At 46.3% G+C, this 72089-nt stretch overlaps 2 pseudogenes; both read left to right on the top strand.

The window, feature by feature from the left end:
- The first annotated feature begins 42754 nt into the window (after nucleotides 1-42754).
- On the top strand, nucleotides 42755-45122 carry LOC101418573 (intraflagellar transport protein 46 homolog pseudogene; annotated as a pseudogene).
- A 23354-nt stretch (nucleotides 45123-68476) lies between these two features.
- Nucleotides 68477-70226, top strand: LOC101418120 (ATM interactor pseudogene; annotated as a pseudogene).
- The last annotated feature ends 1863 nt before the right edge of the window (nucleotides 70227-72089 follow it).

The following is a 72089-nucleotide window of genomic DNA, read 5'->3' as shown; positions in this document are numbered from 1 at the left end:
ACTGAATCAAGGAAACACAGCTTAATCAGCTCATGTGCGCTCCCCCACCCGTTCCCCGGGTGCTGGGGAACTGTCCTGCATTTCCCTTGGGGGCCGCTGGTCTATTCCCACGGAGGAGAGGAAGCCCAGGTGCACACGGGGTGCTCATATACCGGTGCTAAGCTGGCAGGCAGCAGCCTGAAGGACCGAATCAGGACACTGGATTTTAAAACTATGAACTCTGAACTTGTCTATTTTTACGAAAGTAGTTAGACTTGACTAAGGATCATTTAGAATTTTGCAGTGGCTACAATGGGGTCGTTTTAGTTTAGATAAAATAGTTTTCTTCAGAGGGTATTTGGAAAATAAGGAAACCTGTATATCTTAAAAGCAATGAGATGTACATATTGATTGGTGTTCAGAGGCATCAAAAAGGACAGTGATTGCAAAATAGCCTTATTAAAAGACTCCTTCCAGCAGTCCAATAAAAACATAAGAAATGAGAATCCAAGACAACTGACAGGAACTGCAGACAAATTCTCTTGACTTTGACTACGCCTTCAGCTCCTTTTCTTTATCCCTCTTTGCCTAGCTACCCTGAAACAACTAACCTTCTTTCTCTTTTACCCTTTTATGTGGAAGATGAAGAAGGAAAGACAACTAGACAAAAATCCTTTAAGGTTTAACTGGTTACAGACTTTAACATTCCAACCCCTGCCATCTAACACATGGTCAACAATGGAATCAAGAGACATAATTATTCGTAGAGGAATTTAGAATTCTTTGGGGTATATATGATCAAGAGTTACCTGACCTATATCAGCTTGTGCAAATACTAGCTTGTGTACTAGATGTTAAATTCTGGAAGGCAACAGCTGATTGGACCGACTCAGAAAGGGACCTACAGATTTCCACAATAAACCTGAGGGTCAAATAGGCCAAGAAATAGGGCAGCGTTTCTATTAGATTACACATTAGAGCAAAGAAAAATCTTAAAAGTCTCCTCCACAAACATTGATGGGAAAGTTTTAACCCTCATAATAAGCAAATAAACTCAACTTGTCCTGCCAAGAACTAATTCTGATAAGCGTATAAAAGTCGGGCAAAGACAGAAAGCCAGCTCTCTTATATATACTAGTGAACTAGGTATTTCTGTATTATCTGAGTTTCTCTGTTTTTATGTCTGACTCATAGCTGAAAAAGTTTTAATTGAAGCTATTTGTGTCTGCCTGTATGTTGGATATACATTTTCTTACCTGTGGATGGTATTGCCAAATTAATTCTAATTGGCTTACAGATAAATAAGTGATTAAATATAAATTAATACTCCTAAAGTCCCAGAAATTAAGGAAACCAAACTTCTAATATTTCTAATGAAAAAAGAGTATTTGAAGTATCAAACTCAAATGATTTTTTAAAAAATTCAAGTTCACATAATTTAGGTAAACCTTTGGTAAACAAGACTAGGCTAATATTGCTAGCTAAATAAAAACAGCTATGTCTTCTAAATTATTAATGTTAAGTACAATACAAGCAAACAATTTTATTTTACTTGGGATATGTTCTTAAAATTATATAGGTTTACTGATCAATATGCTAGCATAGTGACTAGATGTTCAATATGATAAAAATGTGATTTTTGATGAACAAAATTGAGTTATTATTCTGACAAACTTTATTTTAAGCATAATTGTACTTTGTAGGATATTGGCATGTAGACAGTTTCCAAGATCTATTTGGTTACTTAAGTATGTAAGGTATGCAGGATGTGTTTTTGTTAAGGGAAAAGAGAATAGTTTTGTCCTAGAATAAAATGACTGTTTTTTGCAGAATGAGGAATAAGAATGTGTAGGACAGGGAAGCAGATGTGTTTCAGCAATTGGGGTCCTGTCTACCTTATGGGAGGTCCCGGGTTCAGTTCCCAGTGCCTCCTAAAAAAAAAAAAAAAAAGACAGGCACACAACGAACAGACATCAGACATAGAGAGCAGACAGTGAGTGCAAACAAGGGGGGTGGGGGTTAGAACAAATAAATAAATATAAATCTTTTTTGAAAAAAAAAAAAAGAATGCATAGGGCAAAACCTAGTGGATATAGAAAGTTGTAGAAGTTTTTCAGAAAAGGAATTTTGTTTGTCATGGTCCAGGTTGGCTAGGACTTGATAGGTTTATAAGATTTCTAAGAGTTTTCTTATTAGATAGTATCTTCATATAAAACTAGAATTTGGTTTTCTTTCTATTAAAATGGATAATTTTTCTTAGCTTATTGGTCAGCTCTGACTTGTAAAAGGCTTTTCTTAACCATCTGAGTAATCTGTATAGAAGGCAAGGATTCTGTATTTTAACAGAATAATCTTTCCTTGCTTCATATTGATCTTAGCATCCTTTATTGTTTTAGGAAACAAGTATTCTCATTTTTAAAATAACATTTTTAAAATAATGACATTGGCTCCTCTATTACTTTCAAAATCTTTTATTGTCCCTTTGATTAAATAGGGAACTAAATATTGTTTCACAGTGACCCATGATCCTATTTAACAAAATTTTCAAAGCTGACAAACTTTGGCACTTTGCCTTCCCAAAATCAAGTCCTAAATTACATCATCTTGATCTCAAACTGTCTGTGGGATTTTCCAGAGGGCCCCTGGAAAATCACAAAAGGTTTGTTCTTTCACCTTGTAAAAAGAGAGGTGCTAGAAATAGTTAGATTTATCTGATATGCTATGACTTGCATGGAAAGTGTTGTAAACTAAAAAATATTTTATAACTTACTATTGGTTACGTTTTTATGGTTATATTAGGGTTCTCAGGGAAAAAGAACCAGCAGAAGACATATATATAATATTTCTTTATAATGTAATATATCATGTAAACATTATGAGATTTAGTATAGGAATTGGCTCATGGGACTGTGGGAATGGGCAAGGACAAATTCCTTAGGGCAGGCCATAAACTGGGAACTCTGAAGAAGGTTTCAAGAAATTCCCCAGGAGAAGCAAGCTGGATGAAATACAGATGGAAATTCTTACTTCTGACTATTAAAAATTCTCCCTTTTTTTTTTCCAAATTCTACTCAATTTATTCATTTTTTTAAAAATATTACATTCAAAAAATATGAGGTCCCCATTCACCCCCACCGCCCCCACCCCACCACTCCCCCCACAGTAACACTCTCCCCCATCATCATGACACATCCATTGCATCTGGTGATAAAAATTCTCCCTTTAAGGCCTTCAACTGGTTGGATGAGACTTCTGTCTTTACTGAAGACATTCTCTTCAGTTGATTGTAGATGTGATCAGTTGTTGATGCAATCAACTGATGATTTAAATCCACAAAATATTCTTATGGTAACAATCAGGCCAGTGCTTGCCTAACCAAACAATTGGTAACCATAACTTATTGACACATGGACTTAACCATCACAATGGGTAAAATGTTATTAATATAAATATTTCAGAAATTTGTCAATGTCCTCTCTGTTGATGAGATGTCCTTGTTCTGATCTGCCTATTAGACAACATACAGTGTTGTCAGCCCCAATCTCAGATATTCTTTTCAAAATGTTACTTGCCCCAGAAACAACCATATTTCTCCTAATTTGCATTATGAGTTCATGAGATTGCTAACACAAGATGGAGCAGAACAAAGATTAATTATCCAGGACTGAACGATCTGATAAAGAATGACTATAGGTTTTATATGGATTCTTGCTGATGTTCTAATGTTCTATTTTCTAGATACAAAGAAATCTTAACTATTTTCTCTGAGGCAATCTATAATTCATGAGTCTTTTATCTTTTTCTTCCTGCCTGATCCCCTCAGAATTCTGAAACCCTTATTGAATATTCTTAATTTTATGGCAAAGTAATCATTTCCATAGGTTCAATAAGAATCTGTCCTCCTTGATAACAAGACATAACTGGAGGGAAGTGCTGTGGCTCAAGCGACTGGGCTCCCCTTGACCATATGGGAAATCCCAGGTTCTGTTCCTGGGGCTTCCTGGTGAAGGCAAGCTGGCCCAGGCAGAGAGCTGTCACAACAAGATGACACTACAAAAAAGAGACACAGAGGAGGGACAATGAGAGACACAACAAACCAGGGAGTTGAGGTGACTCAAGCAGTTGAGTGCTTCTCTCCCATGTCAGAAGGGCTCAGGATCAGTTTCTGGGGCCTCCTAAAGAGAAGACAAGCAGACACAGAAGAATGTGCAGTGAATGGACACAGAGAGCAGACAGTGAGTGTAGCGGGGTTGAGGTGGGGATAAATAAATAAAATTTTTTTAAAAGTGCACATAATTGGAGACATTGGTTATATAACCAAGGCTTTGACTAGAATGTCATATTTGAGAATAATTTCATTTCATTCAGATATGACCTGACACTTTTAAACAGTGTTGACTTTACAGAGCCTAAGCTTACAAAACCCTCTTGGAAAACCCTCCTGGTACCTGGTTCCAGGTCACTTTCTGGCAAGCTTTGGAATCATATGATACTTTGGGGGCATTGAGAAAGAGGAATTCACCTAAATCTCTAGGCACTGCAGATGAAATCTGGTGTTGAGTTCTTGGCTTGGCTTCCTAGCCTTGAGAAGCTTTTAAAAGCCCAATCTGAGGTTCCTTATGAAAACTATCATCAAAGCAAACTTTAAAAAGCCTTAGAGTAAATAACCATTTTTGTTGCACCTATGTAAATTACTAGGTCAAATTAAATAAAACCAGCCTTATTTTAAGATCAAGAACAATCTTTCTTTGGGGTTATCTTTAATCAAAAGGAGGGTGACTATAGAGAGAAATTTTGTGTTTTAACAGAAATCCATAGCAGCCAATAAGAAGGGGTCCAAGATAGAAAACTCTGAGTGTTCAGATTCTGCTCCTGTTTATTGTCTGAGCTATTTTGCATCCCCTATGGAAACTGTATATAACTTCTCGGGTTTGTTTTCCTTTTATATTAATGTCTAAACAGTGACTATTTTGAAGGACCCCGTTAAGGTATTTCATTATATCAGTCAGACTCAAACATTTCAGTGGACATTTTAATGGTCTGGGTTCTTCATTTAATGGCATATAGGGACAATTAGTATACTTTGGGTTTATGCTTTCAATCATGATTACTAGTCTATTTCTGTATAAACTGTTTCAAGATTCTGTTTAAATTCCTTGTCATCTTCAAACAGATGGTTGCTCTTAAGATAGATAATCAAAAGGAAAATGAGATAGAATAGGACTGTCCCTAGTGGACCAAGACTGAAAAATAAAAATAATGCACACCCTGTCTTGAAATGCAGACCATATTCATCCTCCACTCAACTGACACCAAGGGTCTTATATGGAATTAAACAGCCACCCAATGAACTTCCCTGAAATCAAGAAAGAAAGAAAGAAAAAAAAAAAGCAACAGCATGCCTAACTTAGCCTACTTGACCACCCAATGAGAAAAGGAATCAATTGTGGTGACCAACATGAGATCATTGGAAACATGACCGAAAGGGGAGGGGAGATGTTAAGTAGAATAAAATGGCCACCTGCATTGAGCATTCCTGGGAGGGTTCCCTTTCCAAGAAAGGGTTTTCCAGAAATAGAATAGAGGGAGATAGAAAGCAATTTTTCTCTTGAACATAGATGTGATGTCACATGTTTTGTACAGATCACTCCAGCAGCTGGTCAAAATCAGGCTGCATGGAAAAACTAGATTGGAAGCAAGGAAACCAATTGGAGATTTTCACAATAAAACAGGTGAAAGATGATAGAGACTTGAACCAAGCTAATAGCAGAGGAAAAGTGGTCAGATAATGGCTATATTTTGAAGTTATCATCAACAAGTATTTCCAGTGGATTGGCTGTCAGTTGTAAAAGAATAGAGAGGAACCAAGAATGACCCCAAGTTTTTGGCCTGAGAAGTAAAAAAATGGATTTGATACTTATTGAGATGGAGTAGGCTGCAGAAAGAGCAGCATGAAAGCTTTCACTATGCTAGGACTTCAGTTTTGGAAACATTAGTTTTGAGATGCCTGTTAGACATCCAAATAGCAATATATGATTTTGGATATATGTATCTGGAGTTCATAGAAGAGATTCATGGTGGAGCTATAAATCTGGAACTTGGATGCCTATTTAAAGCCTTGAGAAAGAATATGATCACCTGGGAAATGAATATAAAGAAGAAATGATTCTGAAGACTGAGAGGAACCTCCAATATTTAGAAGTTTGGGGAAAGAGGGAAGCCCAGCAACAAAACTAACATAACAAGCAGCCAAACAGATAAGAAGAGGTCCAAGATAGAAAGAAACCAACAAAGCAGGTCAGGAAAGAGGGACTATCATGCCTATTAATGATGCAGTAGTTTTGACAAATAACATGACAGTAAGTAGAAACCTAAATATATCAGTAGTTACACTAAGTATAAATGAACTAAATACTTAAATTAAAATTCCATGATTATCAAAACTAGATTAAAACTAGATTAAAAAACAGAATGCTGCTTCTTAGAGATAAGTCTTAAATATAAGGACATAGAATAATTAAAAATTAAAAGACGATAAAAAGATATTCCACACAAACATGATCCAAAAGAAAGTTGATGAGCTATACTGATAGTAAAGTAAACTCAAGGCAAGAGGTACCATTAAGGTAAACATAGAAGTTTCATAATAATGAAAGGGTTAATTCTCCGGGAACACGTAACAATTCTCAATTTATATGTACATAAAAAACATGGTGAAGCGGCTGTAGCTCAATCAGTTGGGCTCCCATCTACCATATGGGAGGCCCTGGGTTCACAACCCGCGGCCTCCTTGTGAAGGCAAGCTGGCCTATGTGCTGTGGAGAGCTGACAGCCCACACACTATGGAGAGCTGGCACAGCAAGATGCTGCAACAAGCAGATGTGACCTCCCACATAGGAAATCCCAGGTTCAGTTCCCGGTGCCTCCTAAAACAAACAAAAAGAGGACAATGAACAAAAACAATGAGCAGACAACAAGCAAAAACAACAGACAATAAGCAAAACAAAACAAAATGAACAAGACAAGCAAAAAAAATGATTTCAAAATATAAAAACCAAAAAAATTGACATTAAAAGGAAATATAGATAAATCTACATTAAAAATTGGAGATTTTAACAAACCTTTCTCAATAAAGATGCAAAAAGCAGGAAAACATCAATATTAAGTATAGGATCCAAAAACACAATTAACAAACTTGATGTATGGATATGTACAGAACACTGTACCCAAAAGAATGTGCATTATTTTTCTGTGCACTTGAAACTTTTGTACTGGTCATAAAAGAAGTCTGAACAAATTTCAAAAAATTGAAATCATTTAGAGTATGTTCTATGACCATAGAGGAATTAAGGTTACAATCAATAACAAAATAAGTAGAAATTCCTCAAATGCCCAGAAATTAAGCAATATACTTTTAAATAAGTCAAAGGAAAAAATCTCAAAGGAAATTTGAAAATACCTTTAACTAAATGATCATGAAAATACGACATAACAAAACATGGGGGATATAGCTAAACTTCTGCTTAGAGAAAGATTATAGCCTTAAGTGCACATTTTAAAAGAAGAAAAGATGAAAATTAATAACCTAATTACATAATTAAAAAGTTAGAAGAAAAAGAACAGCAAAATAAATCTAATGAAACCAGAAGTAAGGAAATAATAAAACCTAAGAGCAGAAGTTAATGAAATAGAAAACAAACATTCAAGACAGAAAATCAACATGGCCATAATTTGGCACTTTTAAAAGAGTAATAAAAGTGTTAGAATTCTAGGAAGTCTGACAAGAAAAAGAGTAGGAACAAATGATCTATTTGAATGAAAAAAGAGGACATCAGTCCATATCCTAAAGATATTAAACAGATAATTACAATATATTATAAACAACTTAATGTTAATAAACTTAAAACTTTAGATAAAATGGAAAATCCTAAGAAAAACAAAACTAACAAAAACTTACAAAAGAAGAAATAGAAGACCTAGAATAGCCCTATACCTATTAAAAGTTTTGAAGTTGTAGTTAACAATATTTATGTGAAGAAATCTTTAGGCATTGATGGCGTCACCAGTGAATTTCTCCAAATATTTATGAAAGTAGTAACACCAATCTTGTGTAAGTGCTGCATAAACTAGGAAAAAAGAAAACACTTCCTAACTTGTTTAATAATATCATTGTAACCTTGACACCAAAAAAAAATGAGCAAGACATGAAGGAAAATTACAAGTCAATCAATCTTATGAACAGGGATGCAAAATACACTGAACTAAAAAATTGGATTCACTGAAAGATAAAAACGATAATAAATCATGACCAAGTGGAATGAAAAGTTGATTTCATATTCAAAGTAAATCACCATAATTCACCACATTTACAAATAAAATAGAAAAGTATATGGCCATTTCAGAAGGCACAGAAATAGCTTTTGATGAAATTCAATACTCATTCAGGACAAAAAAAATTTTTAAACTCTTTACAAACCAGGAATAGAAGGAATCTACTTAACCTGACAGTAATTTTTTTAAAATAAACTTATAGCAAGTATCATACTTAGTGTCAAAATATTGAAAGTTTTCTTCTTGAGAATGAGAATGAGCAAGGAAGCCTATTTTCACCATTTCTATTGAATATTGAACTGGAGAGTCTATCCAGTACAAAAAGACCAGGAGGGAAAAGGTATAAATTTTGGGAGAGAAAAATAAAGCCATCATTATTTGGAGACAATTTGACTTTGTAATGGTAAATATGAAAGAATCCATAGACACTATTAGCATTAATAAGTGAGGATTCAGTGTAATTCAAATTAAATCCCTAAGACTTTTGTAGAAATTGATGAACCAATTCATTAAATTTATATGGAAACGCAAAGAGAAAAAAAAAAGCCAAGATAATCATGAAGAAAAACAACACTGAATGCCTCCAACAATCACATAACAAAACCTATTTTAAAGACAGTATGTTATTGGCCCAAAGATATAAAAACAGACTAATGAAATACAATAGAGAAACCAGAAACAGACCCACACATATGTAGTCTCCTAATTTATGGCAAAAGTGACACAGGAGTATAATGGAAAATAAATGTCTTTTTTAATAAATGGTAATGAGTCAGTTAAATATTCATATGGGAAAAAATGAATCTTGACCCCTACTTCACACTGTTTTATTCCAAATGGATTATAGATCAAAATGTGAAAAAATAAAATTGTAAGACTTATATGAATAGAAAAAAACATAGGAAAAGATTTTCATCACTTTGGAGTACACAAAGATTTCTCAGAAAGAGCACAAAAGACATCAACCATACAAAAATATTTGATAAATTGGACTTATTAAAATTAAAACTCCCATTTATCAAAAACACCATTCAGATTCTGAAAAAGACAAGCCACAGTATGAGAAAAAATATTTGCAATATATATAACCAAAGGTCTTACATATAAAATAAATAATAATTTCGGTAAGTCAATAAGAAAAAGGCAAAGGAACCAAGGGAAAAATGAACAAAAGAATTGACCAAGTACTTCTAAAAAAAAGGCTACCCTAAATTCAGCACATAAACACACTACCTTCCTCCAGCATGGGATATGACTCTCAGGGATGAGCCTTCCTGGCTGGAAGAATTTTTATTGCCAAACACCAGTAAGCAATGCATCTGGAAATACAAATGAGTTTTTATAACAAAGAGATTTCAAAGCGAGTTGGGAGGTCATACCAAGGGTTATGCTTATGCATGTCCCAGCAGGATCTCATTGACTGCCACAGCAAATATTGCCTCAAATAGCAGAGTTCCTGAGGGCTATAGAGATATCCAGACACTATAAGCAGGACAGACAAACTCAGGAATTTAGCACCCTGTCAGTGGGCCTTACTCTGCCCATTTATAGTTTCCCTACACATGGCTCTTCTGCACTTTTATTTGAACCTATAATTAGCACTATTCTTGTTAACTATATGTCCCAGAGACTTAAATCTTTGGTCTGTTCATGTGCCAGTTGAGCCCTGAATCTCAGCAGACTTTCCATACCTACTCTCCAGTTCATCGTACTCATCCAGGACAACAAGGAGATGATGATGGACAACACCCATGCCAAGTAATAGAGAGTCTGCAACTGCAAGCAAGATAGTTCCATCCATCTGCTCCATGGGATCTAAGCATCCTCTCAATTAGAGGCAGAGTGGGCATCACCATCCCAAAATCTTCAAGATTGGGGAATGAACAATGGACTAAATTATAGACATTATAATTCTACTATAGACTATTATTCTAAAAATGGAAGAACTTTTATCATTGATATAAAGGCAGTGAGTGCCGCCACAGGTTCTGAAGGAAAGAAAGGGAAGAAAAGGTATAATATAGGGGCATTTTCAGGGCATTGGAATTGTCCTGCATGACATTGTAGTGACTGATACAGGCTGTTGTATATTTTGTCATAACCTACAAAATTGTGACGGATAGAGTATAAACTATAATGTAAACTATGGTCCATGGTTAGTAGCAATGCTTCGATGTATTTTCATCAATTGTAACAAATGTACCACACTAATAAAGCTTTTTGTTAATGTGGGAAAGTGTGGGAGGGGTAGGTGGTGGGGCATATGGGAATCCCCTATATTTTTTATGTCATATTTATGTAATCTAAAGCTTCTTTAAAATATAAAAATAAATAAAAATGAAAAGGGACTATCCAAAAGGTCAAAAGGTGCTCAATGTCATTAGTCATCAGAAAAATGCAAATTAAAACCACAGTAAAATACCAGTACCAATAGTCATCAGTATGGCTATAAGAAGAAAAAAAATTCCCAAGAATACCAATTAGTGGTGAGGACGTGGAGCAACTGGAGCTCTCGTTACTGCGATGGGAGTGTTACTGGCACAACCACTTTGAAAAACTGGCAATATCTACTAATGCTGAACCCACACACAGACACACTCTATAACACAGAAAGTCTACTCTAAGGCCTATACATATGCATACATATGTCCACCAAAAGCCATGTCTAAAAAAATATTTTCAAGACCACTATTCATAACAATGAAAAACTATTGGCATAAAAATTATATTAGCATGAATATATAAACCTAGTAATAAATCTAGTGGTGTACAAGGCCTCTATACATACAAACATTAATGAGAGAAACTAATGAAGACTGGAATAAATGAAAGGGCATACCTAGGAATAAATCTAACTAGTGATGTCCATCAACAGCAGAATGGATCAATAAATTGTGATATGTTCAAATAATGGAACGACTTAAAGCAACAGAAATTACAAATTGCAACTTCACGCAACACGGTGGATGAATGTCACAAACTCATGTTGAGCCGAAGAAGTCGCACACAAAAGAGGAAATATGGCATGATTCCATTATAAAGACTCAAAAGCAGGCAAAGTTAATTTATGGTGGTGGCTTTCGTGATGGTAACCACTGGGAAGGGGCAAGACAGGCTTCTAGAGTGCTGGAATGTTCTACTCTCTGACCTCAATTGGTGAAAACCCATTAAGCATCCCCTTACGGTTTGTAGACTTTTATGCATGTGTGCTGTACTTCCATAAGAAGTCTACTAATATATAAAGGGGGACAGATGAACTCTGTCATGTGCTGATACTGAGGACTTCAATGTCCCAGGGTCTTTGGAACATAAGTAACTTCATTTACTCATTCACGTAGCCATTCATACAGCAAATATGTATTAGACACCTACAAAATGAACGAAATCCTACCCTTGCGGAGCTTCTGTTTTAGGGGGAGGAGGTTGACAGTGGACCGCAGTAGACTACCCTTGTGGGCTCCCTTGCCCTCTGGCTTCTAGAGGGTTTGGCTGACAGGGTTGGCAGGAGACGCAGATCCAGGCAGAGAGCAAGGTTCGTGTGTTAAACCCCTGCTCCCTCCCTGAAGGGTCGCCAAGCGCAGCACGTGCTTCCCACCTGCAGTCTCCCGCCAGGCAGCCGTCTCCATCCAGCTTCTCTCTCTGGATGCCGACTGATGTCTGTCCCCTCCACTTGCCCCTTCCAGCCCAGGGGAGCTGTCTGCTCCCAGCTGTTGCCAGCCCTGCCGTCCTACATCACCCTTTGTTGTTTCCCTAAGCCCTGCCCCCACCTTTGTAAATAGTCCCCTCAGAAAAAGCTCCGCAAATTACCCAGGTTGAGTGCCATCTGTTTCCTATCATCATCCTGATTGATACGGAAGACTTATTTCAGCCAGTGGGAAAGGATAAAGCAAAATGCTGCGATAGCGACCAACTGGTGGGAGACGGGGGTAGTTTCCAGAGTGTGGTCAGGGAAGCTTCACTGAGAATGGAGACATTCAAACTGGGAGCTGCGTGACAAGAGGAGGAGCTAGTCATGAGAAGAGCCAATTGCATATCTCTATGTGTCCTTTGATGTCCTGAGCATACTCCTGTGTTAAACAAATTCCTTTACTGCAGGACTTCTCAGAGCCTTGGATGTGCTACTGTGCCATCACATCATTCTCCAGGAAGAGGGAACTAAACAGCATTTCCCAAACTACAGGTTTGACCCCAGAACATTTTTCTTTAGAGCAGCACTGTCCAATAGGTACCTCAGGTGCACCCCAAATGCAAGACACATGTAACTTGAAATTGTCTAGTAGCAACATGAAAAGAATAAAATGAAACAGGTGAAATTCATTTTAATATATTTTATTTGCTCCAGTACACCCAAGATGCTATCAATTTCAGCCCATAGTTAATAAAAAAATTATTAATGAGATATTTTACTTTCTTTTCTGAAGACAAGTGCTAAGGCTTTAAAGGCTGGTGTGTTTTTAATGCTTACAGCACATCTCAACTCAGTCTAGCCACATTACAAGCACTCAGTCACCATGTACTGCTACCATATAGGACAGTTTAGCTCCAGGACAGGGGTTCTTAACTAGGAGTCCATGAGCTTGAATTGAAATTCAAAAAAACATTATTCTTGTGGGGACGTGTTGGTGTGGGTGTGATGTTCATTCAATAATACACAGTACAGTGTGGACTTAGTAAGGAGCTCAGGGTTTCCACCTGACTGGCAAAGTCAGTGAAACTAAAAAGGATCTGTGGAACTAAAAAGGTTACGAACGCCCATTCTAGCACATAGTGTGGGTCTTGTGTTCTGCAGGTGCTATGACATGATAGAGGATGCAGAACATGTGGTAAAAGGAAGCACCCCAGAAAACTTACGGGGCACAAAACATCTCCATCTGTGGAAGAAGGGGTGGGGCTGTTACACTCAAACAAAAGATAAGACATGGAGTCATGCCTTACTTTTCGTATGGTGCTGTTTTGGTGATCTTTTGCCATGTAACAAATCGTCCCAAAACGTGGAGGCTTAAAACATGATGTATTTGCTCATGATTTTGCAAATTGGGCAGGGCTTAGTGAGGACAGCTCAGCTCTGCTCTCTGTGGCATCACCTGGGGTCGTTTGCCTGGAGCTGGAGGACTGATTTCCACATGGCTGGCACATTGGTGCTGGCTGCGGCTATCCCGTGGGACCTTGATTTTTCTCCATTTGGGCCTCTCCACGTGGCGTTTGGGCTGCCGCAGAGCATGGCGGCTGGGTTCCAGGAAGAAAAAACCGGAAGTGGCCAGTCTTGGTCAGGGTAGGCCTGGCATTAGCATAGCATCTCTTTTGCCGCGATTGAAGGGGATGGAGAAATAGGCCCCACTTCTCAGTATAGAGAGTGACAAAGATTTGTGACCAACTTTAATCCATCACAGGACTTGGAGGGCTTTCACATCCATAATGTTAAGTGATCCAACGATATTTTTTTCAGCTTCATTTTAAATTTATTTCATAGGCTTGAAATAAATATGTCAAAATCTCAACAATGATTTACACATGTGTGCAACACAAATGTTTGCTATAATCATCTCCATATACTTTTTCTATTTCTCTAGAAATTTTTAATAGCCTTTACTTTCTAGAATGCTAGATTGACAAAAATTGAACAGATCATTTAGAAAGTTCCCATAAACATCACCATCCCCTGAACACAGTTTCTCCCATTATCTTGAATCAGTGTGGTGCTTTTGTTAAATTAAGGAACCAATATTGATACATTATTATTGATAAAAGCCCATAGTTGATTTCTGAGTTTTACCCTAGGGTCCTTTATCTTTTCCAGGATCCCATCCAAGATACCACATCACATTTAGTCCTCACGTCTTGCAGGCTCCTCTTGGCTGTGAATGTTTCTCAGACATTGCTCGTTTTTTATGACATGGCAGTTTTGAAGAAAACAGCTTAGGTATGTTGTAGAATGTCCCTCTGGTGGGATTTGTCTGGTATTTTTCTCATGGTGAGAATGGGGTTATGGGTTGGGGGAGGAAGACCACAGAGGGACAGGGCCATTGTCGTAAACTCATATCAAGGTACCTATGTAAACATGCTTTATTAATTACTGTTGCTATTGACCTGGATGACCTGGCTGAGCTGGCGCTTGCCAGGCTTCTCCTCTGTAAGTTACTATCTTCTTTTCCACTGTCCATACTTCACTCTTTGGAAGGAGGTCACTCTGCACATCCCACACTTAAGGAGTGGGAAGTTATGTTCTACCTCCTTTGGGTTGGAGTATCTACCTCAATTATTTGGAATTCTGCATGGGCAGTTTGTCTCTTCTCCCTCATTTATTAATTCATGCCATCATTTGTTTATGTCAATATGGCCTCATGGATATTAATTTTAGACTTTGGGTTATAATCCAGTACTACTTTATTTAGTTGCTCAATGTGTTCCAGCTTGGGCCATTGGCAGCTCTTCCAGTTACCCAGCAGCACTTTAATTTGGGCATTATCATCACCATGAGAAAAATGAGACAGGCAGCTCATGCACATGAGACGACAAAACCAAGATGGTACAGCCTGCGAGAGGCAGGATTTGAACACCTGACTCCTGAATCTCCACTCAACCACGCTGAGCCCACATCGTGTCCTTCGTGGCTGCCCAGGGGAAGTCCTAGGGTGGCCGAGGTCACCATGAAATGCCTCCAAGAAGGTCAGACGGTCCCCGCTGGTTGCAGGAGGCCCTTGTGTGGGTGGCCTCTCCATATTCTGAATGCTCATTGCCCAGTAAAGGGTAATTATATGACTCTGTGAACACAAAACAGCCTCGGAACAGCCCTGGCTCATAATGAAGGGGTTCCAGGCTCCAAAAATAGTGCTCCCTCGGTCCTCAAGCCTCCCAGAAGCAAATTAAAGCTTGCCTCTGCTCTGGGCATGAACCCGTTGCCCGGCCACACCCCCAGGGCTCCACGAGACTCCACGGGGAGCCCATCAAGGACCCACAGACAGAGACCTGGGGACACCTAGACAATCCCAGCCTACCAAGGTGAGCACTCAAGGCTGGTCTTGTGACACAGCTGTTCTGGAATGTCATAAACAATCCCCGCGTTGGCTGCAGGTCCCAAGGAACGACTGTCCTGGCTATTGTCAGTGATGGTCCAAATACCTTTCCTCTTATTCAGCAGAGAACAATCTTGAGAAATAAGTTGGCTCTGGAGGGAAAGAATAAAAAATATCACTCCAGAGGAGGCCCCAAAGCAAAATGCAGAATTTGAAGAAGCTTCCTGTTTGCAGAGTCTGCCTCGTGCCAATGGATTAAATGTGGGGTTATTGTTGATTTTGGGGGTTTTTTTTGGGGGGGGGGAGCTATTTCAATTTTTATTTCGATGATGTGTTCAGAAAATCATTCAGATCCAACACATATTTCAATACCCAAGTGTCCATTTATATAGAGAAAATTTGTATGGATTGCTGTTAAAAAGACTTTCCTGATACAGAAAATAATGGATCTTTTTTATTTTTTAAGTCAAACACCTCTCCACGTATTTTTAAAAGAAAGCTTAATTTAAAAATATTTCAAACACACAAGCAAGTCTAGAGACTCTTAGCACATATCTTGTAACTTTAATCCAACTTGATCAAGTCTTAACATTATGCAATATTTGCTACAGATCTTTTAGTTTTTTAAAGAAATAAAATATCGGAGACCCCTTGCAACATCCCACTCCCACCTTGCCCTCTGCTCGCTAAAAGCTGGTGCTTTCCAGTCATTCATCTCAGGCAACCTCTTCCGATTTCTTCCCAGAGTTGGTCACCAGGTAAATACACTGGGAAGAGAGTGGAGGAAAGGATCCACAAAATGGGGCTGCTGAGCATAACAGTCAGGGGTCAGGCCCGGGGTTAGCGTTAGGGACTTCCTAAAAAGACACATTTCAACTTTCATAAGACAAAATATGCTGCTTTAGATAATATTGTCTGTTTTGCCAGAACTCTCCTCTGTTTTCCCTAAGCAGCTGTGCCCGTGATGAAATGATTGCACTTGCCATATTAAAACAAACACTTATGTTCTTTGTTCTTTTAAGGGACTGAGAGATAGGGGAAGGGCCTCAGAGCTGGAGAAACTGAGACTAGCACAGCATTGGGAAATGTGGGTGAGGCCAGGGCTGATTTGGCTGGCTACATAATCCTGTATGAAGTTATTATCAGACTTGTAAAAATTGTCTGATAACTTGGGACCGTTCTGGCAGGCTAATGGGTTTTCAGTATCTCTTAAAGAGCAAGACTTGTGCTGCTTAAATTCATGCTACATGGATGGGCCTTTCAGGGGCATCAACTGAACCAAGCAATAAACAAAAACGGGACAGGGGGGCCCGAAATCACACATATTTGCTAAAACTTTCCAACCAAAGTAAATTACATTTTATTATTAAACCCTGAATTGAATCTAACAAAATGGTCTTCAAAATACCACTTGCCGGACTGGTTCAAAGAGGAACCACATGTCAGCAACACTGTAGAACTAGCTCCAAATCCTGTCACTCAGCTGAATTGCTTCCAAAGGAAGATGCTTTCAAGGCCCACTTTGTGGCAGGCATTGTACTGGGTGTTTCACTTTTTATGGCTTATTTAATCCTCACAGAGCCCTCTAAAGCAGGGGTGCCCAACAAGGGGTTCATGATCTTGAATTGAAATTCAAAACCATTCTTGTGGGGACGCGTTGGTGCAGATGCGATATATTTATTAAATAATACACAGTATAGTGTGGACTTAGTAAGGGGTCCATGGTTTCCACCTGACCGGCAAAGGGGTCCGTGGAACGAAAAAGGTTAAATATCCCTGCTCTAAAGAATGAAATGAAACCCTTTCAATATAGGAGGACATTGGAACTCAGAGAGGTTAAGCAGCTTGTAGGGGGTGACACAGCTAGGAAGTCGTTTATACAAGCTGGCCCTGAGTTGAGCACAACGACAAGCGGGCATCTCCTGTTTTTCCATGGTGTCTGTAGGTCAGTTGGGAGATTTCCGATTGCTGAGTATGCATGTGTGCCTAGTTACTCTCAGCACTTGGGGATGGATTATAAGATTCCAAAGGAAGTGAAGGAGCCCAGGAAACAATCACAATAGCCAGACTCGGGCTTCATGTAGAACTGTAGCCGAGGCTCTAGGGACCTGTCTTCTCCGAGCAGGCGACCTGGCTCCTGGCCCTGGGACACTGCCCCATCTGTGTTCTCTACCGGCTCCCTCTCTCCTACTTGCTGCTCTCTAGCCTCTGCCTTTCTCCCTCATGGAGCTGCCATATTAACTCCTCCATTCCCACCAGCGCCCCGCTCTGTGTGGGTGTTTCTCATCCCAGGAGAACTCGGTCAGAGGCCAGCCAACCTGGTGTGGCCAGCTGCCTGCAGGCGGTCATCTTTAGCCAAGGTCCCCATCCCTGGTCCAATCGTATGTAACCGGGGAAGCAAAGTCCCACAACCCAGAGGAAACCCCTTCTCCTCAGGAGGCTGAGGCGGCGAACCCGGAGGCTCTCCAGGGCTTCTCTGGGGACAGCCACTTAGCGTGGGCCGTGGGCTGCAAGCGGGCAGGGCTCGTGCCTCTGTGACTTCTTTTGGACCTACCTCGGCTCGGTGCCAGGCACTCTGTAAATGCCTTCTGACTGACCCTATGTAGGCCAGAAAAAGAAATTCTGAGAAATTGGTTGATTCTTTGTTTTATTAAGGCCCCTCCCTGTTGTATATTGCAGGGCTCACTGTGGCATCCTGTTATAGCCCTGCCGGATGGCAATTTAGCAGTACCGCGCCAGTCACAGCACATCCTGGGAGACACTGACCTGTGACTCGGCCCTCCCCTCTGGGCAGAGGTCTGGGGCTTCGCTTTCTCCATCCTCGAGCCTGCCTCCCAGTTCCTTCCTGCCTGTGGGCTACCAAAATCCACAATTCACCCCCAGGCTCTCTTTGCATTCCCTCTCAGTTGCTTGAGAGGGTGGGGGGTTCCAGTTCCACCAAGTTCACTAAATGTTCTTCGGTGGGAAAACAAACATCAACCAAACCCCAGAACTTTGGTTTGGTTCTCGGCGATATAAAAAAATACTTGGATTTGGTTCGAGGTTGAGCAAACTGGTGCAGTGTGTTCCGGTTTTCTGGTTCATGGTTCAGGCCAAGTCCCCGCTCCAGACAGAAAGAATGTCCCTGGAATGCCTCTTCCAATCAGGACTCACTACAGCTGAAGGGGCTGGAGGTGCAGATGGAGGCCGCCTGCTCCGCAGACACCCAGGAGCTTCCCTGCAGCTCCAGGCTTGGGGCTCCCATCTCAGGACGGGGCTTGGCAGCACATCTGGTCCCCCTTCTCCCGGGCACCCTGGCAGGCCAGACTACCTTCTATGGCCTCGAAGCAGAATGCCATCACCCCACGGGCCAGGCTGCACTGCAGCTGAGCACACCCCCAGCCCGGGGGAATGCGGGGAGGAGGGCAGGGGCGTGGGCAGCTGGCTGCCGGTGGAGCCGCGTAAACCTGCCACGGTCTCCAGCCAGCGCGGCCCCTGTAACCTCTCTCTTTCTCTCTCTCTCTCTCATGCCAGGCAGATAACCCAAATAAATAAGTGAACCGGCTGTGCAGCAGACAACAGAGAGTGATGGGTCCTTTGGGAACGACACAGAGGCATGCAGATGCAAACAACTGTGCTAGGGAGACAAGGCATGTCCGCAGCCGCTCATCTGCCCTCCCTGCCAGCTGACCAGGCCAGGGCTTCATTGGGCAGTCGGCAATTCGGGGCAGAGTTTTCGGGGGGGGAGGGCGTTCAGCTCTTTCCCACCCCACTCTGGGAGCAAAGCTCATTCTCCAGACATGGACTGCTGAAGAGGAAGCGAGGAGCAGCGGAGACAGGCAGGGACACCTGGCAGTGAATCATCAGTGAGGAATTAGGAAAGGAAAACATATTTCCATGCTGGTCACCCTCCCGCACATCAGAGGAGTCCTTGCATGTAGGGACTGGTCATCTGGGTTTATCAGGGTTGTTCTGAATATTGGAAAACTGGAGGATTGGAATAAAAAAGCATGTCCAGGAGAGAATGGCTCAATGGGTCGGGGGCGGGTGCACATCTGGCCATCACACAGGGAGGACCAAAAAATGCTGGCAGTGGATATAGAATTAAAGCTCCAGAGAGGCACTCTAACTCAAATACCTCTATTTCCCAGGGTGTTTTTCCTTACCTTGCTTGTAAGTAACCAACCCAGGGGCAGCCTTATTAAAGTATGCTCCCATGTTCCCTAACTTTACTCCAACACTGCCCGTTTCATTCTGCCTGGCTCTGTAGATAGAAAACGCCGACGGAGAAGAGACATGATCCAGAAATATTTCCTTGTGCAGGCCTCCCTGGCAGAACTGGAAGGCTTGCACATGCGATTTCAGATGGGCGTGCTTTGTACTCAGCTATGCTTGCTACGTGCTGGATGCAATTATAGGTTTTTCTTACACTTATATCTTCATTAGTTCAACATTGCCAAGTGGATGGAATGTGCTGTGAGTTTAAAAAAGAAAACAAGAAAGTGTCAGGTTTTTTTTTCGAGGATTCGACACTGTCCAGTTCAGTTAAAACCAGAAAGAAAAAGAAATCTTGGCTCAAATATACATTGCTAATGGGCATGGAATTGATTCACAAGTCCCAAAATTCTGGTTATGTAAAAAAAGTAATTACTGCAACTTAGAGTAATTGGTTCAATATCCAATATTCACACAAAAGATGGTGCATGTGTGTCTCTGTGTACGACTGTATGTATATGTCTGTATGCGTACGTACACAAACATATAAAATCAGTTCATTTAGAATTTGGATTAAAAGAGAGAAAAAAGGGAGGAAAAAAATGAAGGCATCAGAACACTCAAACTACCCATACATAAACTCCTAGAAAAATCTTGTGATAAGACTGTGATGCAAACAACCACAAAAACTGAGCCTCGGAGAGAATCTCCTCAGATAGTCTGCATCAGGGCATCAGAGAGACCAGAACCCTAAAATCCTCAGCATTCCAGAGCTGGGAAGTGGGCCAACTGGGCAGAGAGGAAGCTGTGAGCAACAGTTTATGGCCACCTCGAAGGTCCACTGCACGCCCGGAAACTTCCGGCACTCGCTGGCTCCTTCCAACCCAGCCGCGGAGCCCACCTCCAAACCCCAGGGAAGCCCTGGCCTGGCCGCCGGTCCGTGCAGTTCCAGATCCTGTGGCTTTCCGTCTGTGGTCTTTTCTTTAAGGCCTTCAGGAATAGTACTGAGGTGGGCCACCCCTTAACGGAAGTAGCTGCGTGAAAAGGGCTTATGTACAAGGGTTCGCACCCACAGGACTGGATTCAGGTGAAGAACGTGTTTTTCTGGGGCACACAGCTCCAAGCCACCACACTGGCCTGAGAGGATTCAGCAAGGGTCTGGACGGAACGTTCCAGTACAGCTCCGGAAACCACCTCGGGGAGGAAAGGGCTCCACGAGGAAGGTCTGTGGCTCTGAAGGAGCCATTCTGGGCACACAGGAAGTGGCTCAGGCCACGCAGGAAGTAGGAAGGGAGTTTGAGCCAGGCCTTCCCCAGCGCTGCAGAAAGGTAATTGACTTTTTACCTTGATCGGTTATGCTTCGTGCTTGATTGTCTGGAGTTTTCGGTCATCAATAAAATTACCTTTCTATCGGAGTTTGTTCATCTGAAAATGTGAAAGGCCTGCCTTGCATACCGTCAATGAGGATGCCGTGTAGAAAAAGCCCTTGTCCACCCACCTGATAGCACCGGGTGAATCCCCACCCACTCATCAGCCAGGCGCGTGGCCCTCCACCTGTTCTGCCTTCCACCGCACAGTTCCTCATCTTCCCTACAAGGAGAGCACTCCATTTAGGAGGAGTCAAGAGGAAGGAACAACTGGGAAGTCAGGTAGTACCGCGCGTGGTGTTTTCTCATTGTTTGGGTTCTCAAAAAGGTAGGAGACACAGTGTGCCAGAGCGACCTGGGGGAGCATGACAGCAACTCAGCTCCAGCCTGCGGTTGCAAATTCCACCCCAGGCCTGGAGCGGCTCCCAGCTTCTCGGGGCTATCTCTGGCCAATCTCTGTGGATTCTCAGCCCAGAAAGAGAGGCCGGCTTTGAAAAGTTCTGGCAACTCTGTGGAGCTGAAACATCATGCCTTCGATTTGGGGGACTTGATTTAAGCTCAAACCACGTAACGTTGGTCAGGTTCTGTTTGAGCCTCCTTCTTACCTTTGATTTAGTTTGTCGAAGTCAGTCTCTCGGAAGTGTGTCAGGGCCTTGACAGTGAGCACATAAGAAGTGGCAGGGGGAGGAGGGGTCCTCCCGTTGTTCCATCAGGAAGTTGAGCCCACATTGGGGAATATGAGAAAACCAAATGTTCTCAGTACATAATTGGGAGCGTGGTACACTGCCATCAAGGTGCATTTATCATCTGTGGAAAAACAACATGTTTGGGGATGCACTGTGGGCATAAAAGGGCTTAAAATTGAGAACAGCTGGAGTGCAAAGGGCCTGCTCAGTGTTCTGGACCTGGACCGGAGGGTCCCAGGGCGTGACGTCAACGGCGGTCCCCAGGGTGGCGGAGGGCATCCCACTCTCCCGACAGAGCACTCCAATGCCTCGGGTTCCCTTCATAACAACTGACAGCAGCTATGAGGAGGAAGGTGTATGGCCGACTTGAGGATATAGAGACTCCTTCCGGGCTGGAGAGTGAATTTCAGTTCCTTGTCCAGCTGGCTGGAAGGCAGCTGCTCCCTTGGAATGTAAATGGAAGAGCCTGGCTGGGAGACTAAATGAGAAATATATCTGCTATTGGTCTTTCATGCAAGGGCGAAAGGATGGTCTAGAGGCCTTTTTTTTTTTTTTTAGAGTTCTGGCCTCAGTTTTCCTCTCTGTAAAATGCTACAGGTCGTGGGCTACGTTGTGAGGATTTAGTAAGATAATAATGCAAGTGGAAACACTGTTGGGGTGGGGAAGAGGAAGCGTGAGGGAGAGGAAGGGAGAACGAGATGGTCCCTGGACTGCCTGAGGCCAAGCCAACCCAGTGGGGAAAGCAGAGTTGAGACAATTTTGCTCGTTCAACAAATACTTACTGTTCTAAGTGCCTAGGCTGTATCAGTGAATAAAGTAGATGAAAATCTCTGCCCTCACAGAGATTATTGAAAGAACTAGTGCGGAAGCCTGATCAAACCATGCCTGAAGCCTGACAAGCCCCAGACATTTTAGCTACATGAGTCCAGAAATTCCAGGAACACTTAAGTCAGTGTGGGTTGGAATTTTTGTGACTTACAACACAAAGTATCCTACCGGCCATCCTCTAGACACCCTCTAGATGTGGTAGCACCACTAGCAAAACCTTGGTTCTGGTCACATATCACTCTGCCTTCAAGCTAAAGAGAAACACAGAAGACAACACACTCATGTCCTATCTGAAAACCCAGCCCACCTCTGGGTGGCACACAGCTCTCATAAATAGTCAGGAAGCAGATTTCGGACTGGAAAAGGAATTTTAAAAATCTAAAAAAAAAAAAAGATAAAAAGAGAGGAAAAAAGGAAGAATTCCACAGGAAATTGAAGGGGGAGTTTGGGAGATAGAATGTAGCCAGCACCCCTGGACCGCAGCCAGAACAACTGGCCAGAACAAGCCTCCTCTTTTTAAAAGCCTCGGGGTGCCTCAGCCACCACGAGTTAGGACATCACGTGGTCTCTGTTCTGAGCGAGGTTTAATGGATGGTATCTCTGGTACTCAGAACATCATTCATGCACTTTTTTCCCCTGGAGATCCCTTGGGAAACATAATGCTTCGAATTTTAAGGACCTCTAAATGTTGTGTGTTTTAAAAGGGCTGTTAATTTTGTTTTTGTTTTGCTTTACAAAATCAGTATTTGGTCTCCGCTGGGCAAGTTCTCTCTCACATACATACATAAGAGTTGCCTTCCATTCTATGGACTATGCCTCCCTAACCAGGGAGCAGGGCTAAGGATTCGGGCACAAAATGTTTTCAAAAAAGATTTGTAAGGGGAATTCACACTCCTTCCCTTCTACTAGAAGTAATCTAATGGCTAGTTACTGCCTTTAGAATAAGCATATATTCTGCTATTTCTTTTTATTTTTTTAATTTTTTAAAATTTTACACGAATGATTCATAAACAATGCAGCAGATTCCCATGTGCCCCACTACCTACCCCTCCCACACTTTCCCACATTAACAGCATCCTTCATTAGTGCGGTCCATTTGTTACAACTGATGCACACGTATTGAAGGATTGCTACTAACCAAGGACTACAGTTTGCATCAGAGTTATTTTGTAAGTTATGACAAGCTATATAATGGCCTGTATCTGTCATTGCAACTTCATGCAGGACAGTTCCAATGTCCTGAAAATGCCCCCATATTATGCCTATTTTTCCCCTCTCTCCCCTCAGAACCTCTGGTGGCCACTGCCTCCGCATGAATGATAAAAGTTCTTTCATTGTTGGAATAACTATAAGTCAATAGTAGAATATCAGTAAGTCTACTCTAGTCCATTGTTCATTTCCAAATCCTGAGGATTCTGGGGTGGTGATGCCTACTCGGCCTCTAATTGAGAGGGGGCTTAGATCCCGTGGGGCAGATGATGAGACTATCTTGCTTGCTGTTGTAGGTGCTCTCTGTTTCTTGGGATGGTCATTGTCCATCATCATGTCCTTGTTAGTTGTCCTGGGTGAGTCCAATGAACTGGAGAGTAGGTGTTGCAACTCTGCTGAGATTCAGGGTCCAACTGCCATATGGACGGATCAAAGATTTAAATCTCTTGGTCATAAACCTCTCAACTCTAGTACTAACTGTAAGTTCAAATAGAAGGGGTAGAAGAGCCATGCATAGGGAAACCACAACTGAGTCCAACTCTGTCACACCGGGGAGCATAAATTCCAAAGAAGGGTCCACTGGCAGGGTGCCAAACTCCTGAGCTGTCTGCCCTGCCTATAGTGTCTGGATGTCTCCAGAGACCTCTGGAGCGCCTCTATTTGAGGCAGTATTTACCGTGGCTGTCAATGAGATCCTGCTGAGACGTGCTTACGTGTAACCTCTAGAATGGTCTCCCAACTCACTTTGAAGTCTCCTAGCCACATAAACTCATTGAGATTTGCCCTTTCCCCCTTTTGGTCAAGATCTTTTTCCAGTTATATTCTGCTATTTCCACACACCCCCTCATCTGCTGTTAACAGCATCCCAATTTTCCTTGGGCAACCAAACTTCCTGCACTTTCAGTCCTTGTAGTTTAGTGAGGGCTGACCCCATGCCTCAGCTTCAGAGATAGACATGGGACCCAGACCCAGCCAATCAGAGCACCACACCCTCCTGACCACATGGTCATTGGTCGAGGAATGGTCACATGGTCCAAACCAAGCCAATGGGAGTTAGTCCAATGACTTCAGTTGCAAACATTGGGAAGAATGGTCTTACCACTCAGACTCCTTCCTTGATAGGAGGCAAGCCTTGAGCTACAGTGGACCACCATAAGCTTAGCACCCACCTGAAAAGCCAACAGGGAAGTAGCCAAATGGAGAGCTAGGGAGAGACTGAGTCCTGATGACACGTCAGAATCTCTAGCTCCAGCCGATTTAAGTTATGTTTCTGGCATTTGCAACCCAACTCCCTGGCTAATCCATAAATAAAGACAGGCTGGGTCTTCCCTCTCTAGCTTACTCCTGCACATTACACATAGCTTATACCTCCTGCATACAACACACTCAGTCGCGGCAGTTTAGAAACGGCCTGGGTCCTGACGTCTGCTCCTCCCATATCTTCCAAATGCTCCTTCTCTTCAAACCGATGCTGCGCTCACAGTGCTGCCCTTCCCGTCCTTCTCTCCTTCCACTGTGGACCCCAGTTGTCCCCTAAGCTGTGTTTGGAGACCCCACCCACCCAGACCTTTAAATCCGGCGCAATTTTTGTGGCCCAATGAAGGCAAACTCCTTTTATAGAGAAACCCAAACTATAGCTGCTGTATGTAATGGAATGTTCTTGTGGCGGGAACAACGGAGAGGTAGCCAGATTTCCCAGGCCCCAGGAACTTCGCTTGGGCCTTAGACTATACTCCATCTGGCTTCAGAGAAGTTAGGAATGCTCGCCAGGAAAAGCCCGCGAACGGCACAGGGAAACGCAACAGGCCTTCAGTGAGCAGCATCTCTGAATTCTTCCCAGACAGCCTGTCAAATCCCCCTCCTGAGCTCTCGGGCAATCGCTGAAAGCTTTTAGTTTGTTTGTTTTTTTTACAAAATCTCATGTTCATGTGGGTCCCACCTGATCACTTTCCTATGTTCCTTTCAAGAAAAGCCATTGAAGATCCATTTCCCAGGAAGAGGCCAGAGCATGGAGGAAAGACATGTCCTTCAGGTGAAGCTCATGTTGTCCTGCACACAGAGAGGCATTGGCTCAGGCCCTAGTTACTACCCAAGCCCTTCCGGAACCGTGGACAGGGTTCAAAGGGCGTCCTCAACTTCCTGCTCTGAGACTGAAAAACACTCCGCAAAGAAGTCCACATCCGAATTCCCAGCACCCGTGAATTTAGCGTCTCTGGCGAAAGCAACTTCACCGATTTGATTAAGTTAGGGATCTTGGGATGGAGAGATTACCCTGCCTTTTCTCGGGGGGCCCTCAATGTAATTACAAAGGTCCTTATAAGAGGGTATGCAGGGAGATCAGATGTGGCTCAAGCTGCTGGGCTCCCGCCTGCCACATGGGAGGTCCCAGGTTCGGTTCCCGGTGCCTCCTGAAGAGAGGTAGCAGGATGACCAGCTGCCGTGACAGGATGATGCAGTGAGATGATGCAACCAAGAGACAGCACGGAGACACCATGAGAGGCACAGTGGGTGGGGAGCAGAGGTGGCTCACACGGGGAGTCCCTGGATTCGGTTCCTGGTACCTCCTAAAAGGAGGATGAGCAGACAGTGAGTGCAAACAATGAAGGGGGAGAAATAAAGAAATAAAAATAAACGAATCTTAAAAAAAAAAAAAAAAAAAGAAGATACCCAGGAAGAGTTAGGTTCTGGTGCTTGCTCTGTCTCTTCAGACACCATTTTTTGCCTTTTAGTATGCCCTGGAATTTATTTTTTCTTTTTTTTTTCCGGAAAGCTGGACATGATGTACTGGGTAAAAGGAACGGAACCTTGGGTGTGAGGTTTTATGTTTATCTGGCTAGGAATTAGGCTGTTTACTGTTGGCTGTAGCAGTAGGTGTCAGAGGCTAAAATTTCCTCTGGGGTCGTCATTTTGGGCTCCCCTGGTTTGGGCTGAGCTTTGCAGATCGTTCCCTCATAACCCTGTCATCATGCCAGAGCCCTCCTGATGTCATGAATAGGTATGCAGGGAGGGAATTTGGGCTCCGTCTTTCAGTGAGTCTGTGCTCCTGTGTTCCAGGGCTGTGACCTTCACAGATGCTTCTCAGCTTCCTGCCACCCCCACCCCCATCCCCAACCTTGTGCAAGACAGAAAGGCTACCAGGGGCTGGAATTTGATATTTCCCTTCCCTCACAAGTTGATGCTCTGGTAAAACCCAAATTGGTTAAGGCTCTCATCCAAATCTCTGGGTAGATTTCGGAATGGTTACTTTTCCCCTTGCCCTGCTGGAAGCTCTAGGGGATTTTCTCCAGTCCTTGCTGTGAGAACCTGGCTGGGCTCTTGGAAGTAAAACTCATGAAGTCTGGGGACTCCCCCTTCACCCCCAAAATGGGGGTCCCTGAGTCTGGAAATCTCAAGCATGTCCACACCCAGCAATTCATCAATTACAGTTCAAACATTCCATTTATGTCCCTGCGCTTCTCCCGATAAGTTGTGGTTTTCTTTACCAGTCTCTCTCCTATTTTAGGGACAGTGGATTGTCCAGGGACCTCAGTTTTCTGAGGGGGTTAAGAAGAGTCACTGTTTTTCAGTTTGTTCATTATTTTTCCTGCCGTTGGGATGGAAGAGACAACTCCCAAGGCCTTTGCATACCAGACCAGAAACCAGAAGCCCCCACAGGAGGAGTCAGAATAAGAGAAGGCAATGTGATGACAGAAGCAGCGATTGGGGTGACGGGCTTTGAAGAAGGAAGGGGCCACCAGCCAAGGGATGCAGGCAGCCACTAGAAGCTGGAAAAGGCCCCTAGAACCTCTGGAAGGAACCAGCCCTGGCCCATACCTTGACTTAAAGTGAAAGTAATCCCAGACTTCTGACCTTCAGAACTATAAGACAATCAATGTGTGTTGTTGGAAGCCACTGAGTTGGAGGTAATTTGTTACAGCAGCCACAGGAAGCTAATACAGGCCACATGCATCAAGAGGCCCCCAGAAACTCCCTGCTGTCAACCCAAGCTGGGCTCCAGCTGTTGTGATAGGGAACAGGCTACCAGCTCCCATGGCACCCTGGTCCTGAGCCTTCCCTGTTGGGGACCCATCGACCTCGACCTCCTCATCAAAGAGAGCCAGCTGGACCCTCTGAGGTGCCCAAAGGTGCTCCACCAGTTACTGACTCAGTGATAACTGGTTGGGATGCGGTCTCTTCTGTGGCCTCGTCCCTGTCAGAAGCACTCTATATGAGGAAGGACAGCTGGCACCCAAGAGGAGAGACACATTAAAGACATTGACCGAATGAAGGAAAACTATGTGTACTAGGTTCCTTTGGCCACTGTGTCAAATCACTACAAATTTGGGCCTTAAAACAATAGAAATTGGGAGTGGATGTGGCTCAAGGGGTTGAGCGCCTGCTTCTCACATGGGAGGTCCTGGGTTTGGCCCCCGGTGCCTCCTAAAAACAGACGTTTCAAACAGGCAAATAAAGAAACCAACTCAGAGGAGCCAATGCGGCTCAATGGTTGAGCACTGTCTTCCTCACACACAAGGTTCTGGGTTCAATCCTGGCCCTGGTACCTTAAAACAAAATTCATTCTCTACAGTTTTGGAGTTTGACTCCTTCTGGAGGCTCTGAAGGGACCTTTGTCCTGGACTTTCGCACCTTCTAGAGGCTGCCCGCATTCTTCGTCTGTGACCCCTTCCTCGCCTCTCTCCAACCTCTTGCTTTCATCACCACCCCTCCTTCTGCTCACTCTGACCTCTGCCCTCCCTTGCGTAAGGACCCCTGTGTTTATATAGGGCCTCTCTAGATCACCCAGATAATCTCCTGTGTGGACTGAGTTGGGGACCCCAGTTTGGACAAGGTCCTGAACTTGGTCTGCCTTCTGGAGGGTGTGGATTGTAAATGAGACCTCTTCAAGATGTCGCTTCCCAACTGGACCAGGCTGGGCTTTCATCCGAATTCCTGGAATCATTTACAAACAGAGTGAAATCAGACAGAGAAGCCACAAGGAGCGGCCAGAAGCCGCAAGCCAGTGGAACCCAGAGGAGAAAGGAGAAGACGCCGCCATGTACATGGCCATGTGATAGAGGAGCCAGTGAACCCCAAAGATTGCTGGCCAGCCAGAAGATACCAACCCCGAGAGGAAGCCAGCCTCTGACACCGTGAGCCAAAAAATTCCTGCTGTTAAGCCAACCCAGTGTATGGTATTTGTTTTAGCAACGAGGAAACTAAAACGTCTCCCCATCTCAAGATCCTTAATTTAATCACATCGGCAAAATCTCTTTTGCTGTGTCAACCCTTATGCACAGGTTCCAGGGGTTAGGGCGTGCACTTTTATGTGAGGGGGCAATATTCAGCCTCCCAATACCGCCACCGTTCTCCACCCGCGCCCTGGAATGTCCTCCTCTGAGGACTGTCTCACCTGCCCTTTGCCCTGTGGCTCACAGGTGGGTTTGACCAACGGGAGGTCCAATCCTGCTCCCCACCTGCCCTGCTGCAATGCTGGGAGTGCCTCTGTGCCCACAGCTTCTGGAAGGCACATCCCATTTCCATGCCCCCAGCTCTCACTGGGCTCCAGTAACACCCCTTCCTTTCCTCGCCCCTTTCAGGTGTGGGGTGGTCACGGCCCCAGGGCTTGCTGATCCTGGGGTGCCTCAGCATTCCTTATGCACTACCTTCCTCCTGCCCTCACTTCTGGTTCAACGCTTCTCTGTGCACGCCATCTGTATCCTGCTGAGACCCAGCTGAAGCAGATTGTTAAATACAAACCCAATGTTTTGGATTAGAAGGATTTTATTCCAAAGGAGCCTGGGAGTCAGAGTGAGTGTGAGGGCAGGGACAGGCAGGGCCTTACCAGGGGGGCACGGGGTGATGGCATGTCTTCCCAGCAGCCAGCCAGGGCGTTCATCAGAGAGAAACTCGGCTCAAATGAAATCGCCTTTGCTTGACGGACAACGGGGCCCACTAGGACCAACGGCCGTGCGTGGGATGTAGCCAGAGCAATAGACAGTACCTGGGGAGCTAGTGAACATCTGCAAAAGGAGATAGGACCCAAAAGGAGCCCAGAAGCAGAGGACTTATTAAAATATGGGGTGTCACATCAAAAGGGAGCACAGGCTTCGGAATCAGATATGTCTGTATTCAAAACTTCTGAGCTATGCGACCTTGAGAGCATCTCATCCCCTGAGCCTTAGTTTCCTTGTCTGTAAATAGGGCTATTGTGAGAATTGAGCTAAATGAGATGATGCATGAAAAAAGCATAGAGCAAAGGGTGTGGCCCATGGAAGTGTTCAACAGAGAACGTTGGTTGTTGCAACTATAGTTTGGGTTCCTCTAAAAAAAGAATTTGCATTCATTGGGCCTCAGCAGTTGCACTGGATTTAAAGGTGTGTGGGGTCATTGGGGTGGGCAGAGTGTCCAGATGCAGCTTAGAGGAAAACTGGGAAGAGAAAAGGAAGGGAAGGGGACAGTATTGCAAAGGCAGCACCCTTTTAAAGAGAAGGAGCATTTGGAAGATGCCAGAGGAATAGACAGGGGGACCCTACGCCATTTCTAAACTGCCTTGATGGACTGTGTTACATGCAGAAATAAGCTGGATAGGAGCACCCAGTTAATGATGGTACTACAAGAATTAAATAACTTTGAGACTGTGCTAGTGACATTGAATATGAAAAAAATGCTTAAATTGATATATCATTTATTCATCTTTAGCATCCCACCTCCCCTTAGAGGCTGTACACTATAAAATACAGTACCTGCTTTTTATTCTGATGACCCCATCAAGACCCCTGATCTAGGATTCACCATATTAATTTGCTGGCTCCTTAAATTAAATTCAAATTCAATTTCTCATTATTGAATTGCCAACCAAAACAAAAATTTCCAAACCTATATCTAAAGGAAATAAAGAGACATTTTACCAAAGAGGACACGCAGATAGACCCGTGAAAGATGTCCAACATCATTAGCCACTAGGGAAATGCAAAGAAGTAAAACCACAAGGAGATATCACTGCACACCTATTGGAAGAGCTAAAATAAAAAGAAGTGACAATATCAACCTCAAGTGAAGATGCAGAGGAAATGGATCTCTCATACATTGCTCATTGTAAAATTATACAGCCACTCTGGAAAATAGTTTGGCAATTTCTTTAAACATTAAACACATACTTAGATTCAGCCTAGCATTTGTACTCCCAGGCGTTTTTCCCAGAGAAATGAACACTTAGACCCATTGCAAAAACTTGAACAGGAATGTTTATAGCAGCCTAATTCATAAAGCCCAAAACTGAAAACAATCACAATGCTCTCGATAGATGAATGGATGAACAAATTGTGATCCGTCCTTACCGTGGAATACTACTCAGCAATTAAAAGGAACAAGCTAGTAATACAGACAAAAATGTGGATGATCTCAGAGGCATTATAATGGCTGAAAGAAGCCAATCTCAAAAGGTCATATACAGGGAAGCGGACTTGGCCCAATGGTTAGGGCGTCTGCCTACCACATGGGAAGTCCGTGGTTCAAACCCTGGACCTCCTTGACCCGTGTGGAGCTGGCCCATGCGCAGTGCTGATGTGCGCAAGGAATGCCGTGCCATGCAGGGGTGTCCCCCACCTAGGGGAGCCTCACGCGCAAGGAGTGCACCCAGTAAGGAGATCCGCCCAGCGCGAAAGAAAGTGCAGCCTGCCCAAGAATGGCGCCGCACACACGGAGAGCTGACGCAACAAGATGACACAACAAAAAGAAACACAGGTTCCCGGTGCCACTGATAAGGATAGAAGTGGTCACAGAAGAACACATAGCGAATGGACACAGAGAGCAGACAACTAGGTGGGGGGGGGGGGCGGGGAGGAGAGAGAAATAAATAAAAACTAAATCTTTTTAAAAAAAGGTCATATACAATATGGTTTCATTTATATAACATCGAAATAATAAAATTATAGTGATGTAAAACAGGTTAGTAGTTGCCTGGAGTTAGAAACAGGCTGTGTGCTATTCCAAAAGTGTACCATAAGAGAGATCTTTGTGGTGCACCAGACCTCTCTATGCTCTTTAACTTCTATGAATCCATATATTTTTTTAAGCAAACATTAAAAAAAAAAACCCTATCTAGAAGTCAGGTTGATGCTTTAGACTACATAAATAATACCGTGCTCTTTCTTTTCTTTCTTTTTCAGGAGGTACCAGGGATTGAACCCAGGACCTCATACATGGGAAGCAGGCACTCAGTCACAGAGCTACACCTATTCCCATCATGCACTTTAAAAAAAAATTAATTAACTTATTTATTTTAAAGATACTTAGATTACAAAAATGTTAGATAAAAAATATAGGGGCTTCCCATATGCCCCACTCCCTTCCCCTCCTACACTTTCCCACATTAACACCCTTCATTAGTGTGGCACATTTGTTATAATTAATGAACATATATTGAAGCATTGCCACTAACCAGGATTATAGTTTGCATTATAGTTTACACTCTATCTTTCACAATTTTGTAGGTTATGACAAAATATACATGGCCTGTATCAGTCATTGCAATGTCATGCAGGACAAATCCAATGCCCTGAAAAGGCCCCATATTACACCTCTTCTCCCCTCTCCTTTCCTTCAGAACGTATGGTGGCACTGCCTTTATATCAATGATTAAAGATCTTCCATTGTTAGAATAATAGTAAGTCTACAGTAGAATAATAATGTCTATAACTTAGTCCATTGTTCATTCCCCAGTCTTGAGGATTTGGGGATGGTGATAGCCACTCTGTTTCTAATTAAGAGGGAATTTAGATCCCATGGGGCAGATGGATGGAAATATCTTGTTTGCAGTTGCACTCTCTCCGTTCCTTGGGATCGGTGTTGTCCATCATCATCTCCTTGTTAGTTGTCATGGGTGAGTCCAATGAACTGGAGAGTAGGTGTTGCAACTCTGCTGAGATTCAGGGCCCAACTGGCACATGGATGGATCAAAGATTTAAGTCTCTTGGACATACACCTATCAAGTATAGTACTAACTATAGGTTCATATATAAGGGGCAGAAGATCCTTCTGTAGGGATATCACAAATGAGTCCAACTCTGTCACACTGGGGAGCATAAATTCCAAGGTAAGGTCTACTGGCAGGACACCAAACTCCTGAGGTTGCCCTGCCTATAGTGTCTGAATGTCTCTAGAGCCCTCAGGAGTCCCACTGTGGCAGTCAATGAGATCCTGCTGAAACATGCATTAGTGTAACCTTTGGAATGACCTCCTGCTGAGACATGCATTAGTGTAACCTTTGGGATGACCTCCTGACTCACTTTGAAATCTCTTAGCCATAAAAACTCATTTGTATTTACCATTTCCCCCTTATGGTCAAGGTCTTTTCCAGGTGCATTGCTAGTTGGTGCTTGGTAATAATTCCTCAGTGCCTGGGAGGCTCATCCCCTGGAGTCATGTCCACCATGCACTTTCTAAGGGCACTGCTCCAGAACAGAACCTGAAACAGCCTCAGAACCCAGCCCTGGTTGACTTGCACTTAACTGGAGTTAAGTTCTTCCTTCCTACCACCTACATCCGAAAAATAAATTCACGCCTTCATTCATTACAAACGACTCTCAGTAAGCCATTGGCTGGGATATGAGGGGCTGTCTGTGCAGATACTGTCCATGAACACAGGTGGCTGCCATTTCCACCACCTGACATCAGTCAAACAATCAGAACTGCCAGTTTAGGCAGTCTCAAAAACTGGCCCCCTTTCCCAAACATCTTTGGAGACTAGGTATGTCCGTGCTTAACCTTTTACTTCTTTTCCCGTCTCTTTGGAATTTAGGAGCAGGCTGAGGTGCCCCTTTAGGTTTTTAGGGGTGGTTTTCATTCCATGAATGAAGAAAGCCAGAAAAAAAGAAAATAGAAACTATCTAATACATATCCAAAAAGGGGAACTCCTCTGATCAAACATTGGCTCTCAATTCTGATGGTTGGTTGCATCACAACATAAATGTGACTAACTTCCTAGTGGGTAATTACCCAGTTAATCCCCTCAACCTCCCAGTCCCTCCAGGCTACAGTCCTTTGAGAAACCAATGCTCTAAATCTCTATTTCCTGGAAATATCCTATTTCCCTCACTGTAACCCCAGGGTTAAGTATCCTTTCCTCTATTTCACTAAATAAGAATGTGAGGTCTTCTAACTGGTAAGGCTTTAAACCTGATTCTCTGATCCCACACTTTGCTTTTAGTCAGCTCGTATACTATGTCTTCATTCAACAAGCCCTCACTGAGACCCTTCTTATGCTTGTCAGGTGTGGGGTACTGAAAGCACTGCTGTGATTAGGACTGAAAAAGCCTGTGGCCTCAGTGGGGAGATACACCCATGGACAAATCATTTCAGCACAGAATGATAAGTGCTAGGACTAGAAAGGTGTATAGCTCTGATTAAGTGGCTGGGGAAGACTTCCTGGAGAGAGACAATATCCCACTGCTATTTCCAGGAGAATTGCAGGGACACTCAGTTTAATAACTTAATACCTACAATATCCAAAGAATTTCCATCACCAAAGTCCACCAAAATGACGGAAAGCCAAATGAAAGCCCACCAAAGAGAGGCATCCATTTTTTTTTTTTTTTTTTTTTTTTAAAGATTTATTTTTATTTATTTAATTCCCCTCCCCTCCCCCGGTTGTCTGTTTTCTGTGTCTTTTTGCTGCGTCTTGTTTCTTTGTCCGCTTCTGTTGTCGTCAGCGGCTCGGGAAGTGTGGGCGGCACCATTCCTCGGCAGGCTGCTCCCTCCTTCGCGCTGGGCGGCTCTCCTTATGGGTGCACTCCTTGCGCGTGGGGCTCCCCTACGCGGGGGACACCCCTGTGTAGCACGGCACTCCTTGCGCGCATCAGCACTGCGCATGGGCCAGCTCCACACGGGTCAAGGAGGCCCGGGGGTTGAACCGCGGACCTCCCATGTGGTAGACGGACGCCCTAACCACTGGGCCAAAGTCCGTTTCCCTTTTTTTTTTTTTTTTTTAAGGATGTGCTGGGGATTGAATCCAGGACCTCGTACCTGGGAAGCAGGCGCTCAACCCCAGAGCTACAGCCGGTCCTGAGGCATCCATTCTTAATGGGGAGGCCTTGCTGGGAGAAGCCAAGCTAGTTTCTCGGGGCCATCTCTGTACTTTGTTGTATTGTCAGACTGGCCAGAATCCTAGGGGTCTCCATTCAAGGTCCGGTGCTCAGGTGCCTTCCACACTGGACCCCTGCTGAGATTCCTTAATCTCAGCTGTGTATCCACCCAGGGGAGCCGATGAGAGGGCGGCTCCTCCTGCACGGGGCCCAGGGGGCTTTTACCCAATCTAGAAGAAAGCCAGGTGCCCAGAGCGGCCCTCCACTCCCACAGGCTTGCCTTCTAACCAGGAACAGAATGTTCTCTATCCCCACACAGCAAACAAAGGCCTGGAAGACAGTGGCCCTGAGGCCTGGCCGTTGATATGTTGACAGGCAGTGGCTCTGCCAGGATATTCTCGTAGGCAAAATCTCCAAGGCAACACCTCAAGGTGCAACTCCTCTTCCTCCCTAAATTAACATCAGTGCCTGAAGAAAGACCCTGCCTCACCACAGTCCTTCCGTCATCATCATCACCTTCATCATCATTCATGGGCTATTCAGTGACTACTTATGCCTACCAGTTTGCACACTATATCTTATTTTAACAGTGCTTCAAGTTACATATTATTGTTCCCATTATACAAATACTGAAACTGAGGCTCAGAGAGCTGAAGTAATTCAGCCAAGCTCACTTACTGGATTCAGTCGGAGAGCCTGTGTTCACTCCAACATCTGTCCATACGTCAAGCTGCTACATGCCTGTGTGGTAGTGTACTTGTTTGAAAAGAGTAACTAATGAAGTTTTTAAAATTGGTTTGGTTTTGTCCCTGCTCTTTCCTGCTACCCTCTGATGCATTCAGGCCCATTCACACAGCATTCTGCTTCACGGAAGAAATGACACTGCGTAAAGAAGCTTTTCCTGCCTTGAGTTTCAGAAGTCTAGGCCCAGGAAGGGGACTGTTCTCAAAGACAACCCAGTAGATTTAGGGGAAGCTGGGAGTAGGAAAAGGAAAGCTTCCTGGCTTCCCAATTCCATCCCATATCCAGGTCAAGCTTCCCCAGCCTGGTGGGAAGGAGGAGAGACAGAAGCAGAGCAAGGAGTTAGAAAGAAGGACCGACTTCCTGCCCCCTGGACTTGGCCCACAGTGGGTGGGGATGAAAGAGGCCCCGGGCAGTGTTTCCCAAACTTCTGTGTTCCTGTATCACTACCCCGTATATTTGGTGTGACTTTACACCTGTATTATTACTTACTCACCATTGTTCTTTAAGCTGACTTGAAATTAACTATTTTTTTTTATACTTAGCTTCCTCCTAAGCAATAATATTCTCGAAATCATAGGCTTGATATGCTAGTTATGTGCTTCTGGAACCCACGAAAATAAAATACATAAATTTACCTTTGGAAAAAAAACGCTCTGGTGGTACCTAAAGGCTAGCCCCTCCTGGGGGAATGTGGTATTAGAGCCACCTCTCCCAGGTAACTTGATGACACTGTCAGATCTGGGCCCTGGGAACTGGGTGGCATCTCCAGGCAGAATGCCCTGAGCAGCACAAGGATCCAGGGCCTAGAAAGGGGTGAGTATGCCAAAAATACCAAGAAAAGGACAAAGGCTGACAAGGAAAGCGCAAGGAAGACAAAAGCTGACAACCCAAGGTCCGGTCACAGCACTCACCAAAGTGTCATCTTCTGCAAGCCTGCTGGCTTGTGACATGCAGGGAAACCAGCGCCTTTAAAACATTTCTGTGTACATAAATGAGTTTACTGTGAAGAGAACATCCTGACCTTTGAATCTCAGAGATAGCAAATGACTCTTGAGTTGTGGCTCCCTTCTGGAATATGCTAAGAATGTGCCCCTCCTGAGCTATTTGTGTTTGCTCTATCTACAAACCCACATTCCCTCTGGGCCCAGGCAGCCACTAAGCCCAGGGGAAGTGGGCCTGGTGTCAGAAAAGCCATGGTTTTGTCCAAGCAGGATGAGAAATGCCTCGGGGAAGAGAAGGCAAGAGGGAGTGGTGGGGACTACAGAAAACTGGGAAGCACACGTCACCTCGCTAGGACGCCAACCTGTTGCTTCATGCCCAAATCGGATCCACTTTGGCCAGATGTTCAATTTTTTTAAAAGTAAGCCGGGAAAGTATATTTTTATGTGCATGTTCTTAATTCTTAAGTGTTGCAAATCCAAATTAAAAAGAAAAACAAACAAACAAAAAAACTCTATTATCTAACACTGCATGGGTCAAAGTTGGCCCAGAAGCTGTCAGTTGTCACCTTGTGTTTGTACTTGCAGAGGCAGGAAACACAGCTTCCTCATCCCTGGAGAGAAAACTTTACACGTCTTACCTCATGGTCCCATGACAACCCGAAAGGAGGGCCTGGTTATCCCACGTGCAGATGCTGCGACGTTGCGCTGTACTGATGAGTGCAAGCTCGACTCCGAGAGCCTGGGCTCTTCAGCTGTGTGACCTTGGGCTACTTGACCTCTCTTGCCTCAGTTTCCTATCTGTGCTTCAGCTTCCTCATCTGTAAAACACGGTTGAAAATGATGGTAGGGTGTTGGGCCTACTGAATAGGATTATGTCTGTACCCCATGGGGCATCTGTTAAGCACTCCAAAAACATTGTGTCAGTGACTTACCCAAGGTCACACAGCTCCTACATGACAGAGTCCAGGTCTGCTGACTCCCAGACCAGTGCTCTTCCCACTAGACCACAAACCTCCTTTTCACCTACACAGCAAATTAAATCATCTGTGAGCCCACGGCCAATTTAACCCAGTATTCAAATCGAACTCCCAAGAACTCTACTCTGAGACAAATTGATTCATTCTTTTGTTGCCTGGGAGTTCCGCCCAGGAGAAAGCTCGTGGGGTCCCAGGAAGAGCTCAATGTGTGCAGATTCTGGATCCAGATGCAAGGTGCACGACCTGAGCCTCGGTGTTCCTACCCGAGGAGTAGCCAGAGTCCTGACCCTCGAGACCCCACTAAGCCGCAGTCAGGTGTCTGAGGGCAAGCTCTTCCCAAGCTGAGATGCACCACACAAATGCCGGTGGTGGCTGGACAAGGGCAGGCCGTGGCAGAGGGGACCCGAGAGTGGCTCTGAGCCTCCTGGACCGAGGGCAGGAAGGAGATGTGCATCCGTGGCCAGGATGTCGAGAGACCAGGTTGGACTGAGCTACCAAGGAATCTGGGCCCCTGGCTTCCAAACAGGGAGTAAAACGCTGCCGCTTAGAAAAAATAGGTACTTGATTAATTAACTTTTAAGTGTGGAAGTTTGGGAAAACAGGAACAAAACAGACGTGACTTTTAAAAAAAATATTGATGCCTGCAAATAGTACACTTGAGGTTTGTGCATTTCATTGTCAATCCAAAAAAAAAATGAACTGGCCAGCCTATGGTGAACACTAATGCTCCCACAGGATGAAGGATATGAGAGGATGTGTGCTGAAGTCTGCAACTCACTCTGAAATGCAACCAAAAATTATAGATGGGTGGATGTGTTGAGGGAAAGTGAAATCGAAAGATGCATGATAAAACCAGCATGAAAACATTACTGCCTGTAGAATCTAGGTGGTAGATATATGAGTGTTCCTACACAACTCTTTCCACTTTTCTATATTATTTTAAATTTTTATAATAAAATGTTGAGGAAATTGATGCATACAAAACAATTTTGATATGAAAAAAATAGTTGTATACTAATGATAAGCAAGAAAAGGAATCTCTATTATCTCAGCCATAGAAAAGCTCCTCTGACACCAGGATGGGCTCCAAGGCATTCCAGAAAAGCCTCCCTTTAGAAGAAAAGAAATAGTCTCTCTGCTGAAATATTACCATTGGAGATTTGTTCATTTGCACCTGGAAGAATTCCAAACTTTCAGAATCCTCTTTTATGTTTAGAGTGTCCTTTTCAAAAAAAAAAAAAAAAAAATCCCTGCAGTTGTTTTCAACATATATCTAAGAAAGAGATAAGTTGGCAACTAGCTGAGCACAAAATAGGTTTGGGGAGTATCAGGAATTGAGAGGTGGTCAAAAGGAATTGAGAGGAAATGGCATTGGGTGAGGATGTGACCTTCTCCCATGTTGTCATACAAATAGGGAAACTAAGGCACACAGTGTTCAGAGACCTGCCTCAAGTCACAGAACAATCCACAAATAAAACAGTTCAGATCAGCATCTTCAGCATCTCTGCTCGGCCCAGTGCACTTGCCCTAGAAAACAAAAAGCTGGAAGGGGGCAAAACCTCCCTGATTCTCTGCCATTGGTCTCCAGGGAAGCCATCCCAGGCTGGGCAGTGAGGGAACAAGGACCAAAGCTGGGCTCACGCCTCATTTTCCCCTCCACCACCAGTCCTAAGAGAAGTCTTCCTGCCATCACACTCACCCCTGACTTTCTTGATGTCGAGATCTGCGGGGAGTGGTGGGAACAGCAGAGGGCAGGGGAGAGAAAACCATTTTCTGATGAGGTCACGCCACCCTGGGGAGACAGTCTGAGTCTCTCCCTGTGACCCACAGGACGTGCTCTGGTGACAAGTCACCTTGGAGACCACGACTCCTGAAAACGCTAGTTGGACAGCCTCTTGTCTTGGAAGGTCCCTCAAGTGTAGAATCACCTAGAACATCTTTGGCCATGAAACTGCCCTGCTTTTTCCTTACAAAATCTGGCTGCTCTTTCCAAAACGTTTTGACTGGAGATTTTCTTGAAGCATATTTAGGTGCAGTTCCTTGAAAGAAGCGGGACTGAAACCACCACTTGATTCAGCGATCTCTCTCTGCTGGGGTGAAGGGTCTGCAGTCAGACAGCTTTAGAGCTAGCACGATAGCAGCTTCCTGAGGCCGGAGAAACAGGCAAGCATGTCACTCAGCTCTAACCAGCGCAGGAGGCCTCCCAACACCAGGGCTAATCCAGAGAAATAAACACAGAAGCGGAAGAACCGAAATGAACCAGATTTTAGAACAACCAAGAGCACATCAGGTGACGGCTCAGAATCATTCAACAGGCCAATATTTATTGAGCATCTACCAAGTGCTGAACATTGGAGGTACGATAGTGAGATGTCACAAGGTCACAGTTTATGACTGATTCATGTGGCTGGTATTTTACGAAACAAAATATCAAAGCTGCCCTCTAGTTCCTTGATGAACGCACATGCTAGCTGAGGTCACTGGGTCACTAGGATACACCTGAAACAAGCCGAACACTAGAACGTATGGATAACCCCACGCTGCGCGATACACGCCAGGACGATACGGGACGGGGAGTCCACCCTGGGGGCTACAGGGGCTCAGGCAGGCAGCAGAGAGAGTGGTCAACTTGGGTTGTCAGCAATGACCAGCAACAAGCCCTCAGTTCCAGCCTTCCCGTGCCTGGTTTTGGGACTTCACAGGGGCTACACGACAGCTCCAGGAAAAGGGGGATTCAGGATATGGATGACATGAGAAACAGGGAGTGGGGGGAGCTGCAAGTGCAGAGTCCCTGGCCCTTCCCTTTTGCCGACCTAAGGTTATCATCCCCCCCCCAACCCGAGAAACCTCTGTGCTGACCACTCCAGGGTCCTCAGTGTCCACACACAACTCAGCAAGCATGGCTGTGGGCTCTTCCCAAGAGTCCTGCCAGACTGCCGGCTGCGGAGTCCTGCCAGACTCTTTTGGGAAAGATGCCCCAAATATCGTGATTGTAAAACCGGATGCCAGATTGGCCACCTCTGCCCACTGACCAGGGAAGAGACCGGTTTGCAGAGGGCAGTCCCTCTTGGCCCTGCCTCGCTACCTCCTAGGGTCCTTCCCTGCACTCTGGGAACGATATATTGGAACTTCTTGGACCACAGCAGTCTTGAACTTAATGAAGAGTGAGCTGCTTTGCTTTGATCTCTGTCCCAGGCCCTGGATGATCAAAATCCTCTGGATTTGTCCTTACGTAGGTGGCTCCGTTTTTGGGCGAAATTGCACAAAGCGGCTTCGCCAGGGTTGGCCACCGCCAGGCGCAGCGTCCCTCAGCCGCCCACGCCCGACCTTGGAAGTCTGTGCCTTGGCTCAGCAGCTCCAAAGTGGGACCTTAAAGACTTACTGAGCTTCATCTTTAATAGTGATAATAAAAAAAATCATGTTTAAGAACTGCCATAAAAAATCCATTGGATGGCATTTTTTTTTTTCCACTTTGGCAAAACTCGACTCCTAGCTTATGTTATTACAAACTCAACCACAAGAGAAGAAAGGCAGCCAGGCACAATTTAGAAAATCACATTCCAATCTCACTGGAAGCCCACATCATTCGAGCAGAGATGTGTCTACACATCTGTCTTTTTCCACAGGCACTGCTCCCCCAGGCTCCTATGAGCAACCTGCCTTCTTTCCAAGCAGCCTCTGCCCACTGGAAACTGCCTGGAATGATTCTCTGTTTCCCAGACCTGCAGACAGGGAGGCCTTATACTCAATCCACTCTGGGGAGCCCCAGAAGAACACCTCCTGATCCCCCACACTGCCAATTTAGAGATTCATTTTAGGGAATATCATCTCAGAAAGGTCCCTTACAAAGGTAAGGTGTTCCAGAAAAGGATAATGCATTAAACCAGATAGCCATGCACACTTTAGTATAAAGTAGTCTGGTGATGGTTACTGTTTATTAAACACCTACTCTGGCCCAATCATTGAATTAGGCACAGTAGCTGGCCATTTAGTTAGAAACTGAAGCGCTTCAACATGGTAAAATTTTGATGAGGGAAAGTTTGGACACCTCCTGGATGGTAAGAGGTGAGAGTGAGGACCGACGTGGATGGGATTAACACCATAAAGGGAGGTGGAGGCCAAAGTGGGAGTAACGGGGAAACGGACTTTGGCCCAGTGGTTAGGGCGTCCGTCTACCATATGGGAGGTCCGCGGTTCAAACCCCGGGCCTCCTTGACCCGTGTGGAGCTGGCCAGGCGCAGCGCTGATGCGCGCAAGGAGTGCCGTGCCACGCAAGGGTGTCCCCCGCGTGGCCCCCACGCGCAAGGAGTGTGCCCGTGAGGAGAGCCGCCCAGCGTGAAAAAGAAAGAGCAGCCTGCCCAGAAATGGCGCCACCCACACTTCCCATGCCGCTGACGACAACAGAAGCGGACAAAGAAACAAGACGCAGCAAATAGACACCAAGAACAGACAACCAGGGGAGGGGGGGAAATTAAATAAATAAATAAATCTTTAAAAAAAAAAAAAAAAAAAACAAAGTGGGAGTAACGTAGGGGACTCAGGGCAGGCTTCGGAAGTGACGTTTCAGTTGGGTTTTCAAGGAGAAGGTATAGTTCCACAGGTAGGTGGGGGAAGGAAGGGAATTCTTGGTAGAGGGAACAGCGTGGGGAAAAGGGACAAGTATATAAAAGGAGAGACTGCATATGTCAGCCCAAGTTCCAGCAGGAATACTCAAAGTAAGAGAAAGAATCCAGAAGCAGTTCGTAAACACACTCTTTATATAGGTGTGGGCAAGCTATCGGGAAATCACCAGAGATAACGCAGAGTCAGGCCAGCCGGACTACTCCTAGACCCAAAGAGATGAGGGGAGGCACCAGCTTCCGGAACCCAAAAGGAAAAGTCATGCCGAGAGGACCGCGGCGAGAGGGGCCGAGACCCCTACGTCATGCCGCCGGCCTGAACTGAGCCCGCGGGCAGGGAGCCCGGGGACGAAATGCCCCCACCACCCTCCTCCCTCCTCAAAGCTCCCGCTGTGGCCCCCATTGGCCAAACCCACCGAGAAGCCAGAGGGCAGGGGAGGCTGGGCCATGCAGCCCCTGGGGGTCAGATTCTTGGGGAGCGCAGAGCGGGGAAGAGAAGAGATCTGGAGTGGGGGGCAACTGGGAAGCAGCCCACCAAGCGCGCTCGGTGTGGCTGGAACACGGAGTTGAGTGGAAGGGTGGCAGAGGAGGGGGCAGGGGTGGGGCTGCGGAAGGCCCTGGCGAGCAGGCCTGAGCGGCAACGCGGGCAGCACAAGCCCGCGGCTCGCCTCGCCGGCGAAAGGAGAGGGCGCTGTCCGCTGAGCGGCCTCAGCCCGGGACGTCTTGAACCCAGGTAAAACAAGCCTGTCTCTTTTATTTCTGTTCCATGCCGTCCTTCCCCCCTGCTATCGCGCAGAGAGAGCCGCATGGAGGAGCTGAAGGTTTCCCAGAAAGACAAGAACTGCCGTCTGCGTTCCCAGAAGGCCGGCTCCAGGCAGCAGGCTGCGTCTGCGGGTGAGGCCTCAGGGGGCCGCACGCCAGCCCCCTTCCGCCCGGGGAGCGGTCAAAGCCGCTCCTGAAGGCATCCACTGAAAGTCGTATTGGGGTAGAAGACCATCCCCACACATGCGAAAACAAGCCCGGGAGGGAAATTCCAGGATCAGAACTGTTTCCAGTCTTTGGACAAATGCATGGCTATTTCAGAGAAGCTTTTCCAAGCCCCCGAAGGCAAAGCAATCTCTCCGTAAAGCAGGCCAGGTGGATCCCCACGATGCCAGCCTCACAAAAATGTGGAAACCCTGGCTTGCCCCTTGAGGCCCGATGGCTCACCGGGACCCATTGCTTGTGCTTGTTAGCTGCCCACTGGCCAGTGCCACTCACCCAAGCCTATCTCCTGATGATGTTTCCGTCAGCTCGCCTTGGTAAGCCATCGGGAATTAAATTTACAGCAGGAGCGGTTGCTTCGTTCTGCTCTGAAAAAGTCAGCATAGAAAATAAATGGAACATGGACCAAGATCTACCAAAAACGACAGCGTGTGTGCACCGGTGAAAGCATGGTAAAAATGGGGGAGGGAATACGCGTCACCGTGGGCACACATCACGTGTGATCTTGTCCAGTGTCTGGCAGAGCGAAGGGCACTTGGTAGGCATTTGATAAAGATGCCTGGAAAGAAGGAGGGAGATTGGGAGGGAGGGGAAAGAGAGGGCGGGAAGAAAGGAGGGAGTGGGGAGAGAAGGAAGGAGGGGAGAGGCAGGTAGAAAGGGCAGACGAAAGGAGATTCTCAGCTCAAAAGTTGCCCAGGAGGAGAGCAGATGTGGTTCAAGCAATTGGGCACCTCCCTCCCACATGGGAGGTCTCGGCTTCGGTTCCTGGTTCCTCCTGAAAGAAGACGAGCAGACACAGAGAGCACACAACGAACAGACACAGAGAGCAGACATCGAGCACAAAACAACAGTGAGGGTGGGGAGGGAATAAATAAATGGATCTCAAAAAAAGAACAAAACATCCAGGAACCCAGAAGATGCTGAAGCATTTGCACTTAGAGAGAGAACCATGGCTGACCTACACCTTCCACCCGTTACCTGGTACGGGTTGGAAAAGGCTAAGCTCATGAAACCAGATTCAGGACAACAGACTGGCGCCTCCAGGAAGCCCTGACGTGGCCAGGTCTGAGGATGGCACGAGACCCCAGTCTAGGCTGTGGTTCTTTCCATACAGAGGAGACGGAGTCAGAGGGGCTACAGACCAAGATGGTTGAAAACCAGACGTACGATGAGCGTCCAGAGAGTAACGACTCTGAAGAGGCTGCAAGTAATTACAGTCCAACCCCAAGACGCCGAGGCCTTCCCCTTCTGCCCGTCTTCCCAACGACACCTCAGCTGATAACAGCAGTGATGACTATGAAGAGGAAAACAACGAGGAGAAGTTGAACCTCAGCAGGACGTCAGTGAGGACGACGACGAGGAGGAGGACGACTCACCTGAAACGGATTCCGATGAAGATGAAGAGGACGAAGAGCATGGCGCCCCTCGGGAAGGGGCTGATGATCCTGCAGATTACGGACATTTGCTGGCTTCTGCTGAGACTGAGGAGCTCTTCCAGCACGTCAGCAGGTGCACACCTCAGGGGGTTGACCTGGACCACCAACCAAAACCTCTCACTCCCGATTTTACCCCAGCTGTTGGGGCTATAGATGCCTTCTGAAAGGTCCCACGTCCGATGGAAACCTGACAGCCTCGGCCTCTTGGTCTCGGAGGAGCCTCTATGAAGCAGTCAGACCCCACGGGGCTCTCGCTCTGGTTAACAGAGAATTCCAAGCAGCACAATATCACACAACACAGGAAAGTAAAGAGCCCGGAAGATGCAGAAAAGAATCCCAAAGCCATGGACACGGGGACTGAGAGCATCCTGGGGCGACCCTGTTCTAAGCCCCCTGCAACTGCGCACTCTACCAGGCCGATGCCCGATACTGACACACTGATGTGGGAATGGTCCCAGGCTTTGAAGAGCTCTTGGGCAAGGCCAGCCTGCCTCCTGCTGAGACCAACTGCAGCCCGGCCAAGCATCCTGCCATCTGTGCCATTCTAGACATCCCTATCTGCAAGAGTCAGATTCTGTACCTCCACCTGCTCTTTTCTCTCTACTCCAAACTCAAGAATTCACAGCATTTCAAAGCTCTAGCTGAGGGCAAGAAAACATTCACCCCTCCATCCAACTCTACCCCCCAAGCTGGAGATGTGGAGACGTTAACCTTTAGTGGAGACACTTCCCAGGTCGCTCGGTCTCAAGGCTGAGCTGGATCTTTTAGCCCAGCTGAGAAGAAGAGAGTGTTATAAACCCGCCTGGCATCTTCGCCTGAGTCACAGCTGGACACAGGGAAAACGCCCTTCCTGCCGCTCTCTGCCTGAGAGCCCTGCAAATGTTTGCTAATGGCTTCTGCCTCTCTCAGGTTCCTTCCCGTGGGAATTCTGCATCTACACCGCTGTGGGAATTCGAGTTAGAAGAATTGGAATTTCGGGGTCCCAAGGAGCTCAGACTAGGAGGACAGTTTACAAGACGGTCTCTCTGCGATGGAATTATTTTCTTTCATTCTTGAAGTTAGTTGGCAAAGATTTTATAAATAAAATGCTCTTTTGGGTAAAAAAAAAAAGCAAATTCAAACCCTTCCCGCCAGAAAATACCAAACCATTCTTTCCCTCTTAATGGCGGGGAGGAGCGTGGGAAGAACTTCAGAGACTGAGCGAATCACGGAGCTGTCAAACGACTCAGAACACGGCAGGGTGGCTGGGCTCCTACCGAGGCTGGACTTCCCCGTAGCCGCGCACCGGGGCCACACGCCCAGGAGAGCCCAGGCGCCGTCCCAGCCAGCGGCACGTCCCCGAGGCGCCCGACGCGAAGGGGAGCCCTTGGACACCTGCGAGACGTGCCGGCTGCCTAGTCTGTGAACTGAGTGGCCTTAGCCAAACCTCTCTGAAGAGATGGTGGAAATTTCCAAGTGAAGCTGGTGTAAAACACCCCCTGCCACGAAGGCCAAGGCCACGCGGCCAGCGTGGCCACTGTCACGTCCCCCGTCCCCCTCAAAGGAAAGAGGGACTTCCAGAGGGAGTCGCTGGCCCAAGGCTGTGGGATACAGCTCTTGGCAGGGGATGGACCACAGGCGGACAGGCTGAGTGCAGGGGGTCTGGGGTCGGCGGTCCTGGTGTGGCCTCCAGAAAGTCGCCTCACCGGGAGTGGGCATAGCTCAGCGGCTGAGCGCCTGCCTCCCACGTATGAGGCCCTGGGTGCATTCCCCAGGACCTCCTTTAAAAAGAAAAAAAGGAAAAGTCATTTCACTTCTCCCCACCTCAGTCACCTCCTAGAGTGACAGCGGGTCACGTTGTCATGCGCAGCTCACATGGCCCATGCTCTGTCAGGGTTGACGGTGGAACACAGATAAGGCGAGCCAGGCTCTCTCCCTCCAACCCGCAGGCATTTCTGCAAGAAAGGGGATTTTAATGGAAAGGTGGTATCCCCCAAACTGCACCATCAGCACCCAACATATTTTCCTTCATCACCCTCAAGGCCTTGACCTTAACAGTTTAGGAGAAATAAGAAGTAGCTCATCCAGAAAATATTTGGAAACCATATATCTGATAAAGGTTTAATATCCAGAATATATAAAGAACTTCTACAACTCAACAACAATTTTTAAAATGGGAAAAAGACTTGAATAAACATTTCTCCAAAGATACACAAATGCCCAATAAACACATGAAAAGACGCTCACCATCATTAGCCAGCAGGGAAATGTAAATCAAAACCACAGTGAGATTCCATTTCACACACACTAGAATGGCTACTATTTAAAAAAAATTTTTTAAAGGGAAACAAGTGCTGTCAAGGATGTGGAGAAATAGGTACTCTGTGTATTGTTGGTAGGAACATAAAATGGTGAAGCCACTGTGGAAAATGGATCGGCGGTTTCTCAGAAAGTTTAGTAGAGAATTACCATATGACCCAACAGTCCAAACTCTAGGTATATATGCAAAAGAATCGAAAGCAGGGATTCAGATACTTGCTTCTTAACGATGTTCATGGCAGCATTATTCACAATAGCCAAAAGATGGGGGTAACCCAAGTGTCCATCAACAGATGAGTGGGTAGACAAAATGTGGTATATACACACGGTGGAATATTATTCAGCCCTAAAAAAAGGACTGAAGTTCTGATAGATGTTACAACATGGATGAACCTTGAAGACATCGTGTTGAGTGAAATAAGCCAGACACCAAAAGACAAGTATTGTGTGACCTTGCTGATATGAAATAAGTACAATACGCAAATCCATAAAGTCAGAAACTAGAATACAGGCTACCAAGGTACACGTGAGGGTGGGGATGGAAAGTTAATGCTTAATTGGCACGGAGTTTCTGTTTGGAATGATGGAAAAGTTTGAGTAATGCTGGCAGTGTTTGGAGATACAACTTTGTGATTATAATTAACACCACTGAACTGTATATTTGAAAGTGGATAAAATGGGAAATTTTAGATTGTATATAAGTTACCAGAAACTTTTTTTTAAAAAGCACAAAACTATTTAAAAATATAGAGAGAAAAAAACTCAGAGATAAAAAAAAAAAAAACCAGTAACTCATCCACCTATATGTTCATCCATCCATCCACCCAACATTTATTGAGTGCCCACCACATACCAAGCCTGACATAGCTACGGGGAACAAGGAGATGAGTAAGACAGTGGTAATAGGGGACTATCAAAAGTAATAATAGCAACGACAAACACTTACATAGCGTCATGTGTTAGGCACTGCCGTGTTTTGCATCATTCATCTAATTCTCCCAGCAACTCTGAGAGAGTATAGTTAGGACTCCCATTTTACAGATGTGCAAATGGGGAGGACAGAGACTATCTCGCCCAAGGTCACACAGTGGAGCTGGGATTGGAACATGAGTCCACTTTTACCTGGGGTGAGAGTCAAAGATTTTTAACATCCGGGGTGGCACAGGCACCAATAGATCGGAACTGTTGGCGGCTGTCTCGCTGTGCGCCTGAATACCAACTGAGAAGCAGCCAGTCCTGGGTAACCCACTTTTAACCTCTAGACTGAAGGAAGCTCAGCCCCGAGGGGAGCTGCGTGGCAGAGTCAGGGGACACAAAGCAGTGCCTGACAGTTCCCTAGAGACACCGAGGCCCATGAGCCATTGGCTGGATGTGCGACTATCTGTGGGACTGGAGCATCCTCAGCATTTGACAAGGGGTGACACTGTAAATGCACTCATCAGTGCAATTCTCGACAATTTGCCTAGGGTCCTCACACGCGCCATCTCCTTTTCAAGACAACCCTGTGGAGGAGATCTAATTGCTGCCCCCACTTCACAAACAAGGAACCTGAGGCTCAGCAGGGAAGAGATATAACTTGCTCCAAGGGGCAAATGCCCAGCACAGCTATCAGCCGTGTTCAGGGAATTCATTCCAAAGGGAATGTCCCTGGCCCAATGATGGCTAGCCAAAACAACAGAGCCGCACTTGAATTCAGCACCTCTGTGTGCCAGCAGTGAGCAGTCAGATGCCAGTCTCCCTCCGATTACTCTCTGCCCTGGCGTTCCCTCCTCAGGGAGGTGGCCCTGGCCAGGCTGGCCACACTAGAACCTCCAGCACTCCCCGTTGCCTTTCCCTGACCCATTTTCTTCAGAGCCCTTACTGCTATCTGGTATCACAGTGTGTTTACTTGTTTGGGGTCTGTCTCTTCCCAACTAGAATGTAAGCCCCCTGTGGACAGGAAGTTTGTCTGTTTTGTTATACCCTGTCTCTCCAGAACCAATGCCCACTGCACTATAGACAGTCAGTGTGGTTTCGTGAAGTAAATGAATGAAACATGGGTTAAGGAATTACTCCCTGGTCTAAGAAGCCAGAAGCAAGGGCTAGGAACCCACCTGGGACCGCCTAAAGCTTGGGTGCTCTTGGCCTCTGGACTAATAGGAAAACTTGACATCTCACCTTTCCTTTATCAGTGCCCCTCCCCGTCAAGGATCCCCTGCTAGTCGTCATGCCCACCAAGACCCCCGCGTTTCAGGGGTCCACTGGATGACACCCCGCAGCCTCTCTCTAGATCTTTCTTATTCACCCTTACTTCCATCCCCAAACAATAGCGGCCCTAGTCTATTCCACGGGTACCTTGTAACCCTATAAACTCACACACACAAAGGCGCTGAAGAATGGTAAACAGGTGGGTTTTTAAAGGAGACCTTCTAGTGACAATATGGTAACACAACAGAACGGCTAATTTTAGGCGTTTTGGGTATCCTGGAAGCTTAATATGCTTCATCATAACCAGAAAACTGCCTTTGAGTGTCATTCGTTCATTCATTTCTTCATTCACGCATCCGGCAAACATTTGCAAGTGCCTTCCACATGCCAGGCCGCGTGCTGCACACGGAGGACACACCAAGGAGCAAGCCAAGGTCCCTGCTCTCAGAAAACCCACCGTCTCGTTGAGGACGGAAACCAGTAAACCTTGCTGTGGAGGCTACATTTTCATTTTTGTTACAACAGAGCGTGGTAAGAGAAATATTGAAGTTACCAAAGGAAGGAGCAATCAAGAAAGACTTGCCGGAGATGCTCTGGTCCCGGGTACCTATTGGCCTGGGCAGGCGGTCCAGGCAGCCCCAGGACCCTCAAAAGTGGCCGAGTGGCGATGGGCTGCAGGAAAAGGCAAATCAGGGCCGGGTATCCCCGTTAGGCTGGCTAGACGCCAGCAGTTCTTCCCTCCTTTTGGAACTTTAGAAATCAAGTCCAAGTTCCCTATAACAACACCAGAGGCACATCAGCTGTTTCCCCACACAATCTGAGTGACTCCTTGACCTTGGCCTGTCCACGGAGCCGTTTAAATGTTCTGCCGCCCTTGCCCTTGTTTGTCAAGAGGAAAAACGCCTACGACGTGAAGAGTCACAGCAATTACGTGTGACCCGAGTGTTCTCTCTGACCTGCCAACAAACGTTAGTGCATTTTTCCTTTTTGCAAAGATACCCAAGAATTCACTTTTAATTCAGCTTGCTCCCAAGCTTCCCTCCCGGGCAGCATGTTCTACGTGTTCAAAGGCCCGGTGAGAGGAACCGCAGCCCTGTCTTTTTCTGGCTTTCTCCACGACAGCGCGCTCCCAGCAACCGCCAGCAAAGCAGGCGCGCGACAACCGCGATGGAGAGGAGCCCGTGAAATTGGTTCCAACACAGAGCAAGGCACTGTACCCGCTGCAGAGACACATGGTGTTCCGTGGACACGAGCCCATTCGTGAGTCACCGGGCATAATGGAGCATTGTTGAAAGTGTTGGGAACACGAGAAAGTCCTCTCTGCCCGGCTTGGGTAATGCTGGAGCTAAGTTTGCCTCCAGAAATGAAGTCAGGCAGACTTGGCCCGACGTCCAGGGGCCAGGCCCGTGGGGCTCGGGGCCACCGTGTTTAGGGCGCTGACGTTCGTGAGCACTCCGCCGCGACAGACCGTGCCTGTGATTTGAACCCAGGTCTGGAGGGCGTCCGCGGGTGCTTTCTCTTCCTCACTACCCCTGCCATGTGATGTGTGCGCGCTGATGCTCACAGCGGCCTCGTGCACGATTGCCGAACGGTGGAAGCAACCCAGGTGCCCGTGAACAGAGGAGTGGATAAACACAACGGAGACGCATAGGCTGGCCTGTCATTCAGCCGCGAAAAGGAACGCAATTATGATAAACGCGATGCCTTGGATGAACCTGGAAGACCTGCTGCTGGGTGAAAACAGCCAGACACAAAAGGACTGATCTTGCTGACGTGAAATCAGCAGAATAAGCAAGTCCACAGAGACAGCGCAATAATAGCTGGGGGCAGGAGGGAATGGGGAGTTACTGCTTAATGGGTACGAATTCCTTTTGGGGATGATGAAAATGTTCTGGAAATGTAACAGTGGTGAAAGCAACACGAGGCTGCCAATATACTTAACATCACAGAATTGTACACTTAGAAATGGCTAAACTTATTTCTATGTTATGCATATTTTACTGCAATAAAAATCATAAAAATAAAAATCTGACTTCTTGGGGAGCAGATGTGGCTCAAACGGTTGAGCACCTGCTTCCCACATGGGAGGTCCTGGGTTCAGTTCCCGGTGCCTCCTAAAAAAACAACCACAAGCAAACCAACAAAAAACCAACTCAGGGGAGCCAATGTGGTTCAGTAGCTGAGTGCCAGCTTCCCACATACGAGGTCCCAGGTTCACTTCCTGGTCCCGGGACCTAAAAAAAAAAAATCTGACTTCTCTTAAGACTGGCAGCAGCTGGATTGGAAGGAGAAGTCAGCCTCAAGGAAGTGGGAGGAAAGTGGAGCACAGGAATTAACTCTTGAAAGTGACCATCTCACGGAGTACCCAGCAGGGAGGGGTGCACAGAGACGAGCGACAGGGCACAGAGAAGTCTCAGGGGCTGGCCCCGGGACCCCCGACGCTCTCAGGCCACAGAACCGAGCCGGCCAAGTTCAACCTGCTCTCCAGGTGGCACGGGCCCAGCCGACACCTGAGACCCCTCTCTGGCCGAATGTCCCCTCCTCCCGTGTAAAATGAGGGTGATGATGGTGCCGCCCTCAAGGTGTGCTTGTGAAAATAAGCCGGGGGGTGCAGGTAAGGGGTTTAGCATGGTTCCCGCACGCCGCACTCCGCCAGGCCAGTTCTCGTTATTTTCTTTTTTAAAAAATGAAATTTTGTTGAAGTATACCGTTCATACATGAGCATACGTAAACCATCAGTGTACAGTAAAAGTTGTGAATTCACAAAACAAAATGCATATCCTCATACAAGAGTCCCACCACCAACGCCTGGCATTGTGGGGAGACATTTGCTACAAACTTTGAAAGAGCATCGCCAAAATATTACTAACTATAGCTCATATCTTACATTCGGTGTATTTTTCCCCAACCTGCTCAAGTTTTAACACTGTGTTCGTATTATATATTAGTTATCGTTCAGGAGATAATTTCTCATATCTGTCCTGCTAACCACAGGCCATCGTAATCCAGCCTCCACCACCGGATTCGCGTCTTATATGGCCCCTTGCTTCGTACAATCCATTCAAAGTATACACTCAGCGGCCCTCATTTTCATCTCAGGGTCGTCCTTTCATCACCTCAGTCAATTTTAGAATGTTTTCATTTCTTATCTGGGTGCTTCTTCTTTTCGTCTTCATGCTTGGCTGTGTTTTCTATTTCTCTATGATAGAGATGTATTATTTTTGCATCTAGAAAAACATGGGAAAATTATATGTTTAAAGAAAAGAAAAAGCAATGATACAAGACAGAGTATCAGTGCCAAGGGGTTTAAGGAGGGAGAGAGACGCACAGTCGGGATTAATTCCGGGTGGACTACCTGGAGGTGGCAGCATTTGAAATGGGCTCTGGAGCATGGGTAGAAGCTCACTGAGTGCAGCTGGCAGGGGCAGGGGTGTCCGTGGGGCATTCGTTTGCCATGGAGCACATCCTGAGTCAGGGGCAGGAGAATGCCTGCTAATGAAAATGCTTCGAGGTGAGAAAAGCCAGTAATGCGAGTGGAAGAGGTAGGAAGAGGAGGGTACTGTGAGGGTCATGTTTTCCAGGATGCCAATTTTCTGGGCAAAAAGGAAGGCAGAGTGAGAGCATGAGTGCAGTCTTTAAAACACAAAAGACTCTTCTTTGTTACTAATCAAATCTTAGAATTTTTTTCTGGAGAACATGAACTGATCCTTTACAAGGTAAGAAATGAAAAATGACCACTCAAAGCATGGGGAAATGGTAAGAATGGTCAAGTAAAACCAGCCAATGTACACAGCGCTGGTTAGAGGGGCAAAAGGAGGCAAAAAAGAAAAGACCACCGAGGTTTCTTTTCACACCCACAGAAGCAACAGAATTAAATGCAACCCTTCCTGAGACAATACAAAGCACCCCCATTCTCCTCTGTCTCACCCCACAAAGCCCTTCACTGAATGAAGTTCAACAAAGACAAACACCACAGAGGAGCCTAAAGACACAAAATAGCTGCCCCTTGCCCACCCTTGCCACCCACCTCCCTTTGGATTGCACAGGCATCCTGGGCCCTTGCAGCACTCTGCTACCTGTTCTGCCAGCAGAGACCCAGACAGAGCAGAGAATGTGGGTGTGTGCCCTGCCTTTAAAGAAGCATCAGAACCTGGGGAGCACAGAGCCACGCCAGCTGAGGTAGGCGGGAGTACACAGGAGGACTGGGAGCAATTCCTCCCTTCTCCCTTCCACCTCCTACCCAGCCCGTGAGGGTGTGGAAGAGGCCAGCAGGTGCCATCAGATCCTACCCTGGCTTTTTATTATTTTTGATTTTTTAATTGGAGAAGCTATAAATGTACGGAAAAATCACGTCAAAATTACAGCAGTCGCACATTCCCCTGCTGGTGACACTTTGCCTTGGTGCGCTACCTCTGTTATCATTGATGAAAGAGGATTCAAATTGCACTGTTAACTAGAGTCCACGTTTACTTTAGGTGTATTTTTTCCCACACACCACCCTGTTATCAACACCCTGTTATCCGTGGGGTGCGTCTGCTGTCACTCCTGAAAGGACATTTTTATGCTTGCGCTGTACACATTTTTATACTTGACTGTAGTCCGTCGTTTACAATAGGGTTCACCGTGCTACACGGTCCTGGGCTTTATCTTGTCGCTTTTATTCTGGCACCATCTCTGCGCGCTCAGTGTTCCTCTTTTAACCTCCTCCACGCGCGTCCTTCAGGGCCGCTAATCACGCTCCCAGCGACGCGGCCACCCGCCGGCAGAGCTCGCTTCCCGCGGCAGCGCCCCGGGGGCGCCGTCCTGTCTCCCCGAGCCCTGAGAAGGAGGCTCCTGCGTCCTCCTGGTGGCTCCCAGGGCCGCGGCCGGGCGCGGGGGCACCGCACTCCGCCACCCCGAGGGGCTCGCACAGGCCGGTAGGCGGCTCTGGGGGTGACACGGCGGGCCGCGCCCTCCCACCCGAGCTGCCCGTCCCGGGCTGAGGTCTCAGGAGCCCCCCGCCACCCACGCTTCTGCCAAGCGCCCACAAACTCAGGGGCTCCTGCCACCTCCGCAGGTTCAATAAGGCGCTGGAATGCCTCAAGAAAGTGCTAGCCTTACGATGACAGCTTTATCATCACAAAAAAGGGAAACGGATCGGAACCAGCTGGAAGGAGAGACGTGAGGGCCAGGTCTGGGAGGGCCCAAGCGCAAACCTTCATCCACGGCCGTGGAGTCGGACATGGCGCGCTCCCGGCGCATCAGCGTGGCCGAGTGGGGAAACGCACCGGGGCCGGGAGCTGTCCAGGGATTTGATCGGACTTTCCTTCCAGAGACGGGCTGGGCCCACGCTCGCTGGCCGCCCCTGCCGATGGCACTGGCCTCAGAGCCCCTGTCCCGGAGGCAGACAGCTGGTCCTTGGAGCAGGGCAGCCCCACCCTGAGGCCACAGGTGCGGCTGGCCCCACCAAGACGCTTCCTTAGCCTAAGCTCCCCGGGGGGTCCCCTCTGGACGCTCCATCCCTCGGGAATTTCCAAGGATGTCACGGGTCTCTCCCGGGGACAGGACACAAAGGCCGCCCCAATGCTTTTCCGTCCCACGGGCTGGGAGACCGCTGCTGCCCCGCGAGGCCCCGTAACTCCAGGCAAGGGGCCTCCCTGCCCGCACCGCGCTCCCCCGACAGCAGGGGTGACGCAGACCCGGCAGGCGGGAGTGGGAGCCTTAGAGGGGATGAGTGCCAAGCACGGGGCACGGCCGAAGTCAGCGCCCCACAAGGACCGGTGATCACAACTGGGATCACGGAGCCCGGGGGTTAAAGGATGAGACGAGGAGGACGAGCAGGACACAACGCCCAGGGAGCGGCCGCTCTTGGCCGCAGAGCAAGGGCTGGAGCTGAGGCGTGGTGCCGAGGTCCTCCGTTCCTCTGGTTCTCTGTTCCCCAGTGCTCCCGGCCAGGGACAAGTTCTCAACTTGTTAAAAAAGTCTCCTTCTCCCACGTTGCATAACACAACGGGGGGTTCCCTGGGGAGCTGGGCACACAGAGCGGGGGGCTGGCAGGCCCCACTCGGAGCCCAGCGCTTTGGGCAAACCGTGGGCAGTTTTCCGTGGTCACCCTTTGGCACAGGACATGAAGAAGAGACCTCAGGCATTCGTCTACAGTTTTGGACTAAAAAGGAGGCAAAAGTGCCTGCTTCGCTGTGGCTAACGGGAGACTCGGGCGGCTTCGGGCTCGGTGGGCTGATTCTCCCGAAGCAGAGATGGTTTAGGAAAATGGTGCCCAGCATCCCTGATGGTTGAGGAGACACCTTTTTGCTCCCGCCCCCTCTCCACCGTCCAGGCCACAAAATAAGCGTAACAAGCCTTACAGTTCGGAGAATACCTATTTGACTTTTTAAAAAATCAGAAGCTGCTTCTGCTGGCTCACATAAGGAGCCCCACTGTCTAACCTGAGCTCTTCCTGACTCAGTAACAGCCCAGAAAACATTTCCCATAACACGGCCTTTCTTCTACTCGTCTTCCTGCCGAGAAGCCGGGACCGGGCAGAGGCAGCAAGAGCTAAATCTCGGCGCCAAGTTCCTCCTTCATTTCACCATGTAAAATACCCCTGAGGTAGCACCAGTCTATTCCGTGGTCTCTGCTTAATCCCATCTTCATTTCGCAAAATCCACTTACACTGTCACGTCGCTTTGAGATCCAGCAGAGAAGAGCAAATACGCCACTTAGGTGGGAACGTGCGCAAAGTTAGGGTGGCGTTAGGTGGGAAGAGAGGCCGCCCTTGGTGAGCCGGGTCCAAAGACTGTGGAACCCGGCAAAACCTAGGAATCTGCTCCGAGAGGAGGGTGCCGAAGGTGCTGGCAGCTCAGCGAGTAAAAGTTTAGAGTAAACAAAAGAAAGCATGCCTTCTCTGAGCACGGCGGTGGAACACACTGGAAACAATGATTTTTAAAAGGTTTAAATCAACTCATGGATGGCAGATCCAAAAAGGATTGCAAAAGGAACCTAACTAAGCCATGTGTTTATAAGTGACCAGTTTGACTAAAACAGATCAGCTTCTCTCTCCCTACAAGAACAGTAGTGCCATGGCAAGGTGGAGGAACACATCTGACCCTGGACTTCATAAAAATTAAATTAAAAATAGGGCTTTTAGGACTCTTAAGGCCTAGATATCACAACCATAACCCTTTATAACAGTTTTCTGGGTTAAGAATTTATGTTGCATGTCTAATAAAATGGGCATTGCCTTGCCAATCACATCGATTAGACAAAAGGCCCCATTTTACTATAAGGACATAAACAGTGGCCGAAAAAAAACCTCAGTATGACTGTATCAGCAACTTGCCTGAAAACTGATATTCTAGCTATAATCTACATTAAATTCACACCAATTTGACTTGCCTTGTCAAAATGTGGAAGTTTTTGGAGGAACAATTTCAATAATCCTGGTCTCTTTGGAACCCAGTGCAAAGACACTTGCAGGGATAGCCTCATTCTCCTTCAATAAACTGCTTGGAGCAGGGAAGGGTGTTCAGCAGCAGTGCTCTGCGTTAGAGGTCGGCGGGGGTCCACGAGGCCCTGCCTCGATGGTGGAGGGAATGCTGGTGACAGTGTGTTTTTTTCTTCTTAGAAATCTCCTTGAGATTCCCTGGCCTTAGCTTAGATGCTCCCAAAGACAGGAAGCTCACCACCAGGCAGTTCCTTTCATCAAGGGAGATAGCTAGTTTCCCTAGTTGCAACTCCACCTTCCTGGGGACAAGAAAACAAATCTAATCTTCCCTTTCGCAAGTCAGGTTATGCCAGCTAGAATGTCTCTTCAAGAAAAGGGAAACTCAATTCAAAGGGGATTATACAATAAGGAGATTTGTAGACTCCCATAAGAGGAGGCCCTAACATCTTATAAAATTCAATGTGTCTCGAGGAGCTGAAAAAAGAAAAGTCTCTTTCTTTACAAGAGTTTCTATGCGATATGAGCACCCCACACTCGACCTTGGGAAGTCATAGAAAACAATTATTTTTAAGAACTTGTAAGAAATTTGCCAAGGCAGAAACAGAGGGAAAACGGACTCTCCAGCTACTGTTTCCATCTTGGAGTGAACACCAGTGAAAGAGTGGGGCACGCCCCAGTTCTTAACAACTCCCTTTTCCCTCCCAGGCTGAGGATTCCTGCTGCTCGGAATTTCCTCCATCTCCACTGTCCCCAGTCTGTCCAGCACCCTCTTGCTTTGGCCTGCTCACACGGGCTCTGCCCCGTCGCCCGCATCCTACCTCTTCCAGCCCAGCCCTCTGGATGGGCATCTTAGCCAGATGGACTGCCTGGCTCTGTCCTCCCAGCTCCCAGCTCGCCTTTGGCCTCTCCCCACCTGCACTCACCCAGCTCTTGCCCTGATCACCTGCCACTGCAGGAGGAGAGTTCAGATGGGCAAGGGTGGAGAATGTTCCCTTCCACATTGAATACAGCAATGCCCGAGACAGTTCTAGATACACAGCTCAACCTGGCCGTGACCTCAAGGAGGACGCATCTCCCTTATCATCACTGTCAAAGCCAGAAAGGGCTCGAGGGATCATGAAGCTAATACCACGTGAGGAGACCGACCTGGCTATCATCCCACGAAGGCGACGTGGTAGATGGCACGACTGTCCCCATCCCTTCCCTCTTCCCTCTGCCCTGCGGCCTGGCAGAGCAGGGAAGGAGTTGCCGAGTACCCATCCCTGCTGCACGAACCCGGGCTTGGTTGCTTTGCTTTGTTTTGCTTTTTTTTCTTGAGTTGCTTTAGCACCAAGTATCAGCAGATATGACATGAGCAGAGGCCCTCCAAGTTCTTGCACGCCTGGCTGGCCCCTTTACACTGCAGCAGCCCCAAGTCCAGAGAGGCAGGGACCCAGCCTGTAGCTGCAGCCACGCCCTGCACAGCCCGCCCCGACCATCAGCCCGCCCCGCACAGCCCGCCCCGACCTTCAGCCCGACGGCCCGCGAGCAAGAGCATCAGTGCCTGTGGTTGCTTGTGCTGTCACTGCCCAAGAACCCATTGCTCGCAGCCTCGCTGCCCCAAACCCAGCGGCGCCTGCCACCCCCGCGGACAGAGGAGAGAAAGGGCCACTCCGTCCAAAGCCGCACAACACTCTGCACGGATGACGGGCCACGGAAATAGAGACCAGAACTCTGGGCGAGCCCAGCTTCTGCCTTACCCTGCACGCCCCGCGTGGTGAGCAGTTGCTGTGGTTGCTGCCCCTTTCGTGTCCCTTTCCTCTTCTTCGAGTACTAGCCCTCAGGCTTTCCCCTGGGGAGCCCGCCACCCTCACCATCCTTCCCTGAGGTCCAGAAAAGCTCTTTTCCCCTCTTGCTCTAGACAGGGCTCAGGGGCCTGGCCTGGCCATTCAGTGGATTCTGTGACCCTGGCCACAGTGATTGGTTCAGGGATGGACACACGATCCAGGTCAGACCCAAATGAGCCAACCGTGGGACCCCTGCAGGAGCTGTTGGTGGAGAGGGGCCCTCTTTCTTATAAGAGATAGGGCCTGGGGCTGCTGGGGCCGCCACACACAGACAGACTACCCGCGAATGCAGCAAACACGGAGGAAAGCCAGAACTAAAAGCAGAAAGAGATCTCTAAGCGACTGAATCGAGCTGCACCTGAAGGCAGTCCTGCTGAACATTTCAGATGTATGGGCCCGTAAATGTCTTTTTATTTCTTCAGCCAGTCGAGGGGGTTTCTTTTCCACCCCACTGAAAGTGTCTTGATTGAGACATGCTCTTTGTGATGCAACTGCTTCTCTCCAGCCTTCCACGTTTGGGGTCTAAATTCAGTGTTAAGAAAAGGCATACAGCTGTAAGAAGAAATGAAGTTATAAAGCATATGACATTATGTGAGCGAAGCAAGCCAGACACCAAAGGACAAATACTGTATGATAGTGTTACTATGAACCAATTACATTGTGTAACATATTGTATGATTTTTAAAAAAAAGTATATGTATCCAGTACATTTAATTGAGAAATGTACATTTTTATTTAACTGTGTTTTATTTTTAATTATTATTTATATTTTCTTTTTTTTTTTAAGATTTATTTATTTATTTATTTCTCTCCCCTTCCCCCCCACCCTGGTTGTCTGTTCTCTGTGTCTATTTGCTGCGTCTTCTTTGCCCGCTTCTGTTGTTGTCAGCGGCACGGGAATCTGTGTTTCTTCTTGTTGTGTCATCTTGTTGTGTCAGCTCTCCATGTGTGTGGCACCATTCCTGGGCAGGCTGCACTTCCTTTCACACTGGGCGGCTCTCCTTATGGGGCGCACTCCTTGCACGTGGGGCTCCCCTACGCGGGGGACACCCCTGCGTGGTGCGGCACTCCTTGCACACATCAGCACTGCGCATGGGCCAGCTCCACACGGGTCAAGGAGGCCCGGGTTTGAACCGTGGACCTCCCATGTGGTAGATGGACGCCCTAAACACTGGGCCAAGTCCGCCACCTATTTTCTATTATTAAATGTACAAAATAAAGTTTAAAAAAAACCAAAATGAATCACAAAAAAAAAAAGAAGGAAGGATGGAAAAGGCATACAGCTTTCACACTCCTCCACTGGAATTTCTGTTGCTAGCCTCCATCCTTTTGCTGGGACGGTGATCCCAAGCATTTCTGCAAAAATCCTAGCCTTGTCAGTCAGGAATATTGCATAGCATGTATTTATTTGTACAAGCATTTATTATATTCTCAGCAAGTGGTTAAGTTTCACTTTTCTTGGGAAAAAAAAAATCGAGCATGCACCACCTCATTTCCCCCTCCGCCCCCATCTCCCTCAGGACTCAGGGATCTGACAAAGTTGAATTCGGTATTTCTAAACTTTGGAGAGTTAAAAACAAACCAATCCTTCATCCTCCAAAAATATACACATTACCTTGTCACAGAGGGTCCTCTCCCCTCAAACACATTCCAAAGCAATGGCACAAAGGCGTGCATCAGGCCAAATGCCCTCGGCTGCGGTCCAAGGGCCATCTGATGAACGCCCTCTCCTTCCGGACACCCGCCCCCAGCTGTCAGGGTCCCCACTTAGAGACCTCGTATTCCTGAAGTGATACGCAAAGCAGATGCCACAGCGCTCACGTCAGCCAAGCGTGCAGCCTCGGCCCCCGAGCGCCTTCCTGCTCAGCTGTCACAACGGAGTGAGCCCCAGGCCCCCCCGGGGCAAGCTCTGGGAGCCACGGTGTCACCTCCCCCCCAGGGGACCTCTGATGCGCCAGCAGCCCCCTCCCAGCTCTATCGGCAGTGCTAACCCCGCCGTCCGCTCTCGTGGTTGTGGTCACAGCTGGTGCTGATGTAACATTTTCATGCCGTATCAAGTTTTTAAAAATATGCTTAAAAGGTGGGCTGATTTCCTTTTGAAGGCCCACCATCCTTAGCACCTGCCAACTTGCTACAAATGGCCCAGCTCCTGCTGAGAGACAGATTCAGATGCACACTCACAGGGGGCTGGAGTTCAGAAGTCGTCAGTCCCACCGTCCCCTTTTAAGAACAGGCCAGAGGAATAACGAGGACGTGGTGGTTAAGAAATCAGAGGTGGGCAAATCTAGATTGGAAATGTGGCTCCTCCCCTGGCCAGCGGCATCACCTTGGGGATGTCTCTTAACCTCGCTAAGCCTCGGGGGTTGTTTACCTGCAAAATGGAGGTTGGAAGGGAAACAATCTCCCAGCGTTGGGGGAAGAGTTCGGCTAGCTGCCGGCCAAATGCGTGTGGCTCGAGACAGGACTCAGTAAGGGCTGGCGCTGCCCACACCTAACGAATTGGTTTTACCATCTTGCTGTGATGCTCTGACTCCACTCTCCCCGATGCACGCATTTTTGACGGTCCCGACTGCCTTGCTCCTACAGCGTGCATTGTGCTCCCTCTCTCATTGGTGCACCCTAATCAATCCCGTGCGAGGCAGAGGACCTGCCAGCCGTGGGAAGCGGCTGTTTGCTGCCCATGCAGGGTAGTCCCAGGCAGCAGGAGGCAAGGGACAAAGGACAGAGTAGGGGGCCTGGAGGTTGTCTTAGTTTGCCTGAGCTGCTGTAACAAAGTAGCCCAGACTAGTTGGCTTGAACAACAGAAATGCATCGTCTGGCTGTTCTAGAGGCTAGAAGGAAATGAAAGTGTCGGCAGGGTCGTGCTTCCTTGTAGAGGGGAGAATATGTTTCATGCCTCGCTCCTGGCTTCTGGTGGGGTGGCCGGCAATCCACGGAATTCCGTGGCTCGTAGCAGCAGAACTCCACCTCTGTTTCCATCATGTGGCACTCACTTTCTCACTCGCTCGCTCTCTCTGTCTCTCCCCTTCTCTTTCTCTTACTGTGTCCAAATTTCCTCTGGTTAGCAGGATCCCAGGCATGCTGGATTAAGGACCACTCTAATCTGGTTTGGCCTCATGGTAACTAATATCTTCAGAGAGCCTATCCAAGCAGTTCCATTCATAGGACTGGGGTTAAGACTTGAACACAGCCTTTGGAGGGACACAATTCAACCCATAACGGAGATGCTCAGGGGAGGGGGCCTTGCAAGGCATTTGGCCCCTAAGGACGTTCCAGCCATCTGTTATGGAGCTCTTCCTAAATCACTGGGCACTTGATTTACCTCTGCAACAATCCCATCAGGCATTTGTCTGAATCTTTGCAATTTATAAAGAATCTCTCATTCAATAAATAGTTCTTGAATACCTACTCTGATCAAACAAAATGCTAGGCAAGGTGCCAGGAATGCAAAGGCAGACGGTCTGAGGAGGGAGATGGACATCCTTCAGGCAACAGCAAGTGCAGGCCGACAGTAGCAAACCCACTGAGAGCAGGGGGGTGAGCAGCACAATGAGCTCAGATCTTGCATAGCTGAGATCAGAGGAAGGAGTTGCAGTAAGTGTTAAGAGAGTAGCAACTAAACTAGAGGTCTGTTCTGTGCTCGTTTCCTGCCTGTCTGTGGGTCCCACATGTTTCCCTACATTTAGATCCTTCCCCAACCCCACCAGACTTAAATCTCAGGCATGGGATGAACTCCTGGGATTATTAAAACTATACAACCTGTCCATTAAATAGAGAGTGTTTAAAGTATAGTCTCCCCATAATACAGAATACTATGCATCCTTTAAAAGGAATTAAATAGAGCTGCACGTGCAGCCATGAAAGGATTACCACAATAAATTATAAATTATTAAATCCAGGAGCAGAGAGTGATTATTAAGTGATGATCCCATTTATGTATGCCAAAAAAAAAAAACCCATCATGTGTGTATACATATACATGGTATAGTCAAACTTCATTTTCAAAGGGCATGCCAGAAACTGTTGGGAGAGGGAGAGAGAATTATCTTTCACGTCGTAACTTTCTGCAGAATTTGGACTTTTACCATGGGCATGAACTTCTGTTACCAAAAAAGTAACACCATCAAAAAACCAGGCAGCACCATTATAAATTTAAATCCGCCCCCCCCCCCCAAAATCAAACACTGCCAAGTGAAGTTATCTGTCACCATCTCTGGAAGGAGAGCCTCCAGGGCTTGCCAGCCCTTCAGATAATTGCAGTTGCTGCTGATATCTTGATGGCAATCTCATGAGGACCTTGAGCCAAAGGCGAGGTCTGATCTTAGATCAGATCTCTCCAAGGTGGAAAGTACAAGAGAGAGAGAGGGAGAGAGGGAGGGAGAGAGAGTCAGAGAAGAGGGAGGGAGGGAGCATGTACACAATGTATTAGTAGATTGTATATGTGTATATGTATAATAGTACCTGCTCCAAACTTTTGATGGACAAAAGATTGAATGACAAGCTGCGGGTTTGTCTTCCATGCAATGGACGTGGGGAAGCTCTTTAGGGGCCCTTCGCATTAAATCAAGTTTAATATTTTCATGCGCAAAGGAAAAGCCCTAGTCCATGACTGAATTCGAGGCGACTTAGTTGGGACTCTTCCAAAACCTTGACTGCTCAGGTGGCCAGAGTTGTGTGACAAATTACCCGCAAAATTCAGTAGCTTAAAACAATTTTAGTTTCCTCATAATTCTTGGCTCAGGAATTCAGGAAGGGCTCAGCTGAGCGGCTCTTGCTTGGACATGGAACCACCTGAAGGCTGGGCTGGGCTGGAGGTCCAAGACTCCTCTGTCCCCTGACTGTCCCCCGGGAGCTCAGCAGCACTGCCAGTCAGAACACGAGCACGTGGCCCTTCCAGCACGGCTGCCCAGACTCCTTACGTCTTGGCTGCCTTGTCCCAGAGTGACTGTCCCAAGAGCACTGGGCAGAAGCTGCACAGTTGCACAGCCTCAGAAGTCACACAGCTCCACTTTTGCTGTATTCTGTTAATTACAAGCCAGTCCCTAAGTGTGGTAGATTGGCTCATGTACCCCGGAAAAAATACTATGATATTCTTCATTGTAATCCACGTTTCTGTGGGTGTGAGCCCATTTGCAAAATAGCTTTTTTTAACAAATCAATTTTAAATAAATCCATCTGAAGTCTACAATCAATGGTATTCAATATAATCACAAAGTTGTGCATTCATCACTTCATTTTTAGAGCATTTTACTATTCCAGAAATAATAATAAACAAAAAAACAAAACTCATCACCTCTCAATCTCTCTATGCTTGCCCTGCCCTACACAGCTGCTATTCTGTTTCCTTCTATCGTTTATTTGTATTTACATTTTGTAAAAACAGTCTTATATATGTACTATCACCCATATTCTTACTTTACATGAGGCTTCACTATGTTATATTGTGCCACGTTACATTTTTAGCTTTCCTTCTAGTAATACACATGTCCTTAGACTTTCCCTTTCAGCCACTGTCATGACCATATAATAGCTCTGCTAGTCACAAACACCGTGATGTGCCCTCACCATTTCCTTTCATTTCCAAAGATTTACAAAAAACCTTTTAACCAATTCTGCACAGATTAACCATCAGCTTTCCATTCTCTATCCTCATTCTGTTTTCTGATGAACTATATTCTAATTACTAATTCCATGAGTTTACATAATTTATTTAATTCATAACAGTGCACTCATACTAAAGTATTTGTCCTTTTGTTCCTGGCTTGCTTGACTTAACGTAATGTCCTCCAGGTTCATGCATGTTGTCATATGCTTTACGACTTCATTTCTTCTTACAGCTGCATGGTATTCCAGCATGTGTACACACCCACAATTTGTTTATCCCTTCATCAGTCAATGGACACCTGGGTTGTTTCCAACTTTTGTCAATCGTGAATAATGCTGCTATGAACATTGATGTGCAGAAGTCTATTCGTGTCACTGTTCTCAGTTTTTCTGGGTGTATACCTACTTGTGGTATTGCCGGGTCACATGGTAAGTCAAAATAGGAGCTGTGGAAAATGCTATTGAAAGTTAAGACGGGGCCAAATGGAATCAGGGTGGGTCATATAAAGAGAAAAAGATCCTTAAAAAGGATAGAAATTTGGACACAATTAGGAGAAACCAGAAACTAGAAGAAGCCAGAAGATGTTGAAGCCAGAAGTCAGAGAAAGCCACAGGGGGAGATGAAGGACACTGCATGGGACAGAAGCAGAGATGCAAAGTCAAGGAGCCCCGAGGACGGAGCAGGCCAGCACCAGGATGCTGCAGGCTGTGAGCGAATGCATGGCCTCGCTGATGTCTTGATTTGGGACTTCTGGCCTCTAAAACGCTGACCCAATAAATTCTTGTTCTTTAAGTGCATTATTTGTCATGGTACTCGGGAAAACTAAAACATTCTTTTCAGCCCAGATTCAATGGGAAGGGATCTGCTGCGATGTAACAGATTCTTCCAAAGCTTGGTGGCTTAAAATAGTGATGATCTATCATGTCTGGAATTTGGGAGGTGCTTAGCTGGGTGCCTCTGGCTCAAGGTCCTCATGAGATTGTCATCAAGACATCAGCAGGGACTGCAAGTATCTGAAGGCTCTCCTCCCAAGACAGTTCACCCACATAGCTGCCAGGTGGAAACGCTTCCGAGTAGGCCCACGGGAGGATGAGGTGACTGGGGCATCTGTCCATCTGCTCTTGTCCCCACTTGGCTGCGGTTTTCCCCTGGGATGCACTATCATCCCCAGAGAAAGCCTAAGTAGCTGGAGGCAAGAATCTGTGAGTAAGCTGGAAGCTATTGGCCACAGCTGCAGGTGCACTCAGCTGGGCTGGGTGGAGAGAGAACAAGCACAGACAGCATCGTCCCCAGAATCTGTCACTACACACCACAGGGTCATGGAGGGGACTTGTGAGCATACGCCACCAGGTCTCTGGAAACCTAGATTCTGGGATCACCATCACAAAATACATACAGAAATATCAACAAGTGCTCAGGCTGTGGAAGGCTCTCGTTCATTCACTGAGCACTACCGGACGGCGGGCGCCGTCTGGGGAGAGGGTAGTGGACAAATCACACATCGTTTCTGACTTCATAGCACTTACAGGCTAGTGGATGACACTAGCACTGATCAAATAATCTTGCAATAAAACTAGTGCCAATTGTGACGAGTAGTATAAAGGAAAACCCCTGCCTATATACATCTTGTGCCTGCCGATCCAATGAGGAGTTGTGTTAGTCAGCCAAAAGGGGTGCTGATGCAAAGCACCAGAAATCTGTTAGCTTTTATAAAGGGTATTTATTTGGGGTAGAAGCCTACAGTTACCGGGTCCTGAAAAGTCCAACTCAAAGTTGCTTTCTCACCAAAGTCAGTTGCCACCTGTTGAAGCAAGATGGTTGCCAACTTTGCAAGGGTTCAGCCTTCCTCTCTCTCCGCTACAGGCTGGCTTAGGGCTTGATTCTTTCTGGGCCTTCTCATCTCTGCTCTGGTGCGCTGTTCTCTTCAGGTGCAAACTGTCAGGTGAATAGCTCATCTCTCCTTGGGCTTTAGCTGTTTGAGCCTTCTCTCCTCTGGCATCTAGGGAGCTCTCTCTCTCTTTTCTTGTGTGCTTCTCTAGTGAGTGCCCCCATCAAGACAAGTCAGCTGAATCTGACGCCTCCAAAGGGTATCACACCAGAGGAACAGATCAGCTTACAAGCATAATCTCTCTTTTGGGGATTCATAAATAATCTCAGACTTCCACAGGAGGAATGCATTTTCTGCAGAGAAGGAACATCCATGCGAGGCTGAAAGTCCACTGCATTTTGACAAAGCTTTCTGAAGCCATCATGCCTGTCCCAGGGTAAGAAGCAGACACTGTGAATGGCATCAGAAGTGGCTTTGTGACTGTGCCAGGGCACTTCCTCCCAGACAAGCTTCCTCACCATTGCAAGGGGTGACACAGAGCCTCTCAGGGAGAAACGGACCTTCCTAAAGGACAGACAGAGCAAGAATTTCTCACCCGAAACTAGGTTTTTAGAAGCAAGTGTCAATATCACTTCACCACGGACCCAGTTATTGAAAGAAATTCTTGAAAGCAAAATGCAACCAATCCTGTAAAAGGCAGTAAGTTATAAAGAGGGGAAAATCTGAGTTCCTGGAGACATGTTGAATCCTTGCACTGAGGTTGAGACTATTCACTTCCAGAACCTCCTGCTACATGTGATAATAAAGATCTTTACTGCTTAATTCACTGTAAATTAGGTTGGCTCTTACTTGCAACCAAAAGCATTCCTGACACAACCTGTCATCTTATTTTTCTCAAGACCCTTCAGGGAGAACTGTTATCATTCCCCTTACATTATTAAGGATATTGTCCAAAGTCACACAGCTAGGCCTGGAACTCGTGCCTTTCGGGGGCAACTCCTGCTAATCCAGGATAGTACAATCAGCCCCTGTCTCTCCCCACTAAGTCTTTGCCACATATTGTCAACTTCCAGGGCTGTTAGTCACCAAATGCCACGAGTCACTGAACCACCAGCTCCTGCTCACTAATCAGCAGCATTGACACATGTCAGGGCACGGGCCAGTGCCCTGGTGTGTGAGCTCACAGGCCCCAGGGGCATTTGGCGTCCTTGCCTGGAGAGTGTGTGCTGTTGTCCTTCTTCTTTGGACATTCTTGTCTAATAGCATCCCTCAAGCTTTCCTGATGTCATCGCACCAGGCTTACAGTATTTAAAAGAGTGGTTATGAAAATTATGCAATAACATTAGGACATTATATGTTAAGTGAAAACACAGGATACAAATTGCATGCACAGAAATATGAGAAAACACATATGCATATAAAAATGAAAGGACAACACTAGAATGTTTGCTGTGATTGCGGTGGTGTGGTATGTTTGTGGGTAATTTTTGCCTGTTTTGTTTCGATTTTCCCAATTTTCTGTTATGGACTTAAAATGAAAAAAATAGGTTAACGTGTTTTTTAAAATATGTCATGGTTTTTGTGGCCCTTTCCTCAGCGACTGCATAGCAGAGAGGTTAAAAGCACAAGCTCTGGAGCTAGACTTCCTGGGTTCAAACCTCTGGCCTGCCACTTAATAGCTATATAGCCTTCAGCAAGTTCACTAAGTACTCTGTATCTCAGGTTTCCCATCTGTAAAAATGTGGATATTATGCCTCATCGTTAAGTAAGTTAACTTTTGTAAAAAAAACATTTCAAATGGTGTACATGTAAAGTATTTCTAATGGTGCCCAGTCCAGTAATTGCTCTGTGTTCGTTAAATACAGGCTGTTTCATTGGGCTTTCCCCACCAAGGAGCATTTGGGGAGGGACTTTGATGCAGAGGGAGGGCAAACCTCTGTGTCGCCCAGAGGGAGACAACTGGTGGAAGGTGCAGGAGTTGGACGTGTGTTCAATAACCAAGACCCTCGTCACCTCTAGAGCTGTCTCATAGCCGAGCAGGCTGGTGAACTCCTTAGCAGTTCAGCACTGGGTGTTTGCCTGTCAAAGATTCCCTTGGATGCTTTACATCTCGTCAAGCTCCTACACATTAGGCCACTGGCAGAATCAAGAGAAGGGAGGATGAAGCAGGCTCCCCAACACAGAAAGGTCCCTAACAAGGCTTCCTCTGCTTAAATAGGATGAAGTCCTCTAGTGGCCGGGACGGGGCACTGCAACTCCTTCTCTGGTCTCAACGCTGGGATGCCGAGCTGTTGCTGGCCACCGACCCCCAGCTGGGTCTGCCTTTGCTGGAAGAGAATGCAGGACTCCTGCTCCTTTGCTGAGGACTTCGGAGCCAAATCGCATTGCCTAAGACTCAACATGAGCATGCCCTTGTATAAACCCACTTTACAAAGTGGGTATTTAGAAAGGCGGTCCCTTCCCTGGGCACGTCTGCTTAGAGATGGGGGGTTTCTAAAAAGGGCTGTTTAGAATCTGTTAGAGATGAGTGGGACTTTACTCTCCATCCTCTTTTTCACCTTACCGATGAGGGAAATCCCAACAGCACTTACAAGAGTTCTTGGAACATTGTGGGTCGATGCTAAATCTTTTCTGAAAGCTCATTATCATCTTTTAAAGATCCTTGCCATTACTTTAGCAGTGCTCCCTCATCAAAACACTCCTATCGGATGCTACGTTAACATTCTTTCTTATGCAACTGGACATTGGTAAAATATTCATGAAAGGGCTGGAGCCATGGCAGCCTCTGGGGTGGCAGCTAGGCACACGGCTGCAGGGTTTGGATGCCCTGGCGGAGAGTGGAGCTGCCGCCACTGCCCCAGGCCTGTGGGGTCCCCCAGAATGGGGCAGTTGGCTGCGACCTGTGACAGCGAGGCCACCACCCACGGCCCCTGTGCCGCCTGCCCAGAAGATGATCCAGCCGTCAGTGAGGGAGCTGACCCAGGCGTGCGCACCAACATCCCGGGCCCCCGGGCAGGGCTGTGGCCAGATCTTGCCCAACGGCCCCACGCTCAGCATGCTCCAGGTCAAGAGTCACAGGCGGCGGGCCGGCACAGTAAATCCAACAATAAGAAAAGATTCAAAAACTGTACCGAGGGAAGTGGATGTGGCTGGAGCAGTTGGGTACCCAGCTACCACACGGGGAGTCCTGGGTTTGGTTAAGGTACCTCCTTAAAAAAAAGATGTGCGTAAAACGAACAAAGAGCGCAGACAGCAAGCACAAACAATGAAAGAGAGTGGGGAGAAATAAATTAATTAATCATTAAAAAAAAATTTGTACCAAAATTCTACTGTTGTCCAATCAAAGGCCCTAGAGGCCCTGACAGACTGTTTTCTCAATTCTCCCTTGTAAAACAGCAATTTATGAAACTGCAGGCTGAAAAGAAGCAAAAATTGAGTAAGTGCGGAAGGTCGTATGGCACTGAATGGGGCTTGGAAGGACATGCGGGGGACTGTGGCAAGACCTCCCAGGGCACGCATGGCTGTGCTGGGCCAGCAGAACTGCCCGTCGTCTCACATCTCCTGAACTGATCCCCGCTGAGCACAGGGGTCCACCTAGAAAGCAAAGGAAAAGGGACAACTCCACCAACAACCAGAGGGTGCCCCAAAAAAAGACCATGGAATTGCTGAGTGATAAATGAACCCCTAGACCAGACACTCAAGAGCTAGAAACTTCAGAATAGAGCTGGCAGCTTCCTTTGGAGATTCCTATGAAAGCAGACTCTTAAAACAGCTCCAGGGTATCCTCAGAAGTAGCTTTACCAAGCACAAACTGCCTGCCACGCAGTTTTCACCCATGACTGTTTTTGTGCCTGCAGTGGACTCCTGGGCCCGGCCTGTGACCATATGTGTCGACCGTCAGGGCTCAGCCCCGGGCGCCGTCCCCTCACTTCCCTTGTCCATTGGAACCCTGATCCTCGGCCTATGTTCAGAGGCTTGCTTTCTTCAGGAGAGCCTACCTCTCTCACAGAGCGTGAATCCCATTAGTACGGTGTTCAGGTGAACTGGGGTAAACGTCCGCCTGCTAATCTACAGCTAGGGACCCCCTGCCAAAGAGCAGCAGTGCTTCAATCACCACGCAGACAGATCTGTCCAACTCCTCACAAAGCTTTCTGCCTTCTGCACGGTGGCTGCCCCAGATTGCTCTGTGTCATCTTGTTCTCGGACTGACTTGGTGTGTGGTTTCCAAGTTTCACCTCCCATGAGTGTTCACACTCAACCCCTGTTGCCCAGTTCTAAAGTAGCTTCATCGACATCTGCTCAGACCGATGCTTTTTAAAATGTTTGTTTCCAGTCAGGTGGGATCTCCAGAGAAACTCAACCAGCGGAGTGCAAAGATCCACAGATGACACATGGACCAAGCGGTGAGGGGTGGAGACGTTTCTGAAGACGTCCATTCACCACCCAGAGCTTCTCCAGACAATGTTATCAGCGACACTTTGGTAGCAGAGATGATAACTCATGGATTCTTACCTCAGAACAACCCTAAGACATTAAACCAAGACATTGAGAAATCTGCACCAATTATAAACTTCAGTGAACAGAATAGTATGTTTCCCTTACGAAACATGGCCGATAATCAGACCCAAACCATAGATTAATTAAGCAATTTAGAAAACATCTTACCAGGTCAGACACTGGGTAATGGATAATCATAGTCTTCCGTCTGACACAAACACAGCTCCCATCCAACCCAGAATTCAGGAATGGATCTTTTTTTATTTAAAAAAAAATTTTTTGAAGTATATCACTCACACCTAAACATACATAAACAATAAGAGTATAGTAATAGTTGTGAACTTACAAAATAAACATGCATAACATTATACAGGGCTCTCACACCTCACCCTACCACCAATACCTTGCCTTGTTGTGAAACATTTTTAACAATGATGAAAGAGCATCCTCAAAATATTACTACTAATATTTAGTAAATATTTAGTAAAAGTATCTTACATTTGGCGTGTTTCCCCCCATAACCCTATTATTTTATATCATTTATACATGAACATACATAAACAGTAAGTGTATAGTAATAGTTGTGAACTTATAAAGCAAACATGCGTAATATCAAACAGGGGTCCCCTACATCAACCCTCCACCAACACCTTGCCTTGTTGTGAGAACTTTGTTACAAATTATCAAAGAATATCATCAAAATCTTACTATTAACTATAATCCACATCTTACATTTGGTGTATTTTCCCACAACCCACACTATCATTATGTAATATATTTTCATTACAGAAGTTGTGAACTTATAAAACAATTATGCACATGTGCAGAATTCCCATACAACACCCCTCTAGCAGTACACCACACAGCGGTGGAATATTTGCTACAGATCATGAGATAATATTTTCAGATTGTTACCACCAACCGTGGTCCATAGCATATATTTGGCACACTTTTTCAATACTCCCTCATTATCAACACAGTACGTCTTTGGCATAGATGGATGAATATTACAGTATTGCTGTTAACCCACAGTCCATAGGTCACTCCAGTTGTATTTTTCCCTTGCTTCTCCACATTCCCACCACCCTGAAATAGTGATGTACATCTACTCTAGCTCACAAAGGACACTCTTGCATCTGTACCATCAATTACAATTCTCATCCACCCTGGGTTTACAGTGTTATTCAGTCCCTAGATTATTCTCTAGCTTTCTTTCAATTGACATTACATCCCTAGACTACCCTTTCTAGCCAAATTCCCATTTATAAACCAGCTGTTACTCACTGTAATGCATTACCATCAACTATACATTTGCACATTTTTACAGTAAAGTTAAATAAAACTTCGGCATACATTAAGCATCAGTACTCCATCTCAGTCCTCTCTTATTTCCCTTAAGAATCCACCACCTACCACCAAGTCTTGAAGATGTTTTCCTATGTTTTCTTCTAGAGGCTTTATGGTTCTTGCTTTCATATTTAGGTTTTTGACCCATTTTGAGTTAATTTTTATATAAAGTATGAGATAGGGGTCCTCTTTCTTTCTTTGGCTATGGATATCCAGTTATCCCAGCACTGTTTATTGAATAAACTGTTCTACCCAAGCTGTCAAAAATCACTTGACCATAGATGTCAGGGTCTGTTTCTGAACCATCGATTTAGTTCCATTGGTCTATGTGTCAGTCTTTATGCCATTACCATGCTGTTTTTACCATTATAGCTTGGTAATATGATTTTTTTAATGTTTTGTTTTGTTTTTTTAAAGATTTATTTATTTATTTCTCTCCCCTTCCCGGTTATCTGTTCTCTGTGTCTTTTTTTTTTTTTTTTTTTAAGATTTATTTTTATTTATTTAATTCCCCTCCCCTCCCCTGGTTGTCTGTTTTCTGTGTCTTTTTGCTGCGTCTTGTTTCTTTGTCTGCTTCTGTTGTCGTCAGCGGCACAGGAAGTGTGGGTGGCGCCATTCCTGGGCAGGCTGCACTTTCTCTCGCGCTGGGCGGCTCTCCTTTAGAGGTGCACTCCTTGTGTGTGGGGCTCCCCTACGCGGGGAACACCCCT

The sequence above is a fragment of the Dasypus novemcinctus genome, chromosome 2, assembly GCF_030445035.2.
Source record: "Dasypus novemcinctus isolate mDasNov1 chromosome 2, mDasNov1.1.hap2, whole genome shotgun sequence".
NCBI classification, from domain to species: Eukaryota; Metazoa; Chordata; class Mammalia; order Cingulata; family Dasypodidae; genus Dasypus; species Dasypus novemcinctus.
Note: the sequence above shows the minus strand (reverse complement) of the source record. Positions and strands in the feature narration are given on the sequence as shown.